Source organism: Cynocephalus volans, chromosome 3 (assembly GCF_027409185.1).
Source record: "Cynocephalus volans isolate mCynVol1 chromosome 3, mCynVol1.pri, whole genome shotgun sequence".
In the NCBI taxonomy this organism is placed as follows: Eukaryota; Metazoa; Chordata; class Mammalia; order Dermoptera; family Cynocephalidae; genus Cynocephalus; species Cynocephalus volans.
Window position 1 is genome coordinate 39,879,478 of NC_084462.1, and position 72,089 is coordinate 39,951,566.

A 72,089-nucleotide genomic window follows, 5' to 3' on the forward strand; every position below is an offset into this window, starting at 1 on the left:
AGATCAAATTTTAATCTACTTAAATGTTCTTTACTTCTGAAAAGGACTCAGGTCAATAGAACTTCGAGTTATCTTCAGCTTCCTGAGCATGATTGGAATCAGTTCAGCTCACACTGGCAGGCAGAAGGGATGTGCGTGTGGACACAACCCTGTCACACAGTTCAACAGCCCGTGCAGCGTCCACCCAGGCAGAGCGGGAGAGAAACGCGGCCTCGTGCCGAGTGCCCTATCAGAATCCACAGCCCCAAGACTCACAGAGGCAATTTGGTGCAGTTGGATTCAGGAAGCTGGGTCTGAGTCCTGACTCCCTTGAGCTCGTTACATCTGTCCCTCAGCTAGACTTTTAGTCCCTCTGGCCTCCTGAGCAAAGTCAGGGTGTGACCTATAGAGGTATAATCCTCTGATCCTAACATCATCCTTCGCTCTCTGTGATGGTTAATTTTATGTGTCAGTTTGATCGGGCTAAGGGATGTGCAGACAACTGGTAAGCCATTATTTCTGGGTGTGCTTGTGAGGGTGCTTCCAGAAGGGACTGGCATTTGAACTGATGGACTGAGTAAAGCAGAGGGTGGGCATCTCCACAATGCGGGTGGGCCTCACCCAATCCATCGAGGGCCTGAATAGAACAGAAATGTGAGGGGAGAGTTTCTCTCTTTGCTTAAGCTCAGACATCCATCTTCTCCTGCCCTTGGACATCGGTGCTTCTGATTCTGGGGCCTTCAGACTCAGACTGAATTATAACTCGGGCTTTCTTGGTTCTTGGCTTACAGACAGCAGATCGCAGGATTTTTTTGGCCTCTATAACCACGTGAGCTAATTCCTGTAATACATCTCCTCTTATGTATATATATCCTTCTGGTTCTGTTTCTCTGTAGAATCCTGACTGATACTCTACTAGTAAATAGTCAGGAACACAAAGAACACTTGTCTCAAGCTTCTGTTCTTCCTCTCAGCCCTACAGAAACATGCACACAAGACTCACACCCACATGTGTGCACACACTCATGCACACACAAATGTTTTCCAAACAGCTGTGCAGAGTTCCTGAGTTATTAGGTTTAGCACAAAGTCTCTTCAATTGCTCTTTTTTTAAAGACACCTTTCCCAGGGAGGAGACGTTTTCTGGGGTGGGTCACAGGGCCAGGGCCTCTTGACCTCATGACGTCCTGAGATCTGCTCTGGCCATTCGTGAACCTTCGTGGAGTTGGCAGAGTGTTCAATGAGGAGAACAATACAGGAGTGGAAGTACTTGGCATAGCACCACGTCAGGATGGCTGGAGAGGCTGTAGCAAAGCTCATCACAGTGGGAAGAGCACAGGCACCCCCGGCCTCCCACAGACAGCATCATGGCTGTAGCTGTGATGTATCTTAGAAGAAGCGTTTTGGTAAAAGGGCAGAAGCCATAAGCATGGAGGAAAGAGCACAGAGTGAACAGAGTAACACACCGGAGTCAGGACCATTCAGCCCACTGGAGGGGGAGTCTCTGCTACTGAACAGAGACATTCGTGACTCCCCCAGAGAAGTCCTGGGAAACACAGCGTCAAAGGCATCTGCCTCGGCTTTCTACAGTCCCGTGCTCCCTTGGGCCTTTTCATTTCAGTGGCTCTACTGTCAAGAGAACTTCCTCTGATGGCAGACATGGCTCCAGCTCCCCAGACAGCAAAGGCTGTGCATGTGCCCTCTGGAAACGTCACATGCTGCCAGGTGCAGCACTGTGCTCCATCTTGGAGTCGAGCTTCACTCAGGGTGAACCTGATAGCCTCTCTTCCTGTCCTGGGCACTGGGGTAGGGCACGTGCACCATGAGCACCTCTGTGGCAGTGTTTGTAGTTGATTTACACACGTGGGTCTGCAATTGCCTAAGTGAAGTCTTGAAAACCTTTTCTGCCCACTGTAAATTGGCTAGATTCATGGCCCTGGATTCTGAGCCAGCCACAGACATGCAGGAGGGAGGAAAGCTCTCCTGGGAGGGGGCATATTCAGAAAGCTCCCTCATTTCCAGGGGGTGTTTGGCTGTGATACTTACAGGGGCTGTCTGGCCACCCTTCAAAGGCAGGCAGCTAGAAAAATGCCTCATGAGACCCTTAGACTGACTGTATTCAATTCCCTGCCTTTTCTCAGCTAATCTTCAGTCTGTGATTTTATAATGACTTTTCCAATGTTGTTCTGCTGATCACTAAAAGGCAGATCCAGCCAAGATCCCCTGCATGGGTTTGTAGTTGGGATCTTGTCAGCACTTCTTCCCTGATTACGAGCCAGTGTCTGGGCTTCTCTGGGTGTCCAGCACGTCTGTGAGGTCAGCATTTTCTAACCAAGCACAGCATGTAGCAGGAACTCCAGAGAACAGCCTAGAGAATACCTCAGACAGCCAATACTGTAGAGGCCCAGGTCCTGCCTGTCCCTCTGCAGGGAGCAGGGATGCAAGGCTCCACTCTGGACCATCTCTGTTCCCTTCTGGATCTAACCCACATGACACAACTTGGAAGGGACCTAGCAAACCAACGCACATCTAGGCTTTCAGATATATCGCCCCCATTGGCTTGCACCTTTTATACCCACTGGCACCTCTCTCCCCTTGACCCTTTCAGCATGATATGACCTGGCCTTGGTGCCAAGTAATGTTTCCCAAACACACGCATTAATGCCATACTATGAAACTGCATAAGTGGCTTCATGTAGCACCCGCCCATACTGCAATATGTCCAAGTTGATGAGGTTATAAGGCTTGCACACAACATCCTACTGATAGACGTTAGGATAAGCTGTAAAAAAGTTATTACTAGTGTTATCATTATTTAATAGGGAAAAGGTTCTCTTGCCTCTCATCTGGGGGGGGAAGATGTTTTAGATAAGAAGACGTGTGTCCTGGTACAGGATGCCAAGGCCAGTGAAGGAGGGGAGAGCCAGCTGGACGTCTGAGCCCTGCACCGCTCCCTGCCCCTGCACGCCGGGAGTCCCAGCTGCCTGTTCCTCTTGCTCCCTCTCGCTGATCAATGAGGAACCACCTGGCATTCCCACCTGCCCTCTATCCCTGCTTCACACCTCCTCATCTGCCACCAGGACCAGTGCAAAGGCCATTCCACTACACCCACTAGACCCACCAGTACAGTGGCTTGCAAATTCTTCTGCGGTTACCCCTAAATCTTTCCTTACTTGGACACACAGTGGTGTGCATAAGAACAAAACTATCAATCATGTGGCCCAAGTGCTTAAACCCTTTTATGATGCACTCTACCAACTCCTTCAGGATCTGGTTCCAGTTCACATTTTCCAATCCCTAACTGAACTGATTCCTAAAATCACCAGGATTATTACAACTAAATGAAAAGTCAGGCCAGTCCCTGAACACAGTAGGCTGTTCCCATCTCCGTACATGGTCACATGTTTCTACAGTTGCCTAGAAGGTGAAATCTTCCCTGTCCATCTGCAAGTCCTGAAACCACCCCAGGATGCAGAAAAAAACCCCTTCCTCTATGCACATCCTAGGAGAAGCCAGACGCCTTCCTCATATTCACAGTTCATTGGCGGTTCTGCCCCCACCCTGTTGTAGATCATCTGGCATCTCTGGAGGCCTGCACCTCCTTCACAGAATAGCAGCATAAAGGAACTAAATACAGATGACTTGTAAAAGAACCGCTGTGTACCAAGGACAGAGCGTTAAGACAGAAGGTTATAATTGAGCTCTTCCTCATTACAAAGAGTTTACTGAGTTTTGAACTACCTGACATACACATAGCAAGTAAAGTCTGGTGACATATTAGGCTAATGCATATCAGAAAACGGAAAAGCAAATTAATCATCTCCTGTGTACAACAGATGGACAATGACCTATCCAAAACCCATGCACAATCTCAGTAAGATCACACATTGATGGCCCCTGTCTTCACATGTGCAGAGTCACATGTGCAGACTCAGTGAAGATCACGCACTGAAGGCCAATCCCCATCCGTGCGGACTGTGCTGATCACAAAAACCACAGGGCATCTGGCTGCAGTGCTTGTGTCATGGTACTGGTTGTCACACTCTCATTCCACCCCCTCTCCATTCATTTATATTATTTTCTCCTAGAAACCCCCACATTCAAACACAGCATTATGCATTCTTATATTGCTTCAACCACTTTTAAATGTTAACATCCAGAAAAGTTTTGCTATCCCATTCTCTAGCACCGATCCTTAGGGCACAGGGGCTTTGTCCATGAGAGACTAGGGAGTACAGCTCTTGGCCCCACGCAATGATGCTGTGGACTGTCTTGCTTTCAGAAAATTCATAAAATGCAGGAATGGAGGAGCTGAGTCCCCAAAAGTAATATTACATTGATTTTGCAAGCTTGCCCAAGCGAACACAGCACAGGGGAATGATCCTCTCCGCCCTTGGTCTTTACAGAGGGAGTTTTACAGCCACCTCAAAGTCAAGGGGAACTGAGGTGGCAACAGATTCTTCTCTCCTGGGCTCTCATATCTGCATAGAAGCCAGGGACATCTCCCTGGGGAGAGAAAGGTGTTTCACGGGAGACAGTACATGTAACTTGGCCTTAAGGTGAGCACCAGCCAGCTGTCCCGTCCCCCCTTCAGGCTCTAAATCATCCGAAGTGAGAAGAAAATTCATCTATAACAGTGCTGGAAAGAAGAGCAGCATGGGTATTACAGAAATTCGAAGGAGACGTTGAAACCCAGGAAGGAGGCAGGACAGGACAACAGCACAGCCTCCAGGCACTGCAGAAAAGAGCTGCTGAGAACACGGCTGTGGAGCGGTGCCTGGGTCTAAACGAATCGGAACAGCCCTGGGGTCGGGGCTGCATTCAGACCAGAGCTGTCCTGGAAGACGAGGAGGCTAAACTCTGACTGACTTTCTCTCACCCAGAGAGCCCCTCCCCAGCCCTGTTCCCCAGAATACAGGAATGAAAGAGGTAGGAAGACAAGAGGCCTCAGACTGTCAGGAGGGAAACAAAGCCATATTTTAAAACATTAGAAATTAAAGCATCATAGCCCAAGTTAAACGTTTGCTCTCCGATGATCTCAAAGCACAAGGTAACAACAAAAGATTTTTGAAGGGGCTTTTATACCATTGCGTTTGCACTTTTCCACTCGTATTATTTACATTTCTTAAGCTTTTCGGCTTTTTATGAAACCCACCCCTTTCTGCTTGTATAGGTTATTTACACCCCCACGTCTTTACAGAAGGGATCCATCCGAGGGCATTCTCAGGCAAATGCCCCTTGTCCCGCGATTGAAAAGGTGACACGGACCGGCGCCCCTGGACAGAGCGCAGCTCTGCTCCCTAGTGGCTGCTTCAGGAACCGCCACGCCCGGGCCCTGAGACTGAGTCGCCTCCAGGTGGCAGTTGGCAGGGGCGCCTCCGCCCCGCAGGGTCAGGCGTCGGGGTCGAGGCTTGGCATCCCTTCCTACGTCTTGGCGCTGGCTTGCATGCCTGGTGTGTGTGTGTGCCTGGCATATGGGCTCGGTGTTTTGCTCCTGGCATACGTGCTGACACTGTGTGTCGAGTGTTGTGTGCCCGGCTCTGTGTGCCCGGCGGTGTACGTCCCACACTGTGCCTGGTGTTGGCATGTCTGGCTTCGTGTTCCTGGAGCACGTACCATTGTGTGCTAAGAGTGCCCAGCATGTGTGTCTGCTGGCATTGTGTGCCTGGCATTGTATGCCTGACAGGATGTGCCTGGAGTTGTTTATCTGGCATTGTGTGCCAAACAAGTTGTGCCCAGCATTGTGTGGCTCTGGCATTGTATGTCTGGAGTTGTGTGCCTAACAGTGTGTGCCTGACTCTGTGCGCCCAGTCCTGTGTGTGCCTGACGTTGGGTGCCGGTGTTTTGCGCACACCAGTGTACACTTAGCATTGTGTTTTGGTGTGTGCGTCCAGCATGTGTTGCAAGCACGGCAAGCATGGTTTCCTGAATTACTGGGTCAAAAGGCAAAGGCACATGTGATTTTGCTAAGTGCTGTGTATTTCCATAGGGCTATACCATGTTGCATTTCCAACAGCAACTTTTCAGAGTGCTTAATAAAATGGCTAGACGCAGGGCGGATCACGGGAAGAATCGGAGTCTACGATTGTATTGACATTAGGCGCATATGCTCTTCTCAGGTCTTAAAGCGCAGAAAGCAGGAAATAAAATTCCCTTGGAAGACCTCTCTCCCCACCCTTCAGTCCCTCCGCCCCTTCTCACGTCTTTCTTGGCAGGACGTGTACATTTGCATTTTTAGCCTACAGCCATTAGGTGGCGCCAAAAAGTAAGGTATCTAAGTGATTTAAGTGGCCTAAGTGCCTCCTCCTCAGATGAGATTCTTTCTCCTGTTGAAGGTCCAGAGATTTAGCCCAAAAGAAAAACTCAGCTCCAGAATCTGGCAAGCGTGGCGACATCTTCAGCAGCTCTAATGATTTTTATACAATTCTTTTCTTTCCCTGATAGAGAAATCAATAACTGACAGACTTGTATTCAGGTCACCGTGGTTTGCCCTTCTTGCCAAGGTGACTTTGCCCCCAACTGGGCACCCTTGGAAGGGAGTGCCAATGGTTGGTAAATGTTTACTAAGTACATAAACAGATGAGTGAAGCTGTTAAATAAACCCCTTGACAGGACTCCCGCAGCAGATGCCTCTGCAAGTAACTGTTAGCGTCCCTCTCCCCCAGAGCTGCAGGGGCGGGAGCACCCCAGGCTTGCTGTGCCCTGGGACAGGCCTTGGATCCCCCTCCCTGGCCAACACAGCCTTATCTCTGTGCCTCCCCTGAGCTCTCTGGTAATCCCACCAGCAGCCTCCATGAGACCCTGAGGGGGACGCTTTCTTGCTCCCCATACACGCCCTGAAGCACTGAAGAGTCACCTGTTCAGTGGTGCTTAAAGGGACCAAGGAAGCCAGACTCTTAGCCAGCAAAAGCCTGAGGGTGGGACCTCCAGAAACCCTGGCCGTTAATATGCCTTCCAGGGACTTTCCTGTCTGCAGGCCCGGGACACACACTGCTTTGCAGGAGAGGTCTCAGTCTGCACAGCCATCTCGAGTCTCCCCGAGTCTCCCCGAGTCTCTCCAAGATGAGGACAATGCCCCCAATCCCACCCCTCTCAGACAAGAGGGATTGGTGGGTCCATGCTCTCTGTACCAGCCAGCAGCCCTCCGCCCAGGTGAGGGGCTCAGCATTTCTAGAATTCCTTAAGTATGATGGACATTAGCCTACAAAAGCCTTGCTGGGGGTGTTGCAGACATCAGAGTCGAAGGAGCCATCGGGTGGGTGAAAACCCATCTGCCACACTGTGTGCCCAGTGCTAGCCAAGGGTAGCCACTGCAGGTGGCAGGAGCCCCAAGCCAGCAAACAGAGCATCCAGACTTAACCCTGTGAGCCTCAGCTTCCTCACATGTGAAAGGGAGAAAAAGTAATTCCCCAAAAAGAGAATGATCCTGGCCGCCGCATGTATTGAGCAAAGGTGCCCACCTTTCACTCTGCCACGCCAAGGGGCGGGTCCTAGGCAGAGGCACCGGCCCTGAGCCTGCTCCCTCACTCTTCCTGGGAGAGCCCAGTGATCTGCTCTGGCTTTCCAGTGGACTCAGAAAGCAGCGGGTAGAGGCTGGCGTCATACTGTGCAGGGACAGCAGGAAGGGGGGACCACCTCTGACTCTGGCCAAGTGGCAATACTGCACTTTCCCTCCAACAGGAAAAGAGGACAAAATATAAACCACCGTTTTCAGGCAGGGCAGGAGTGTGGTCCCTAAGGTGGCCTCTGGTCCACAGCGCAGGGCACGGATAGCCAACCTGAGGGGACAGAGACCAGGCAGAGGGCTGGGAGGATGGAATTGCACTTCCAGCCACGGTGGCTGTGCAGGGCTGTTTCCATCACAAAGGCGGCAACTGCAGGCCACCCAGGCCAGGGTGTCCTGCACACGGAGGCCTGACCTAACCTGCTGCGTCCTGATCCCCTCCCTCTACACCTCCCAGTGCTGCCAGATCTTCTGAAGGGGATTCGCAGAAGAGCACACCTGAGCGCCCCTCCACCGCCTCACTTGATCTGCTTCTATAAAACACTTTTAAAATGTATTATTTAAATTAACAGATAAAATTGTACATATTTATCGTGTACATGATATTTTGATGTATATATACATTGTGGAATGGTTACATCTAGCAAATTAACAACTGTATTACCTCCCATAATTATCATGTTTGCAGTAAGAACACTTAACATCTACTATATGTGCATTTTTTCACCATACAATCTATCATCATTAACTATAATCACTATGCTGTACAATAGCTATCCTGAACATACTCCTCCTATCTAACTGTAGTTACCTATCCTCTGACCAACATCACTCCATCTTCCCCTCCCCAGCCTCTGGTAACCACTGTTCTACTCTCTACTTGCATGAGATCAACTTTTCTAGATTCCACAAATGAATGAGATCATGTGGTACTCGTCTTTCTGTGCCTGACTTATTTCACTTAACATATGTCCTCCAGGTTCATCCATGGCATTGTAAATTACAGGATTTCATTCTTTTTATGGCTGAATAGCATCCATTGTCTATACACACCACCTTTTCTTCATCTATTATCTACTGATGGACACTTAGGTTGACTCCATATCTTGACTGTTGTGAATAGAGTTGCAATGAACACAGGAGTGCGGACAACTCTTCAACATACTGATTTCATTTCCTTTGGATATATGCCCAGTAGTAGGATTGCTGGATAATTTATGGTATGAATATTTGTGTCCCCCACGAAATTTATATGTTGAAACCTAACTCCAAGGTGATGCTTTCAGGAATTGGGGCATTTGGGAGGTGACTAAGTGATAAGAATAGAGCCCTCATGATGGGGTTTAGTTCCCTTATAAAAGAGGCTCCTGAGAGCTTTCTTGCCCCTTTTACCATATGAGGACACAGGAAGAAGTAGTCATCTACAAACCAGGAAGAGGGCCCTCACCAGACACCTAATCTGCCAGCGCCTTGATCTTCGACTTCTCAGCCTCCAGAACTGTGAGAAACAAGTTTCTGTCATTTAAGTCACCTAATCTATGGCACTCTTCTTATAGCAACCTGAGTGGTTGCTATAATAAGCAACCACTTCACAAAACAATGTTTATTTTGAGCATCTACTATGTCCCAGTCATAGCAACTACTACATAATTTAATCTAACCCTTCATAAAAGCTCTGCTCTATAGATAGTACCATTCCTTTTTACTATTTTTAAAAAATTGCTCAACACATGAATACATTTCTTGAAAAGAAAGAAAACAGAAAGGCATCAAATATAAAGCTAATGTCACCTTACCCAGTCTCCATTCCCAATCCTGCTTCTGTCCCTGAGACGCAGTTAAGGGGGTGTATGATTCTGGACAATTTTATATACTCAGTCATTTATCTGTCTTGAGGAAGTTCTGTGCTGCTTTCAAATGCAGGAGAAGTTATTTCTCATTAGCGGCAAGGTGGCCTAGGATTTCCAGTACAGCTGGGGAGTCCCATTGCCTGCACCCAATGCCAGCTCTTCCCAGAGCTGGGGTAACTTGACCTTGAGGCTCAGCATCACAGAGACTCAGCATTTTCATCTGCCAACCGAGGGTCAGAGGAATGTCCACCTCCAGGGCTGTGGAGTGGCCAGCAGGAGGTGGTGAGGAGAGAGGGTGCAGATCTTAAGTGCTCCAGCTGTGCATATGACGATGAGCAATATGCAGTCTCTAGCATTTTCTGTCTGCTACCAAAAACGTGACTCCCGTGCTCAGGTTACCCCACGCCCACCCCACCCCATCACGGAATGAGGACGGGAAGCTCATGTTGTCTCTCTGCTCCTGCACATTTATCTCCTCCAAGAAACCACAATAATGTTGGGTCTAGGGCCTGCTGGAGGGGTGGGGAGCTCTGGCAGGAAAGCCACCCCACAGCAGAGAGGTCACATCCAAGGCTCGGGAGCCAGCCTATCTGGGTTCAAGTCCCCACCTGTCACTTATGAGCCAAGGGAATTCGGGATGCTACCTCCCTCTCCTCACCGCGGTAAAATCCTTCACATGTAAAATCAGACAATAGCAGCTTCCATATCAGAAGGTGATGGAAAGGATCAAGTGAGTCACAGTCCCCGAAGTACTTAACACACTGCCTGGAATGCAGTCTGTACATGCCGCCCCTGTTGACTGTTTATAAGTATTCTGTCGGTACTAATCTATTCCAGACTTTTTAAAAAATCAATTTTGGTCACATATTTTCCTTTAAAATCAATTTTGTATAGATTCCTCCAATGTTACATTGTGTATACACTTCAATACGCCCTCTCTATATTAAGAGCTACGTTTGCTTTCTTCTAAGGCTGTCGTTGTTGCTCTTTTCCTATCATTATTATTTTGGATCAGGCTTGCCAGGGTCTAGATTTTTGTGTTTGTTTGTTTGTTTGTTTGTTTGTTTGTTTTGTTTTTAGGGGAGAGGTTCCTCCTAAAAAACAGCTTTTGGTCTTACTAATTTTTTTCTCTACTTTTTGTTTTTATTCTATTCCATTTGTTTTCTACTTTAATTTTTAAAGATTTTTATTCTATTATATTTGATACAAAATAAAGAATAAACTTAGCATTTGTCGAATTATGAAGGATGATAAACCAATGCTGCCTGGGAATATACCCCCGACTTGAAAACCAAGACCATCCAAGCACACGGCTGTTCCCCATGCTCGCTTCCACCACAGGGAAATGCTGCTATTCATTTTTTATTCTCTGTTGCTTAAAAAAAGCTTTTACAATATAGCATGTGTGCCTAGACAATGTATGATGTAGTGTTACTAGCCATTTTACTTACATATTCTGATACTGTCTTCTGCTTTTCACTTTTTCACTTCCATCATGTTTCTAAGATTTGCATATGCTGCTGCTGTAGCTATAGTACGTCAGTGTTCACTACTGTACAGATTCTATTGTGTGAATGTGTCACAATGTATTTTTTCATTGCTCTATTTGTAAACATTTAGACTGTGTGTGCATAATCCAAAGCAATGTTGCAATGCAAGTTCTTGTATATGCTTCCTGCAACAAACTTTTTAAAAGCTGTTCCTAGGTGTGAGATCGGTAGCCCCAGCCTGAGAGGCAGCATAACAGAGTGGACAAGGGAGTGGATGCTGGAGCAAGACGGCCTTAGTTTAGATCTTGGCTCTCTCACTTATCTGATCGACTTCCTCAACTATAAAATGGGGCTGAGGGTGCTAAGCACTTCATAGGGTCAGGGGGATTCAGTGAGGCAACACATGGAAAGCACTTAGAACAGTGCCTGGCATTCAAGCGTGCTGCACCCATGCCATCAAATCAATTGTCTAGAGGACATGCAAACACCAAGAGAGTCAGAACTTGGATTTCCATGTTTAAAATGTCAAAATAATAGGAATGAAATGACTTCAGAGGGAATGGTTGCCATTGGTTCATGTGGTGCTCTAATGCCACATTGAGCACCCAGTCAGTCCTTATGTGCCATGTTCAGAAGCAGCAAATAGATTTGGTTGAAATTAGACAAATTGCACAGCCCTGGTGCTTTTAAATCACATTAACAATAAAAAGGAGAAAACCCTTGTCTCAGTGGACAGTAGAAAGGAACTAGTGCAACAGTTTCCTTATTCAAATAAATTCTGGATAAATGACAAAGTATCCATACTTTGTGGTCTCAGGAAGCATTTTCAAGGGAGCATTGCCTTGCAGTAGTTTTTCTAAAACATGCAAGAGACTGATGTAGCAAGATGGCAATTGGAAGGGATCTCAAAAGAGAGATTACATTTTAAAGAATGTCATGACTCATCCCGTTGATTTTGTTAAAAACCAAATAAGTGTTTTTCCTTAATGTGTGAGAAAGAAGTCAGCATCTGTCACCAGTTAAAAAAATATATAAATAAATTAAACCGAAAGGATTGACAGTGCAGCATGGCAAACCTGAAAGAAACACCCCAAATACTATGTTTGCTCTATAAATCACGTACCACAAAATACAAGTCATGAGACATTTGAACAAAAGACAATAGCGTGAAATAAAAGCATCAAATGCAGTAAACAAATCCTGCAGTACCACAAATGCCAGAAATTAAGGATAAGTGCACAAAGATGTTTGTTGCAGGATTATCAGAAGTTTGGGCAGGTGGGGGGGGAATCCCTAAAAACAACTGAAATTTGTACACATACTGTAATGGTTAAGTAATGAGTAAATTAAGACATTCTGATTCCATGATTCTGGTTATTTATTGATGTGTACCAAATCTCCCAAAACCTGGTAGCTTAAAACAATAATCATAATTTATTTGGCTCATGAGTCTGCAGTCTGTGTGGGCTTTGACAGGAACAGCCTTTCCCTGCTCAGTGCAGCACCAGCTGGGGTGGCTGTCCCATTGCTGGAGAACTCACTCTGAAGACAGCCCACTCATAAGGCCGGCAAGTTGGTGCTGGCTCGTGACCAGGTGCTTGTCCAGGGCTGTGCCTGAGGACTTTATTCTTCTTCACATGGGTGTCCCCATGTGGGCTCTCCACAGAGCTGTTTGGCCCTCCTCACAGCATGGCACCTGGGTTCCCAGGGATCATGGCAGACACTTCAAGCAGCCAACTTCTGCCTCATGCTACTGATCAAGCAGGTCATCAAGCCCAGTACAGATTAGACTTCTCAATGGAAGGATCAGCAAATCATGTGTGACAAACTTTAATCTGCCACATTATGTAATATTATGCAGCTATTAAAAATTAATTCTATACGTACTGACCATACTCAGGATTAAGTGAAAAAGCAAGTTGAAATGTAATGTGGTTGATTTAATACCATTTGTGTAAAATAATAAGGGGAGAAGGTTGTACGTGTCTACTTACTTTTATATGTTTGAGAATAGAGAAAAGGGTAGGTCATTACACGCAGGAGTGGGAAGGGAAGGAGAGGGGAATTACCAGCTTCTTTATATACTTCTGTACTTTGCTTTGTTACTATGAGCTTATATTCTGCACATTTAAAAAAACATATAGTTATTTTTTTAAAAAGACTGAAATAATTGGAAAAATTACCAAATCAAGCAGAACTAGAAAAATAATTTTTAAATATTCCATTAAAATAGCAGTCAGAAAGGTAAATATTGTTCTTAACAACGACGACAGCAAGAAGACTGCTGAGTGTAACATTCACCTGTGAAGTTCTGAGATCCCAGAACCACGGTGAACCCAGACCCACCGTGGCCTTCCTCACAATCCTGCGAAGAGTTGGCACTTCCTAGGAAATGAGGTGTGGTGGGGGTGCAGGTGAGAAAGAGAGCTTTTAATATATAATATACACATATATTATATTTCTACTTTAAAAATAACCATATACACATTTTAATAAAACTTTTGTTGTGGTATGACATGCGTACAGAAAAACATACAAATCCTATCATACCTCAAAGAATTTTCACAAACTGAACATATTCATGCAGTCAACACCCACTTGTAGAAACCAAACATTACCAACCCTCCAGAAGTTCAGAAGAAGTTTTGAACTTCACATAAATGAAATAATATAGTATATACTCTTTTGTGTCTGGCTTCCTGCAGTAACATTAAGTTTGGCAGACTCATGCATATAGTTGTATACAGAAGTAGTTTATTATTTTTCATGGATTTAAAGTGCTTAAAGTATGACTTAACCAGAATGTATTTACTTATTCTATCATTGATGAATATTTATATTTTTCCAGTTTGGGGTTATTATGAATAATGATGCTACGAACATTTGTATAAACATCTTTTGGTGCATTTGTGTGGGGGTATTTATACCTACAAATGTAATAACTTTGTCAGGTCTAGTGGAAAGTAACACTCCCAAACGCAGGTATGAGAGTTTCTGTCACTCCACAACTTCATTGACACTTGACCATTTGGGGGTGGAGAAAGTACTGGTATCTAGAGGTTTTAATTTGCATTTCCCTGATGACTAATAACACTGATTACCTTTTCACATGTTTTGGGGGCTTTGGGATGGAATTTTTAATGAAATACCTATTCAACCCAATTGTTCATTTTTACAATTGAGGTTTTTTTTTTTTTTTGTCTTTTTCTAATTAATCTCTAGACGTGCTTTAGATATTTTAGGTTCTTCTCAGATGTATATTCTAAACATCTCACATTCCATCTTTTCAGCCTCATATAGTTTTATTTCTATGAAATAGCAGTTCTTGATTGTAATGCAGAACAAATTCTTAATAATTTTCTTTCTAATATCTTTTCAAAGAAAATTTTGCTCACCATAAGGTCATAAATATATTCTTCTATGCAATTTTTAGAAGACTTATTGTTTTGCCTTTCACATTTAGGTCTAAAAGACATTTGGAATTGGTTTTGGTATATGATGATGGGGGGGTCAAGATTAATTTTTTCCAAATGAATATTAATTGAGCCATCGTTGTTTAATGAAAAGACCATTCTTTCTTCACTGTCCTGTGCCACCTTTTTCTATAAATTGATTGTAGATATCTTTCTCCATTGATTTCTTTTTACAATTTCATCAAAAAATTAATTGATCATATTTCTGTGTGTCTGATTGACTTCTTTCATCAGTATTTTGTAGTCTTTGATATAAAAATCCCATACATGTTTTCCCAGATTTATAACCTAAGTGTTTTCTTTTATTAGACCTATTTAAAATGGTATTTTTTGGTCTTCTTGTTTCATTTTGTTTAGTTTCAGTTACCAGTTGTTCATTTTAGGAATGTAGAAAGCTGATAGATTTGTGTGTGTGGACTTTGTATACTGAAAACCTTCTAAATTCACTTACTGGTTCGGGGAGTATTTTGGTAGATTCTTTGGAATTTTCTACATAGGCTACATGTGTCATCTTCAAATTAAGATAATTTTACTTCTTCCTTTGCAATATATTTGCCATCCATCTATTTGTTCATTCTCCTTATGGTGCCAAGACTTCCAAAAGGAGCTGTGACAGTGAACACCATTAAGAATGATCTTTGCAGTGTATATTTTATTTTTGTATTGAAACTTTCTATCTTTGCATTCATTTCAAGAATGTTTACCCTTACTTCTTGAAGCATATTTCTAATTGCTGCTTTAAAATCTATGTCAGTTCATTCCAGCGTTTACGTCACCTTGGTATTGGTATCTGCTGATTGAATTTTCCTATCAATTTGATATTTTCCTTTTCTTCATATGGCAAGTTTATTACGTTCTAAGTCTCTAGGATGGGCTTAAATCCTACAGAAAAGATGGGCCTTTCCACTTTAACAGCAATCAGCCTATTTATGACCAGCCTTCTTTGGGTTTTGCTTTCAATGTCAATTTTATTTTCAAAGCTTTTGCAATGTTCTTCAGATCTATCCAGTGTGTGTATCACCTAGCGGTCAGCCGTAGGTGGTGGTTAATCCCTTAGTTTAGCTTGCCAGGTCTTATAGTATGCTGTTTAGGATCACATATATGCATGTGCAGTGAAGGATTGAGTCCAAAAAAATGATGGGTTTGTCCCCACTCTGTCTAACCATTAGAAGACCCCTTCCCTGCTACTCAAGTCAGAATTAGATAGAAGGCTTTCCCTGAATCTCTCCCCATCTCTCTCTTTCTCTCTCTGCTCTGGCACCCACTTCCAGGTTTCAGGCTGCCTTGAGGTCAGGTCAGGATATAACAGAGAAAAAATGGGAACTCATTGATGATGATACTTGGGATTCTGATTTCCTTTTCCAGTTTACCCATTACCACTTACTTTTCAGTCAAATAGCTGCTCCATGCATCTCCTCAAGGTTCCATGATGCACTTCAATGGGAGAGGTGGGATGGAGTGTGTCTCCTTCATCTCACTCAGAACTGGAACTTCTCATAACTGCATTTGACTCCAAATCTGTGTTTTCAGTCACTGTGTTATCTTTCTTTACAAAAGGATCCCTGCCCATAAGCAACAGGATGCCAGATCCTTCAAGTGGATCCATTGAGAAAAACAATTTCTATTAGCTCCAAGCCTTGCAAACACCGTATGCCTCTTCCCAGTACTCAGATGAAATGACATTGATGAACTGGTGTAGATACTGTCCAGCCAACCCCCCTCTTTCTTCACTCCATCCACCTGGACACTCACCAGGCCCCTCCCCCAGCTTCCCTCCGTGTTCCTTGTGCTCGACCTCCATCTGCTCACTTCCTGAGGAGCCAGTGCCCTCTCCTGCGACTGAGCTTTACCTAGCATGTGGCTCTTCCTCTGCATGCCACATGTTCATCTTGCACTCCTTCTAAGTCTTCGGTGCTGAGAACTCATTGAAAGCTCGTTTTGGTTTCCTCTCATCCTGGTCAGCCCCGCCCCGCCCCTGGAGTTGGACACATCCTCATTCGTGGTCCCATTACATCTCATGAGTCCTTCCATGGAGTTCTCATCAACTTATATCGTGATCTTTCACATATTTCTGCCTCAGACGAGAGGAAGCTCTTGAGGCACAACAACTGTGTGGTTTCCACGTCTTTCCTGGCTTCTTCAATATCCAAAAACACATCTGATGTTGAATACATGCTTTAAGTAAGAAAATAAGGGAAACAGGAAAGGAAGAATGGAGAAGGAAATTAGAAAAAGAGTGAATGGTTCCACCATCTAAAAAAGTTTCCAGGTTAAGTAACTGGTCTTATTCTTCATATCATGCATCCAGTCATCAAATACTGGCCATTGTAGGCTCTATTTTATCTTCAGACCCCTGCACATATGCCCATTCTCTCTTCTGTTCTGGCTACCATCCTCTGCAGCTGGTTTCACCCCAAAAGCTTCCTCAATGGGCGCCCAACCGGCAGTCTCCCATGGAGGGATGTTTATAAAACATGAATTGCATTATTTTACTCTCTGAAATTAACTTATCTCCTTCCCTGGGCCTCAGAATGGAGACCACACGTCCTCCTGTGGTTCACGAGGCCATTTGTGGTCTTGCCTACTAACCAGCCATCCTCACCTCACTTATTCCCTGGGCACTGTAGTGCAACCATCCGGAAATGCCTCGTGCTCCCAGGGCTGCTGCAACAAACTCTGTGGCTTAAAACAATAGAAACTTATTCTCTCTGTTCAGGAGGCCAGAAGTTTGAAATCAAGGTTTCAGCAGGGTTGGATCCTTAGAGAATCTGAGGGGAAATCTGTTCCATGTCTCTCCCAGGCATGGCGGCTGCCGGCAGTCCTTGGGTCCTGGGCTGGTAGCTGCACATTCCAATCTCCACCTCCATTGTCACTTGCCTTCCTCCCTCTCTGTGCCTGTGCTCTCCATAGCACCCTCTCAGTTTAAGGACACTGTCATTGGACGTATCCCACTCTAATCCAGTATGACTGCATCTCAACTTAAGTAATTACAGCTGCAAAGGCCCTAGATCCAAAAACAAGTGCAGTCTGAGTTTCTGGGTGAACATGAATTTTGGGAGATACTGTCCAAACCACCACGTCTTCCTTCACCTAATACATGGCACTCGCTCTGCCTGCAGGTTACTTATGGTAGATGCTCCCTCTGTGCTCTACTGGCCTTCACCTGCTCCCCACTTCTCCTCCTACACTAGACCCTCCTTGTTTGGAAGTGAGTTTACCTGCTGTGGTGATTAATTTATCTGTCAATGCCCCTGGGCTATGGGGTGCCACATGTTTAATCAAACATTATTCTAGGTATGTCTGTAAGGATGTTTCTGGATGAGATTAATGTTTGAATCAAGAGACTAAGTAAAGCAGATCACCATCCCCAGTGTGGGGGAGCCTCCTCCCATCAGCTGAAGGCCTGAGTACAACAAAAAGGTTTATTTTCCCCCGAGTAAGGGGGCTCCTCTTGCCCAACTACTTAAGCTGGGACACCTGCCTTTCTTCTGTCTTCAGACTGAAGCTGAAACACCAGCTTTCCTTGGATCTTGAGCCTGCTGGCTTTTGGACTGAAACATATACCATCAGCTTTCCTGGTTCTCAGACCTTCGGACTCAGATTAGAGCCATATCATCAGCTCTCCTGAGTCTCCAGCTCATCAGCTGCAGATCTGGAGACTTCTCAGCCTCAGTAATCATGTGGGCCAATTCATCATAATAGATAAAGATAGAGATACATGTACAGATATAGATATTTCCTTTTTGCTCTGTTTCCTTGACTAATAAACCTGAAGACATTTCCCTTATCCCCAGGAATTGGTCAGCTATACTTTCTGAGTGCAAATCCTCTCAAAGAGAAGTTAACATTCTATATTGTCACCCTAACTGTGGTCGGTAATCACTCCCTAGACTATAAGTCCCTGGCTGTCGTGATTTTTTCTGTAGTCACTGTCAGACCTTCAATAACTAGCACATTCTGTGTATGCTCAAGAAAGGCTAACTGTAAAAGGAAACTGGCTGAATACATGCTATAGACCTTCCATCCCACATTTCTAAAATGACAGAAAAAATAAAAATATTTTATAAAATTGTGAAAACAGTAATGGTTGCAAGTTCTGGTGGTAATGGTGGAGTAAGTAATTCTGACCAAAATTTCTGCTAAGGAAAAGCTTTTTGTTTTCTTGTTTTTTCTGCAGCTGGCCCATATGGGGATCCAAGAGGAAAACTATTAAACCTGAATGAAACATTTCTTAAACATTTGCTTGAGACCTCCACCTTTGGGAAGATGAATTCAACATGCTTTTTCCAACTCTTCCCACTTAAGTACAACTAAACACCCTGGCTTTGAGCGGTGCAGGAAAGGCAGGCCCAGGGGGGATCTCAGGACATGAGGAACAATGTGGCAGTGTGTTGGGACTTATTTCAGCCTCAATGTCCAAGGCTTGATGCTAGAGAAGCTGGTAACTCAGATGCATCCATGGGCAAGAAGAGAAAAAATAAAACAAACAACAAAAGGCTTCCCTCTCTCATCAAAGGCTCAGGAAAGGGACAGCCTGGCAAGACAGAAAATCTTAGGACAATAATCACTCAACTTCTACTGTGCACTACAGAAAAACACTGTGGCCTAATGCACATCTACACCAGTAAAGGGTTAGCAGGAAGCCTAGTGGTCCACTCTCACTAACTCCCTAACTCCAAGGTGGTATCAGAAAAGGCCGAGTCAGGAGCTGGGACTTTCATCTCTAGAGAGTGATAGTACCCCTCCCCTTGGGGTGTCAGGGAGGCCACATGGAGGCCACAAGGGGAGTCTGGACTTTTACTTCATCCAGCAGCAACCAGGTGCTCTCCCCATCTCTGAGGTGGTGCAAGAGGTAGGTTTGTTCAGAAGCCAAAACTTTCACCACCACCCAGGCACACTAAGCCCACTCCCCAGTGATATGGAAAACAGTAAGGAAACACTCTTATACCTACCAGCCAGGGTGATTTCTGTGGAGGCCTGCCAGGGTGTCAGAAACCTCTGCTCCATCTAGCAGTAATGAGGAGCCCCTGAGGTGTTAATTGAGGCTGAGCAAGGGACCAGGACATCCACATCTGCCAGAGACAATGGGGCAGAGTCCTGCCCTGCCCTGCCCCTGCCAGTGATACCAGAAGAAGCCATGTGACAGAGAAGGCTTAAATGATACCTAGACTCTTATCATACCCCAAATACCCAGTTTTCAACAAAAATAATCACTAGCTATACCAAGAACCAGGACAATATAAACTTGAGTAAAAAGACAATCAATATATGCCAACACTTTTTGACAGAGGTGGTAGGGCTGACCGACAAAGATTTCAAACCAGGCATTAAAAAATTCTTCAGTGAACAATTACAAATACTTGAAATGAAGGAAAGAATAGGAATTAAAAATTCTCAGCAAAAAAAAACCCAGAATATACAAATGGAAATTTTAGAACAAAACAATACAACAACAACCAAAAAAACCCCCCAAAAACCTCAACCTCAACAGACAGACTCAACAGCAGGCAGGAGTAGACAGAGGGAAAAATCCATGAGCTTGACGATTGAACAGTGGAAATTACCCAATCCAAATAACAGACAGACAACCAGCTATTAGAAAAATGAACACAGCCTCATGGACTTGTGGGACTATAACCAAAATCTAATAGTTTGTGTCATTGCTGTCCTAGAAGAAGATGAGAAAGATGGCAGAGCTGAAAAAGAACTTGGAGAATTATGGCTTAAAACTTCCAAAATTAGACAAAAGATATAAACCTACAGATTCAAGAAGCTGAGCAATCACTAAACAAGAAACCCAAAGAACTCCATATCAAGGTACATCATGGTCAGACATATGAAAACTAAGCACAAAGAAAACAATTATTGAAAGCAGCCAACAAGAAATTACACATTACTTATGAGAAGAAAATAACTTGAATTACTGGAGACTTTTCATCAGAACCATTGGAGGCCAGAAGGATATGGTAGAACATTTCTTAAGTGTTTGCAACAAACCAAAAGAATTGTCAATCCAGAGTCCTCTATCTGGTGAAAATAGCTTTCAAAAGAAGGGGGAAATCAAGATGTTCTAAAATGAAAAAAAAATTAAGACAATTTTTCAAAAGCAAACTTACCCTACACGGATGACTAAACCAAGTTCTCTAAACACAAAGGAAATGATGAAAGCAAAAACCTGGGAACATGAGAAAGGGAGACAAAACCATGAAAAAAATTTTAATGGGTAAATATACTTCCTTTCTCCTGTTGAGTTTTCTAAAATGTTTGACAGTTGAAAAAAAAGTTATAATACTGGCAGCAATACTGTCTTATGTGGTTCTGAGTGTGGGTACAGATAATATTTAAGATAACCATATTCTAAATGGTAGATGGTAAAGGGATGTAAAAGAAGGTAAAGTGTCTATTCCTAGAATCTGCTTCACAGGACCATTTCTGTACCCACTATTTCAGGTTGGGTTCCCCAGGAGCAATTCTGAGGTGAGGATTTCTATGAGAGTAATTCAAGAAGGAAATGTCACCAGGAGAAACCAGGCAGAGACACAGGGTAGTAAATGTGTGCACAGGGTGAAATTTCAGGCAAAGTCTGATGGAAAGTAGTCTCAGGGTGATCCCACAGGGTGACCTAACCCTAGCCAACCTCCTCGAATCCTCTTCCCCACTAGAACTTGACTTTTGTACTTCTGGGTCCATCTTTGCGTCACTGGGTAAGAGCACCACTAAGTCCACTTAGCCACAGCCCCCTACCCTGCATATCTGATCAGGTTCCTCATCCTCCACCACCCCTCAGGTGACATATGGCAACCCTCACCTGTCTCAGCAAGAATACTGTTAGGTTGGTTTGGCCAGATTCCCCCTCACCCCTGATGTTACGTTTTTGCAATTTTCCATCCACTGACCCCACCCTTTAGCCATAAAGTCCCAGTTTTCCTGTTGCATTCAGAGTTGAGCCCAATCTCTCTCCTGCTGCAAAACCCCATTGCAGCATGATGAACCCCCTACTTAAAGTCTGGATGTGAATTATCCTCAGAGCCATCCCATGAGACACTGGCTGGCTGTGCCGAGGGCTGCCATGGGGCACGTCCTCTGAATGCAGGAGCAGAGTGGACCCAATAACAGGGGGAGTCTTTGGAGGAAGCCCCCCAGGTATCTGCTGTCAGAGGTAAAAGCGAGCCAGGGGTGAGGCCCAGTGATGAACAAAGGGATCCAAAAGATCTCCCCCATCCACGCCGTGTGGCCCACACACATAAGAGTGCAGCCTCCGCGGTTCCTCTGTTCAGTACACTCATTTCTGATCCAATCCAAATCCCTTGAAGGCAGAACATACCTTCTCCCTGTATCCTCCCTAGTGCATAGCGGTGAAGTGACCCCCAGCAGGCTGAAGGGAAAGCAGACGGTCCTACTGAGAAGACAGCTGTCTGCAGAGCTTGGACCTCTCTGTAGGACCTCTGCCTGTGATAACAAAGGCATGCCCAGTGTCGGTCCCGAGGGAGGGCTCCAAGTGCCTTGCACTGGGCCAGCTGGGGCAGAATAGGACCCAATATGGCTGAGATTGAGCTGACAAATTACATTTTATAGAGAATTTTTAGAGAAATGTCCCAAAGAGGTCTAGTCATGCAGTCATCCCCCACACTCACAGATACTCTTCAGCCTTATCCCCAAGCATTATCATGTAGGGTTCTATGTGCACTTCGAGCTTCCATGGTCTTTACTTTTCTGTTGTTTTCTGGTCATCAGTGAAGTGCCTGCAGGGTGCCAGGAACTGGGATGACTTCTTGACCTAAGTAATCCCCACAGAAGCTTGAAGAGGAGCTACTATCACCATCTACAGAGGGAAAAGCCAAAGCGTGCAGGTCAGGGCCTTCCGAGATGACTCAGAGGCAGTGGAGGCAGAATGGGGCCAACCCATGGCTCAGTCCCCACCCTCCTGCACGCTCACCTCCTGCTGTGGCTCATCCTCCACCTGGGGTCCCTCTTCATTCCCATCTCTGCTCACACTGGAGACCCAGCTGAAGTCACTCCCCCCATGAAGACTTCCTGAAGTCCAGCCACAGGCATTGCTGTCGACTTTTAAATGTGCGGAGCAGTCTCTGCCATGGTTAATCGCCCATCTCCTCTGCTAGTCTCTACTAATTCAAGGGCAGAGCTCGTTGTGAATTTATTTCCCTGTTCTCCTGAGTGCTGGGTGCATAGCAAGTGTGCCATATGGATTCACTGCTGGAATAAATTGCTAACGCTCAGCACTTAGATGTTAAGAGGCAGGTGTGCTGATCCTGAGATCCAAATGTTTATGTGTGATTTGGAGCAGTGTGTTATTGAAAGGCTTTATTTGGGGGCGAGGGGGGCTTAATATATCTAAAAGCTAGAAGACACCTTTGATATCCAAAACTGTCATTATTAGAAGTAAAAAAGAAAAAAAAATTAGCATCCCCATGGCTAGAGTGGTTTTATATTCATATTTTTGTCTCTTCATCAAGCCATCTGCTTGCATAATTTCACTTCTATTCTACAGACACCCACGGACAGCCTTCCCCTGGAATAAAACTCCTGGCACTCCTGCCCGAATTCTCAGGAAAGATCAAATAAGAGGCCTGCAGGTCCCCCTTGTTGAGTCCTCATGACCACGTTTGAGGTGCATTTTATTATTTAAAGCAAGATGCTCAGGGAGGCCCTAGGACCTGCCTGCTCTTAAGAAGCGGGGGTGGGGCGGGGGGACTGGGCCAGCGCTCCTGTCCCTCAGTTCCGTCGCTGTCCCGGACCCACCCGCTCTGCTCTGCGGGCCTCGCTGCGGGCTCCCGTCCCCGGCCGCTTCCTGCACAGACCCCTCGCCCCTCCTCACACGCCGCGCTCTTCCCTCGCTGGGTTTCTGTGACAGGATCCACGAGCCCCGGAGATTCCTCCGAAAGTCGCTACAGAACCTCCGGGGGCGTCTGGAGGCCGCGGCGTGAATCCGTCCGCGGTGCCCGGAGCCGCGCAGGCCGCTCCAAAGCGAGCCCGGCCTTCCCCAGGGCGCCCCCGCTCCTTTCTTGCTGAGCTGCAGCCTCGGGGAGAGGAGACAACCTTCCCGGATCAGATCTTGGGGAAGTGGAGGGCTGCTGGAGCCCGAGCTCCCCAGTTCAGTTCAGAGATGCGAAACCGAGGCCGGAGTGGCCCTCCGTGGTGCAGGTGGCGGAGAGTCCAACAGCCAAGGACGGACGGACGCCCGCTCCCCACAGGGCGCCAGCACCACGCTCTCCCTTGGCAGGACGAAAGTCGGGGGACCCTGACGGTGGACCCCACCGGCAGCCTCCAGGTCCTCCCGGGAGAGCCGCCTCCTCAGAGGGGCCCGCGGTGGGCAGCGAGCGCCTCGGCAGCCAAATGGGAGCTCGGGGCGCTTAATCCCACATGTTGACAAGTGCTGGATTATCACAGGTTGCCTGTGAATTTCTCTCTTTTCACACAGTCCTCAAAATAACTCTTGTTGAAGAGAGGGTTTCACAGAGTAGAAGTGACGGATATATCCCGTTCTACATAAGATGACTAATATCTCACAAATGCTCACCAGGAGCATAAGTTGGAGAATGTCAGAGACACAGAGAGGCCTGGAGACATGGGGCCTCGTGGCCCACACCAGGAACGGGAGGCTGAGAGGGAGTGAGGCTTTTCCAGCAAGCTAGAGTCGCAGTTAACTAAACACTACTGAGTACCTACTATGTGCAAGACTTTGGGCTGGGGAAAGGGCAAGCTTAGAAATATAAAGAAGAGATGGTCCTCTGTTCCATGGGCTTTGTAGTGCGATTAGGAGGTTAAGACACAGGTAAATATGATACTGGGAAGAATGGTGAAAAATACCAAAAGAGAGTTATATAAATTATGGGCTTATGGAGACTAAAGAATTTAACTCTCTACTTCATGGGCATGGGGGAGAGGAGGAGAAGCCTGAAAAAGCTGCGAAGCTGTGGATTTCTGAAATTGACTGTAACAAATTGGTGGTATATTTGTAAGAATGCAGGCTTTTTTAAAAAAAAAAATGCAAATATGAATAAAGGTATAAGGAAAAGAATGTCTGAACATTATTTAAAATATTGAATAGTAGGTTTAAAAGAGATAATTTTAAAATTATATATTGTGAAAGACTATGTAGCTATGTTTTCAAGAAATATTTGCTTGTATCAAGAAATGTCTCAGACAAGACTGATGGGGGTCCAGGCTCTCCTCCCATCTCTAACAGAATGTGATGTTCATGGGAGAAATAAGAATGGCCAGACAGAAAAGAAAACCCAGAGAACACTCGTGTACTGCTTGAACATTCAATGTATGTCCCACCTGAGACACAGAGCTATCAGCCTTAATGGATCAAGATGTTTTAGCACAAACTGACCAATCACTGGCTGATTATTAAGCAATGCTGATCTAGTGGTACCCCTAGGAAGCCAGGCTTAAAAATAAAAACAAAACATTTTATATTTTATTTATTATTTTGTAAATGAGCAGGAATACCTTCAGCTGTACACGTTGGAGGAGACCAACCTAGAGAATTAGTACAGACAAGTCAGTAAACAAGCTAACAAAAATTTACACTACTCTGGAGGAAGAATCTAGAGTTGTTGAAATGTATGCTCTACAATGGCCAGTTTTCAACAAAAAAATTAAGAGAAGAAGCAGTCAATAGAAATTGTTTCTGATGGGGTCCAGATGTTGTACTCAACAGACAAAGACATCAAAACAGCTACTGTAAATATGTGCATAGAATTAAAGGAAACTATGTTTAAAGATTAAAAGGAAAGTATGACGACTATGGCTTATTAAATAGAGAATAATAATAAAAATATAGCAAATATTTAATAAAATGGAAATTCTGGAGCTGAAAAGTATAGTCATTGAAATGAAAAATTCACTAGATAGATTCGACAGCAGATTCGAGTTAGCAGAAGAAATAATAAGCAAACTTGAGGATACATCAATATAGATTATCCAATCTGAAGAACAAAGAGAAATTTTGTAAAAATTGAACAGTGCTCCCAAAGAAGAAAAAGGCAGAAAAATATTTGAAACCATCCCAAATTTGACTTCTACAAAATTAATTTACACATCCAAAAAGTTCAACAAAGTCCAACTAAAATAAATTGAAAGAGATTCACACCTTGAAAAATCATAATCAAACTGTTGAAAGAGAAAATCCTGAAAGCAGCAAGAGAAAAATGTCTTATCAAATACAGGGAACTACTGATAAAATTAACATTTTATTCTGGTGAGAATTTTTATCAGATACAATGGAAACTAGAAAGGAAACTGCTGAAAGAAAAAAGAAAGTCAACCAAGTATACTATATTCAACAAAACTATCCTTCAAAAATGATGATAAATAAAGATATTTCCAGATAAAAAAAGACTGAAAAGAAATGACACCAGGCAGTGACTTGAATCCATATGAGGAAGTAAAGTACACTGATAAAGATAATTACATAGGTAAATAAAAAAGCAGTTTAAATATATTATTTCTTATATTCTCCTTTTCACTTAGTTAAAACACATTTGCATAGAATAATTATAATTCTATATTTTTTACTGTATTTGGTCATATTTATAGATGATAGATAGATGTTACGCAAGTAGACAAAGTAGCACAAAGGAGGGGGTAAATCAAGTTGTATTGGAGCCAAATATCTATATTTTATGGAATTAAGCTAGTATTAACATGAAGTAGATTGTGATAAATTACCATACCTATTGTCATCCCCAGATAAACCACTAAGAAAATAACTTTTAAAATATAGTAAAAACAACAAGGAAAACAAAGGAATTAAATGGTGCAATAAAAGGTATTTAACACAATAAAAGACATTAAAGAAGCAACACAAGAATTAAAAAGATATGAGACAGGGCCGCCCCGTGGCGCACTCGGGAGAGTGCAGCGCTTGGGAGCCCAGCAGCGCTTCTGCCGCGGGTTCGGATCCTATATAGGGATGGCCGGTGCACTCACTGGCTGAGCGTGGTGTGGGCGACACCAAGCCAAGGGTTGATCCCCTTACCGGTCAAAACAAAGACAAAAAAAAAAAAAGAGAGAGAGAGATGAGACATAATTAAATAGTAAAATGGAAAACAGAAATTCAATAATATCAATAATTACATCAAATTTAATTGGATTGCACATTTTAATTAAAAATTATAAGTTTTTATTGGATAAAAACAATGAGACCTAAGAGACACATTTTCTCCCCCCCACCCCCTGAGGCATTTTATTTGTAAGTATGTATTACGTTCCTAGGAAAAATCCCAGGATTTTCCCTCCTGTGTGTTTTCGTCTTGCTTCTTCATGGTCCATGATGCCAGCTGAGTTTGTCAGTACAATGAAACCAAACTGACCAGACGGGAGATGATTCTGCCACTTTTCTAGATCTTCTGAGTTGCACAACACATCTGGGGTTGATCACTCCACACTTGTTTAACCTGCCTGCGAGGTTCACAACGATTCTTCCAGCTCTGTGATTGTCAATTATTTCACATTCGCCAGTGTAACCATGCTCCATCATCAGTTGGAAACCAGTCAATGACTTTGGAGCACGGCCTAATAAGAATCTGGCGTTTGCTTCTCTTTTTAGCATTGTTGATCTCTTGAGAGCATCAGCCAGGACATTCATGCACACCATAATGGCAGCACAGAAAGATGGCAGAAAAAACTGAGATGCACTTGTGATCTATAGACACAGACAGGTTGAAATTAATAGAATGGAAAAAGATAGGCAAAGAGAAACCCTAACAGAGCTGGAGTGACTATTCTAATATCAGACAAAATGAAACGACAGCATGTCAAAATTTATGGGATGCCATTGAAAGCAGTGCTTAGAGGAAAATTTACAGCTTTAAATGCCTTTATTAGAAAAGAAGAAAGCTCTAACTAATATCTTAACATTCCACTTTAAGGAAATAGAAGAGAAAGAGAAAACTAAATCTTAAACATGCAGAAGGAAGGAAATAAAGATTAGAGAAGAAATCAATTGAATAGACAAATGAAAAACAATAAAGAATTTTAATGAAATGAAATTTTGAAAGAATCAACAACATTGCTAAAACTTTATGTAGACTGATAAAGAAACAAGACAAAAGTTAGTGAAATCATGAGTGAAAGAGAAGACACTGGCAATTTACGGAAATGAGAAGGATTATACGGATATACTATGAATACCTTTGTGCCGATAGACTAGACAATCAGATGAAATTAACAAATTCCTAGAAAGACACAAATTTTAAAAACTGATTCAAAATAGGTAGAAAATGTGAATAGTTCTAGAACAAGTAAAGAAATTAAACCACTATTTAAGAATCTTCTCCAAGAGCAAAAGGTAGGCTTGTGGGTCTTGAACGATAGTTTCAGGAGGTACACACATCTAAGTTCTTTCTCACAGCACTTACTCCAACATTCACTGGCTTCTTATTGCTTCCAGACTCCATTTTTTTTTTTTTTTTTTTTTACAGATAATCTGCCTCTTTTTTCTAGCTAGTTTTAAAATAAATATACAGATGGTTCAATTCACGATTTTTTGACGTTATGATGATTTGGGGTTTATCGGCATGTAAGCCCATGTAAGTTGAGGAACATCTGTGTGTGGGGGGGGGTGTATGTGGGTGTATTATGTGGGCCTTCAAAAAGTTCATGGAAAAATGGAATTAAAGGATAATATTAATCTTTCCAAGAACTTTTTGAAGACCATCATATACATAATATATCATATATACACATATATCATAAATATATATTTAAGATATTGGTATTGATATTTAATATATATATATATATATTGGTGTTTTACATGGTGTTCACTATCATGTGTCTCTTATTTATCTTGGTTAAGTTTTGTTTATCTTTCCATTTTTTCTTTGTTCATCATTTCTAGGAGTTTTATGATACAAGATTTTCCAGACTATTGAGTCTGCCATATTGCTCAAAATAGAAGTCTCAATTAAGTCTGTGATCTTTCTGGAATTGTTTTTTATTTGTGGTGTGGCATGATATCATTTTTTTCTTTTTCTTATTTCGTACATAATGCCAATTGTCCTGTAACCATTTTTTGAATGGCCTATCTTTTCCCAAGAATCTGCCTTCCTACTTTTCTTGTACAATGTGACAATGTTGAATTTTCCTGAGCCCTGTGATCCTTGAAAACACTGAAGGTTTAGAAATACCCACATCCTTTGTGTTCTGGAAAAGGTCCTACTGCAAAGAACCAACCTTTCCCATATGAGTTAGAAGAGACTCACAGATGTCCTCTTTTTACCCATGACAAGATCAGACATGGACCTCTAAATTCCTACTCTTTGCCTCACAAATAATTAGCTGAACTGCTTGTCCCTACTGATAAGTCAGAACAAAATGCTTGTAATCAAACTTCTGTTAAGTGTCTTTCCTTCCTCCAGGCCCCTGAATGAACTTTGGGCCCAACCTCAGCCTGAGCCAGTATACAGCTCTCCTCCTGACTAGGCTGACCTCTGGTAAAACATTCTCTGATCAAATTCCCAGAAAGAGACAAATTAGCAAAACAGACTCAAAAACAGTAGAAAATGAGAATGAGAATAGTTTTAGAAAAGCAAAGAACTTGACTGATGCAATTCCATTTGTTTATCTTTGCTTTTGTTGCTTTTGGGGTATATTCAAATAATCATTGGCCAGACCAATCTCAAACAGCTTTTTTTCCCCTAGGTTTTCTTCTAGTAATTCTATAGTTTCAGGCATTACATTTAATTCTTTAACCCATTTTGAGTTGAGTTTTGTGTATTATGTGACATAAAGATCCAGTTTCATTCTTCTGCATATGGATATCCAAATTTCCCATCACCATTTATTGAAGAGACTACCCTACCCCATCTTGTGTCCCTGGAATCTTTGTAAAAGATCAATTGACCATAAATGTGTGTATTAATATCTGGGCTTTCTATTCTGTTCCATCATACTATATATCTGTTTTTATGCCAGTACCATACTGCTTTAATTACTATATCTTTGTAGTATATTTTGAAGCAGGTAGTGTGATGCCTCCAGTTTATTCTTCTTGCTTTGGTTATTCCAGGCTTTTTGTGGTTCCATATGAATTTTAGGATTGCCACTCTATTTCTGTGAAAAATGCCATTGGAATTGTGATAGAGATTGCATTGAATATCACATCATTTGGGGTAGTATGGATACTTTAACAATATTAATTCTTCCAATCCATGAATATGGTATATCATTCATTCGTTTGTATCTTCAATTTTTTTCATCAATGTTTTATAGTTTTTGGTGTAGATATTTTACCTTCTTGGTTAAATTTATCACTGTATTTTATTTATTTTGATGCTGTTTTAAATGGGCTTGTTTTCTTTATTCCTTTTTTGGATAATTTGTTGTTACAGTATAGAAATGCTACTAATTTTTATGTTGATTTTGTATCCTGCACATTTACTGAATTTGTTTATTAGCTCCAATAGTTTTTTAGTGGCATCTTTAACATTTTCTATATACAAGATCATATCATCTGAAACAGAGACATTTATTATCTTCTTATCTGATTTGGATGCTTTATTTTTTTTCTTGGTCTTTCCTAATTTTTCTAGCTAGAACTTCCAGTACTATATTGAATATAGGCAGCAAGAGTGGGCATCCTTGTATTGTTCCTGATCACCACTGAGTATGATGTCAGCTATGAGCTTGTCATATTAAGGCCTTTATTATGTTGAGGTACATTCCTTCTATACATAACTTGTTGAGCATTTTTATCACAAAGTTACATTAAATTTTGTCAAATGCTTTTTCTGCATCTATTGAGATGATCATGTGCTTTTTATCCTTCATTCAGTTAATGTTACATATCACATTTGTTGATTGGCATGTGTTGAAATATCTCAGGGAAAAAGCCCACTTGGTCATGGTATATGATCCTTTTAACGTGCTTTTGAATTCAGTTTGCTAGTATTTTGCTGAGGATTTTTGAATCAATGTTTACCACGGATATTGGTCTGTAATTTTCTTTTACATAGCATTCTTCTCTTTGTTATCAGGGAATGTTGGTCTTATAAAATGAATTTGGAAGTATTCCCTCCTCTTCGATTTTTTGGGAGAATTTGAGAAGGATTGGCATTAATTCTCCTATAAATGTTTGGAAAATTTATCAGTGAATTCTTCAGGTCCTGGGCTATTCTTGCTGGGAAGTTTTTACTATAGATTGAATCTCCTTACTCATTGTTGGTCTATTTAAATTTTCTATTTCTTCATGATTCAGACTTAGTAGGTTGTATGTTTCTATGTATCTATCCATTTCTTCTAAGTTATTCAATTTGTTGGCATATAATTTTTCATGGTAGTCTCATAATTCTTTGTATTTCTGTGGTATCAGTTCTTTTTTACTTTTTTTTAAAAAAAAAAAAAAGATGACTGGTAAGGAGATCTTAACCCTTGACTTGGTCAGCACCACACTCTCCCAAGTGAGCTGACCAGCCATCCCTATATAGGGATCTGAACCTGTGGCCTTGGTGTTATCAGCACCACACTCTCCCAAGTGAGCCACAGGCTGACCCTGTGATATCAGTTCTAATGTTTTATCTTTTATTTGTAATTTTATCTATTTGAGTCTTCTCCCTTTTGTTCTTGGTTAGTCTAGTTAAAGGTCTATTAGTTTTGTTTAAATATATTATTAAACTCTTAATTTTACTGATCTTTTCTATTGTTTTTTGACTCTTTCATTTATTTCTACTATGATCTTATTACCTTTCTTCTGCTAACCTTGGACTTAGTTTGTTCTATTTCTATTTCCTTGAAGTGTAAAGTTTGATTGTTTATTAGAGATCTTTGGGTTTTTTTTTTCTTAATGTAGGCTTTTATTATTACAAAATCCCCTCTTAGATTGCTTTTGCCACATCCCTTAAGTTTGGTATGTTGCATTTCCATTTTTCTTTGTCTCAAGATATATTTTTATTTCTCTTTTGATTCCTTCTTTGACCAGAAGTTGTTAATTTTGTTCAAAAGTATATAATTTAATTTTGGCATAAATGTGAATTTTCCTCCTGTTATTAATTTATAGTTTCATGCCATTTTGGTCAGAAAAGATACTTGCTCTGATTTTAATCTTCTTATATTTTTTTAAGACTTGTTTTATGGCCTAGCATATTATCCATCCTTGAGAATATACTTTGTGTGTTTGAAAAGAATGTGCCATCTTCTACTGTTAGATGTAATATTCTGTATCTCTGTTAGGTCAATTTGGTCCATAATGTTGTTCAAGTCTACTGTTACCTTATTCATTTTCTGTCTGGAAAATTATTCCGTTGTTGAAAGTAGGTATGAGGTCCCCTACTACTATTGTATTGCTATCTATTTGTACCTTTAGTTCTGTCAATATTTGCTTTATATATTTATATATTTGTGCTTCAATGTTGGATGACTATATATTTTATAATTATTATATCCTCTTCATAGATTGACCCCTTTACCATTATATAATAACCTTTTTTTGTCTTATGTGAGTTTTTTAATCAAAGTCTATTTTGTCTGCTATAAATATAGCCACCCCTGTTCCCTTTTGGTTACAATTTGTTTGGAATATCTTTTTACATCATCTAACTTTCAGTCTATGTGTGTCCTTAAAGCTAAAATGAGTCTCTTATAGGCAGCATATAGTTGGATCTTGTTCCTTATCCATTCAAGTATTCTATAAGTTTTGGTTGAAGAATATAAACCAAAGCCCTTATTGATAGTAAGGGCTTATTATTGCCATTTTTATTAATTATTTTATGAGCATTTTTAGTTCCTTTTTTCTCTTCTTTCTCTCTTGTTTCACTTTGTGATTTGATGATTGTTGGTAGTGGTATGCTTTGATTCCTTTTTCATTATATTTTGTGTATCTATTACAGGTTTTTTTCTGTGTGATTACTATGCAGCTTATATAAAACATATATAGCTATAACAGTCTAGTTTAAGCTGATAGCAACTTAACTTCTACCACATAAAATAATTCTACATTTTAACTTCTCCTCCTCTTGTATTTTGTTATTGATGTTGCAACTTACATGTTTTAATATTGTATATCCATGAATAGATTATTGTAGCTATCATTATTATTAATACTTTTTGTCATTTATCTTTTACATTAGTTAAAATTTATTTGCACATCACCATTGCAGTATTAGTGTACTCTGAATTTGACTATATTCTTGTCTTTACAGCGATTAGTATATTTTCATATTTTTTAAAATATAATTGTTACTAGCATCCTTTTATTTCAACTTGAAGAACTCCCTATAGCATTTCTTGTTAAGGTAGGTCTAGTGGTAATAAATTGCCTTAGCTTTTGTTTGGCTGGAAAAGTTTTTATCTCCGATTCATTTCTAAAGGGAAGATACACTGGGTATAGTATTTTTGGTTGGTCATGTTTACTTTTCAACAATGAATATATCATCACACTCTCCCTTGTCCTGCAAGTTTTCTGCTGAGAAATTCGCTAACACTTTCATGGTGGTTCCTTTATATATGATGAATTATTTTTTCTTTGCTGCTTTCAAAATTCTCTGTCTTTGACTTTTCAGAATTTAATTATAATGTCTGTTATAATAATGTAGACCTCTTTAGTTCAACCTATTTTGGGTTCTTTGGGCTTCATGGATCTATATGTTTATTACTATCTCCAGATTTGAGAAGTTTTCTGTCATTGTTTCTTTAAATAAGCTTTCTGCCCTTTTTTCTTTCACTGCTCCTTCTAAGGCATGCATAATGCATAAATTGGTTTGATGGTGTCTCATAAGTCCTCTATACTTTCTTCACACTTGTTTATTCTTTTTTTCTCTTTGTTCATCTGACAGTGCAATTTCAAATTACCTGTCTTTGAGCTTGTTGATTATTTCTTTTGCTTGATAAAGTCTACTGTTGTAGCCCTCTATGGAATTTTTTAGTTTGTTATATTCTTCAGCTTCAGAATTTCTGTTGTTTTTGTTTTGTTTTGTTTAGGGTTCTATTTCTTTGTTAAAGTTCTCATTTTATTTATATATTTTTCCTGATTTTGTTTAGTTGATTATCTGAGTCTCCTGAAGCTTATTGAGTTTCTTTAGCATAATTCTTTTGAATTCTTTGACAGGCAGTTTATAGATCTCCATATCTTTAAGATTGCTTACTGGTGCTTTATTTTGTTCCTTTGGCAATGTCATGTCTCCCTGATTATTTCTATGCCTTGTGTTGATGTCTCCATATCTGAAAAAGTAGACACTTCTTTAAATCTTTACAGACTGTCTTCAACAGGTAAAGCCCTTCACTGGTCATCTCATCCAGAGATTCTGGGTGGACTGACAGGCAGGATTCTCAGGCAGGCTTTCTGCTGTAGTTATTGAGTGGATTAGTCTGGTGCATAGGTTAGCAGATAGGCAATCCAGGAGCCTCTGTCCACAGGAGATGGCCTGTTGCCTGAGTCTACAGGGACTAATCTGGCTCCTGGGCCCACTGGGGTACACTTGGATCCTTGGTCCACAGGGGCCAGCCTGGTACCAGGATCCACTGGGGTGGGTCCTGGCAACTGAGGCCACAGGGGCACATGTGAATCCTGGATTCACAAAGTTCATCTGGCACTGGAGGAGGGCTGAAGCCTTAGTCTGCAAGGGCTTGCCTGGATCCTGAAACAGAGGGTGCTGAGCTGGCCCTGGGGTGAGCAAGCAAGTTGAGTCCATAGGGGCTATCATGGGCCTGCAACCATGGGTGCTGACCTGGTGCCTGGGGCAACTTTTGCCTGCCTGGAAGATGAAGGCATTGGGATTAGCTTAGAGCCTGGATCCATAGGTGATGGCCTGGCACTGGGGTTCACTCAGGTGGGCTTGATGTTGGAATCCCCAACAAAATCAGGTGTTTACTTTATTCTACTTCCCCCATATCCAGGACAGTTTTCTCCAAGCTGTCCTGCCTGGGTTTGGGGGAAGGGTGAAACAGGTAATGCAAAAATGTTCTTTCTACTCTCTTCAATGTGTCTTCTCTTACTCCTGCTCTCCACACCTGTGCTGTAAACTCTTACCTAGATTCCTTATCTCTTGTGAAGCTATTTTCACACATGGACAGTTGCTTAAATTGATGTGTCTGTGAGGGAATGAGCACTGGAAACTCATATTCTGCCATCTTGATGACATAACCTCACTTGCAGCCTAATTCTTGGAACACTCGCAAATTTTGTGGTCAGAGAATTCTCCCTATTGGAATACTCCCCCTACCCTGTTGTAGTAGTCCCTTCTCCCCTTGCAATAATCCTTCCCAATAAAGTATCTCCTTACTAAGTTCAGATTTGCTTTTATTTGACACATTACCATATTTTCATGGTTTTTGTATGGGGATCTCCATTTTATTTCATTAATCTGGCTATCTATGCTCTAGGTGATATTTTAACTTTTATAGTTTTATAATAATCCTTGCTATATGTTAGAATTAGTTCCCCTTTCTTGTTCTTTTTGAAAACTGTCTTTTATAATTATATTTGTTTAAATTTCTTTATAAATCCCCCAAAAAAATATCTGCTGGAATTTTGTTCTTTGAGATAGTTTTCTGTTTTTAAATTTGAAGATATGGTGAAAATGGTCTTTATGATATTCTAGTATCATATTATATGATCTTCATGTCCTCTATCAAAATGGTGTATCTTCCTTTGTATTTATTTGTCTATTTCTTATAATAAAACTTTATCATTTTTATAAAGGTATTACATATTTTTGTCTTATTTACCTTATAATTTTGTTTGATAATATGAATAGCACATTTTTAAAAATTATATCATTTAACTAAATTCTAGACTTTAGTTTTTGGCCCAGCATTTAAGGAGCTTGGAAGTCGTTGCTCTTATTCTAACAAGAAAAAAGTTGAAGAAACTGAAACTCAAAACCTCTTCTTAGATCTACCAGAGAACTGAGATCACAGGGCACACTACTGCCCCCAAAATTTGAGAGATGGACAGGAAAATACAGAGGCTCACATCTTATCGGAGCAAAAGTGCTAAAGCAGAAATCATCACTGCAGCCAGTACTAGGATAAGAAAACCTAGATGGTTATTTAATTGCTAGAAGTTCAGTATGGGCAAACTTGAGAGTTAAAAACTCTAAGGGAGTCCTGTCTTGGGTGGAGGGAGCTTATACTCTCACATGTTTTACCTCCAGCAGCTCTATTAGGTTCTCAGGAAAAGTAGCCATTCTGAAATACACCCAGAGCATTTAGCTCTTAACAAGGCCTGCCCTAAAGGGTAACTATTTTACCATAGCCTAATGGACTGTGGATTTACCAGAGCCTGAATGACCTGGGGGAAGGGAAATACCTAATTCTAACCCCTCTAGCCTTCTGTCTCACCTAAGAAGGGAGGGGACTAAGAATCACCTGTGAAGGTCACAGCCCAGGGGCATGGGCTTACTGAAAGACTGAGACTTAATCATGGGACTAGAGAACATTTCCCCTCCACCACATTGAAAGCACTCCTGTATAATAACAGGGGATTACAATGGAAAGAATTGCATGTTTCAGACATTTTTTAAAAAGAGATCTCTAGAGAAATCACCCCCCAAAATGGCAGACATAAACAAGGACAGAAGAATAAATTTTAGCCTCTGACACCTCTAGCTACAGCACAAAGTGGACATAGCCTGACTCCTAGCCAGGTTAACATGAAACCTCACACAAAGGCCTATTTACCTTAGTTCGTTTTACTCAGTACATCATGTTTGGCTTTCAAAAACAACAAAAAATGACATGGCACACACAAAAAAACAAAGAAAATGCAATTTAAAGATACAAACATCAGGACCAGACTCGGATACACAGGGCGGGGACCAAAGAAAATACAATTTGAAGAGCAACCATCAGAACCAGACTCAGATATGGCAGGGATATTGGAATTATCAAACCAGTAATATAAACAACTATGATTAATATGAGATAGCTCTAATGGAAAAAATAGACAGCATGCAAGAACAGATGCTACTGTAAGCAGAGAGATGGAAACTCTAAGAATCAAAAAGAAATGCTAGAGCTCAAAGACACTGTGACAGAGATTAAGAGTGTCTTTGATGGGCTCATCCATAGACTAAACATAGCCAAAGAGAGAATTAGTGAACTTGGGGAAATGCTTAAAGAAACTTCCAAAACTGAAATGTGAAGAGAAAAAAGACTGAAAAGATGGAAAAATATTCAAGAACTATTGAACAACTACAAATGGTGTAACATGCACATAACAGGAATACCAGAGAAGAAAGAGAGAAAGGAACAGAAAAAGTGTTTGCAGTAATAACGACTGAAAACTTTCCAAAATGAAAAACAGACACCAAACCCCAGATTCAAGAAGCTTGGAAAACACCGAGCAGAATAAATACCAAAAATGTCTACACCTAGGCATATTATATTCAAATGACAAAAAAATTAAGACAGACAAGAAATCTTGAAAAGAAGTGAGAGTACAATAGCAAGACAAAACACCAATGGGACAACAAGGATAAGAATAACATCATACATCTCTTCAGAAGACATGCAAGGAAGAAGAGAGTGAAGTGAAATACTTAGAGTATAGGAAGAAAAAAAAAAAGCCAACCTAGAATTCTGTATTCAGCAAAATCTTTACAAGTGAAGAAGAAATAGACTTTCTCAGACAAACAAAAATGAGGAAATTTGTCACAGTAGAACCTGCCTTATAAGACATGCTAAAATAAGTTCTTCAGAGAGAAAACAAATGACATAAGTCAGAAACTTTTATCCACATAAAGGAAGAAAGCCCATTAATGAAGGAATAAATGAAGGTGAAATTATTAATTGCTACTGATGTGTTAAAAACTTATTAATTTTTTTTATATTGAGCTTGAAACTAGCAACTAATAACCTGAACTCAGTTAATAGTTCTGCTGTCTCCAGATTCTTTGGGGCTTTTATTCAAAAAATAAAATGAAATAAATTTGTCTATAAATAGCAACTACTTAGTTTTTTTCTAATCGATATGATTCTTTTTCTCTTATTGCATTTGTAAGATCTTTAAGATATTGTTGAAATGAAATTGTCATAGCAGACATTCTGGTTTTGTCCTTAATTTAAGAAAATACTTCTGAAAATTTAACCATTAAGTATAATATTTGCTGTAATTTTTATTATATATTAGTTTTGTTATGGGTTAAATGTTTCCCCCAAAATTTCATGTATTGGAAACTTGACCCCCATTGTAACCGTGTTAAGAGGTTGGTAAATCCAATCATGGTATTTGAAAAGTGGGGCCTATAAGAGGTGACTAGATTGAGAGAACTGTGTGTAATAGGCGTGGTCCTAAAGGCTTTAAAAGGATAGCAAGTGAGGAGGTTAGCTCTCTCTTTCCCAGCTCATTTCTCTTGCCATATGACACTTTGATCACCACTGGACCCGGTAGAGAGTTCCCACCCAGAAGAAGGCCCTCACTATATGTGTCCCCTCAACCTTGGACTTCTCCAGCCTCTAAAACTGTAAGCAATAAATTCTATTTCTTTACAAATGATTCAGTTTCAGGCATTTTGTTATAAGCAACAGAAACAGACTAATACAAGTTTCAATACATAATGTCAGCCAGGATAAAAACCTCTACTATTATAATAAACTTTTTATCATGAATGACTTTTTATTGCACATTTTCACAGAACTATTGATAGAATTAGATCTTTTGTTATCATTATCAATTAATGCTATAAGTTACACTGACCAATTTTCTCAGGTTCAATCATTCCTGGGATGAACACTATGTTGGCATATTGTGATTCCCCGCCCCCCCCAAACACACATCATTATTTAACTAAAATTAGAATTCCAAATTTCTCAGATTTTGATGTGAAGATTATATTAGCCTCACGATTTGAGTTTATCACCTTTGCTTCTCTATGTATTCTATGAAACAATTTTATCAAAATGGTAATTATTTGTAATTTGCAAGTTTTGTAAAACCCTCTTGGAACACCATAGGGTTGGTGCCACTTGGGGGAGAATGTGAGAGAGGTTCTGAATTTAATTTCTACAGTGGAACTGTACTATTCATATTTTCTCTTTTTTCATTTTTGGTGGCAAGTTTGATATTTTACATATTGACTAGAAAATTGTATATTTCGTTCAGTTTTTCAAGCATAATGGCAAAATGTTTTGTCTAGGTTTTCTTTTATAATTTTTAAATTACCACTGTTATCTGATGATATGATACTTATAATATTATTTATTGGTACCTTCTTTCTTTACTTGATTAGTCTTACTAGATGTCTAGCTTATAACTAGTCCTTTTTTAGGAACTAACCCTTGGTTTGATTAAACTTCTTCATGGCTTCTTTACTTTGTCTCTCACTGATATTTGTTTACGCTTTATCCACTTTGCTCTGATTTTATTGAGGTTACTTTCTTCTTTTTATAGTCTGTAGACTTGAAAACTTAGTTCAATAATGGTCAATCTTTCTTCTTTTCTAATGGATGCAGTTGGAGTTTTAGGTTTTCCTTTAATTACCATTTCAGCAGAATCATTCAGGTATTGATATGTAGTAACTCTTTATCATTCCCCTATAAATATTTTATGATTTCCATTGTGATTTTCACACCCCTTAAATTATTAAGCAGTGTGCTTTCTATTTCCAAAGGAATACGGCTTTTTGGCTATATTTTAGCATTGAAATTTTTTTATCTTTTAATAGTTATTAGAGGCTATCAGGTATATGAAATTAATTATTTGGTATTCACTGAGCTTAGCTTTATGGCCTAATACCTTCTAACTTTGGTAAAAGTTTTATGCAGTCTCTAATTGGATGCAAAGTCCTAGATACACCCATTAATTCCAGCTTGCTGATAATCCTATTCAAATCTTGCCTATCCTTACTAATTTTTGGTATAATTGGGTTACTCATCACTAAAATTTCCTTCATGCTTGTGGGCATATCAATTTTTGTTATAATTTTTTGTGTTTTTATTAATTTTCAGTTTTTAAGTGGGGTTGAAAATCACTACTATGTTTAGGACACATTTATTTCTCCTATTCTGTGACCTGACTATTTCTTTTGCATGTTTTAAAATTGGTTTGTTGGTCCTTTTTCTTACTGATTTAAAACAATTATGAAAACTAATTATTTGTCTGTTATGTAAGATGCAAATATTTTTCTCAGTTTGTCATTCTCTTTTGATTTGCTCATATACATTGCATAAAGTACAGAACAGACTTGTCAAATTTCACAAAATAATGAAATCTGTCAGAATTTTTATTGAGATTGCATTGCAATATTAAGTCTCCAATTTATAAGCATGGCATATCTTTCCATTTTTCATATAAAATGAAAAAAGAGAGATTATAAATATAAAAACAAATTAAATAGAAAGTAAATCAGCTTATTGTTTGAGAATACTAATAAAATTGATAAGTCCTTGATAAAACTAATTGCAAAAAAAAAAGAAAAAACAGCAAAAAAAAAAAAATCAGAAGAAAATGAAAATAAACAGTTATCTGCCCCTGCAAATAGTCAAATTAAATCAAATGGACAACTCCCTAGAAAAATGCAACCTAGTGTATTTGAAATGAGATAAAAATATAAAAAATGCTAAAAACAAACAAAAAAAATGTATATAGATTTAGACTTCCAAAGAAAACAGTGCAGGCCTGAACAACTTAACCTCCAAGCATCACCAAACAGTTATGGAAACAATAACACCAATCTTAAAGAAGATTTTTCAGAGTATAAAAGAAAGTATACTTCCTAAATAATTTTATGAAGCCAGCAAAATCCAGATATCAAAACCTTTCAAGGTTAAGCTGAGAAAGGTGGTTAAAGGCTAATTTCACTTATGTACATAACAAAATATTCTTTAAAATATTAGAAATTTAGGTCCATCAATATATAAAAAAAGTACTATAAATTATGACCAAGTTGGTTTTACCCCAGGATTGCAAGGTTGGCCTTGCATTACAAAACCAATCAATGCCTTTCACCACCATTGACCATTTCAAAAGATACAAAGAAAGCATCAGCAAACATACATAATGAAGAATCGTTGAAAGTTTTCACTCTGGTATCAGGAGTAAGATAAGGATTTTTGGTAATACTGGCAGTCCAAACAGCACATTATTTCCAGAAAAAGAAATAAAGATTACAAAGTAACAACTGAAACCATCTTTACCAGCAGATAATATAATTGTGCATAAGAAAAATCCCCCCCAAAGCTGAAGACAAATTGTTAGAATAAATTTTTAGATACAAAAATGAAAATATTAATTGTATGTCAATATTCCAGCCATATAGAATTTATACTAACTCACATATACACAAATAATAACCAGTTAGAAAATATAATGGAAGATAATACACATTATGCAATATAAAAAATAAAATACTAGGAAATTTCTTAACAAGAATAACTGCAAAACCTATATGAGGAAAACTACTTTTAAAAAAACAAAAACCTCACAGACACAAATATAAATACATATTAGGTTGTTAAATAGAAAACACAACATCATAAAGACGTCAACATTAAACATTAAATAGATTTTTAAATTCAGTGTTTTAGAGAGAGAGAGAGAGATGTTGGACAAGTTGATTATAAAGTTCACATGTAAGAATACACAGGCTGAAATAGCCGAGTTTTTTTTAAAGAGTAGCAATAGAGGGATTAGACTAGTCCTACTTGATATAGAAATATACTATAAATTCTCTATTATTAAAATACCATGGTATTGGTACATAAATAATGGGCCACCATTTAAAATAATCCTGAAATACACCTAAATTTAAATGCAAATTTTATATATAATAAAGGTGATATATTTTGTACATATAGACAGAACCAACTGAATGAATAGATAGATAGATAGATAGATAGATAGATAGATAGATAGATAGACAGACAGACAGACAGACAGATAGATGAGAATGCATTTGTTAGGGAAGTTGGCTCACATAATTATGTGAGAATCCCACAACAGGACATCCACAAGCTGGAGCACCAGGGAGGCTGGTAGTGAGGCTCAGTCCAAATCCAAATTCCTCAGAACCAGCGAAGTTGGAGGTGTAACTCTCAGTTCATGGCCAAAGATCTGGGAAGCTGGGGGTGGAGGCAGGCGCTGGTGCAAAGCCCTGTAGTCCCAAAGGCCAGACAACCTGGAGTTCTGATGTCTAAGGGCAGAATGAGGATGTTCCATCTCCAGAAGAGAGAGAAAGGGCAAATTTGCCTTTCCTATGCCTTTCTTTTCTATCCAGGCCCTCAGCCTACTGGCTGGTGCCCACCCACATTGGGTGAGGGCAGACCTTCCTTACCCAGTCCACTGTTTCAAATGTCAATCTGTTCTGGAAACACCCTCACAGACATACTCAGAAATAATGCTTTACTAGCTATCCAGGCATCCCCTAATCTCATCAAGTTGACACTTAAAATTAACCATCCAAGTCCACCCGTGGTCAACTTGACACCCATACACATCTCCTTAAGCCATTCTTAATTTCCAGATGAAGACAATATCAAGGTCATGGTTTCCCTTAACATGATACAACTATTCTGTGCACAACCAAAAATGCACTAATCCATTCCCCAGAAGAGTAGGCAAAGTCCTTGAAAGATGTTTGCTCTTCTCCTGATATCTCCTAAATTAAATATGATGATACAAAATTAACAATACTTAAATACTGATATAACATAAAATATAATGATATATCTTATGTTACATGATAAAGTAATAAGAGAGGAAAGGAAACAAAGATATTTGCTTAATATGTGTATCTATACCCAAAAACATATTCTTAAAATAGAGAAGATGTACTGGGCAATTACAATCCTCGTTTCTGTCACTGGTTGTAGCTGGCATTTATAACTGCCCTCTTCCACTGCTCATTCTGCGTCCTCTTTCCCTTCAGTAAGCATCTCAGCTGGTCATGTTTCTTCATCTGGTGGGCAAACCAAATCTTTATTCCCCAAAGACCTAAGCCATTAGTAGTCCTGCCTAGGTAGGGTAGTTCTTGGTTCCCATTGACCTTAATCACAGGGCACGGTAATACCAAGAGATGCCCTAATGGGCCTCCTGACCTCCAGATATACTCTTTCTTACCTCAGCTGTGGAGCTGTAGTCCAGCTGTAGTAGTAGTTGTAGTCTGGATAAATCACTCCAGCCGACACCGTAACTCCTCCCTTCATGGCATGTTGACTCAGAGGCATGAAGTCTTAACTCCCAGTTCAATGAGAGCATTGTTGTATCCCCTGGTGGAAGCATTCTTTCCTCTGGAACTGAAACATTTAGGCCAGCTGAGCATAATGTTTAGGGAAAAGGAAGCAAAAATTTGGTAATGGGTCATAAGGAGTGGTACTGAGTGGTGCCATTCCCATTTCCACCCCCTAATTCCTGGACCCATGAATCCTGACTATGGGGAAAACAGTACCTTCTATTGGACACTGATTCAGAGCAAAGACAGCCTTTTGGAGAACCTTTCCCTAGCCTTGCAATGTATTGTCGCCTAGTTGGTGCTGTCAAGACAGCAGCTTCAAAATGATGAGAAACATGGTAAGATGAATGAATTCCATGAGCACAGGCCCATGGCCACACTTCTTTGGCTGAGAAGTGAGTTCCTTGGTCAGAAGCAAGGCTGTGTGTAATTCCATGATGGTGAGCAAGGCATTCATGGGTCCACAGATGGTAGTTTTGGCAGAGGGATTTCATGCCAGGAAGGCAAATCCATATCCAGAATACATGTATAATCCAATAAGAACAATATGCTGCCCCTTCCATGATGAAAATGGTCCAGTGTAATCAACCTGCCACCAGGTAGCTGTCTGACCACCCTGGAGAACAATGCCATATTTGGGGCTCAGTGCTGGTCTATGCTGCTGGCAGATTGGGCACTCAAGGTAGCCATAGAAAAGTTGGCCTTAGTGAGTGAAAGTCCATGTTGCTGAGCTCATGCATAATTTCCATCCCTGCCACCATGGCCACTTTGCTTATGAGCCCACTGAGTGATGACAAGGGGGTCTGGGGAAAGAGGCTGGCTGATCCACAGAACAGGTCACTCTGTTCACCTGATCATTAAAGTCTCCCTCTGCTGAGGTTACCCTTTGGTTGGCACTCACATGGGACACAAATATCTTCACATCCTTTGCCCACTCAGAGAGTTCTATTCACATACCTCTCCTCAAATTAAGCTATGAATTCATGCAGTCCCAAGCAAATTTCTATAGTTTTCTTTCCCCTGAAACTTGAAATCTGATTCTCCAATTTTTATGGAAATGTAAAATACCAGGAACAGCTAAGATACATTTCAAGAAAACCAAGATGTGAGGAATTGCTTTACAAGATATCAAGACTTATTTGAAGGCTTCAGTAATTAAGACAGTGTAGTGTACCAGCATAAAAAAATTTTAAACTTCCAGGGAACATAATATTGAGCCTAGAAACCAACCAACCCCCCCCCCACATACACATATATACATATACACACATACACACATATATGCATATACATATATGAACAATTATAACAAAGGTGGCATTACAGAATGGTGGGAAAAGTGTGGCCTTTATAATAAATTATGCCAGGAAAGTGAGATATTTATACACCAAAACAAAATTGCACACCTAGTTCACAGTATGCCTAAAAATCACCTCTAAGTAGGTTATAAACCCAAGGCAAAAGGCAAAGCAATAAAGTCTAAAGAGAGAGTATGGGAGATTAACTTTATAACCATAAGGTAGTAAAGATTTCTTAAAATGACATAATGTAGCCAGAAATAAGAAAAGCAAATCCACAGGAGCTAGAGTTTGTCCTGGGGATATATTCTGACCCCTTTTGGTCTGTGCAATGTTTTTTTTAACTTTTTTATGTCTTTACTCAGTGTTCATACATCCAAATAAACACACATATAAAATTGAATTTCACAAAACAACCCTGTCTGTGAGGCAGTCAAATATTTTCTCGTTTTATTATATTATTCTGATCTATTTTATAAATTTCTGTTTTCAATTCATTAAAATGAACATGAGCTACTAAGGGGTTGCAACACTCAGTTCGAAAATCATTGATCTAAAATAAGGGTTTTAACAGGCAGTGAGGGTGAAGAGCAGAGAGTCCACACTGCAAGCTGAGTGGCAGGCTGGATGGAAACCACCCCCTCGGTGGGTGCACCAGATAACACCTCCTCTGCACAGGGGGGTGACAGGACTATGTGGCTCTCTTAGGTGTGGCTCAGGATAGAACACAGAAAAAATCTCCCTGCAAATCCTCTCCTGAAGAACATCCTTTAAATACAGGCCTAAAAATTTCCATAATGTTCCAAAGAACATAGCTCACTCAAATTGCTGAATCTGTGAGGAAACAAGGCATTACGGATGCAAGTCAGCAGAAACCACAAGCTTCAGAATCAGATTCATAATGCCTGAAGATACTGGAATTATGCCATAGAACATAAAATATGTATATTTATGCTTGAAAACATAAAAGAGGAATGGAAGGTAGAAGGAAGACTAGACTGTAAAAATGGGGTACATCTGAAAGTAATCAACTAGAATTCCTAGAAATAGAAATCTAGTAGTAGAAATTAGAAACTTTGGGGTGACTTAAACACAGATTAGCTGATTAGATTAGCCTATATGAAGTAAGAGCTAGTAATATGGAAGGTAGATGTAAAGAAATGGTCCAGATCACAGCTCTGAGAGACAAAGAGTTAGAAAGCAGAAAAAAAGGAAGAGGAAGACGTGAACAGTCCAACAGATGTTGAATTTGAGTTCCAGAAATAGAAGACGAGAGAATGAGGCAGAAGCGGTGTCAAAGACCCTAACGCACAAAGGAAAGAACCCTAAGGAATCTCAAGCAAAGAAAAATGTACATCAGGTTCAATATACCCAAACAGCAGATTTTAAGAGCAACCAGAAAGAAGAGTCAGGTTACATGGAAGGTAAAGACAATAGGAATGCCAGTGACAGTCAGCAGCCCCAATGGGATCCAGACGATAGAGAAATAATATATTCAGAGTCCTGAAAGTAATGATCAATCTAGGTTTCTGTATCCAGAAAAAATATCTTTCAAGAATGAGAGCTAAGACATCCTTTTCAGAAAAATAAATAAGTAAAAAGACCAAGTATGGTATCAGCAGATCATCATAAAAGGTAATTCTGAAAGTTAGATACATCCCAGGAAGCTGTTTTGGCAAAAAAAAGAATGAATAATGAGCAGAGATCATACCTAAGTCAAGGTAATAAAATATTAAGATAATTCTAAAATCAAATAACATCAATAAACCACTAGGGTCCTCCCCTAGTAACTGGAGCTAAGGCACTCTAAGTTATTTTTGTTGTTCCAGAGAAAAATAAAAATGCAATTACAGATAGGACTCCCATATGATCCAGCAATCCCACTGATGTTTTGTGGATCCTAATTCCAACAAACGTGCTGTAAAAACTTTTAGTGCAGTTGGGGAAGTTTGAATACTTATTGGATATTTGGTGATATTAAGGAATAATTGTCGACTTTTAGATGTGTAATCTTATTATGGTTAAGTTTTTAAAAGAATCTGTATATTGTATAGATAAAGATTGTATGACTTGTGTATAAAATCTATGAATTCACTGAAAATAACTCAGGGGGGAGAGTGTGGAGTGGGTGAAGAAAGGAATCAAACAAGATGGACAAGGTATTGGCACATTTGAAGGTGGATTATTAGTACACACAAGTATGTTATGCTAGTTTCTCTACTTCGTATATATATATATTTTTTTCCATAAGAAAATACATAGGAAAAATGCATACAGAGAATGTGAATTGTCTATCACATAGTCTCATGACCCATCACCAGCATTCAGGGACAGGGTGAAGGCACAGAACCCTGGGAGTTGGAGATGTCCCTGTGGGCACAGGGCAGAGGCCCCATGTGTTCCACACACTGTGCTGGTCTCAGGGTCCCAGTCTTTGTGGAGTTCTTCACATCTCAGAGGCTCTTAGAGAGAACAGAGAATCCTCAATGAGAGAGTGAGACTGACTGGGCTTCTCTGTAAAATCGAGAGGCCATGGTGAGGGACATAAATATGAAAATGTCCATTCAGTCATGGAACTTGGCAATGGGACAGAGAGCAGAAGGGGGGAGTACATAACTTCAATTGCAAAGCAAATATACTATTCACAGACAAATGAAAGGTATTTGGAAAGGCGATAAAATATATATGCTTTATAATGTCACATGCTCAGAAAAGTTTAAAGACCAAATATTTTCCTCTTTAAAAACTATTTTATAAATATTATAAAGAGTTAAGAGGAATAAACTCAATCCACATGTACCAACTTGCATATACCTTGGGAAAATAATGTTGAGTTTAAAGAGCAAGTCACTACAGCCATTACAGAAAATGGTATGGAAATTCCTCAGACAACTACAGGTAGAACTGCAATATGATCCAGCAATCCAACTGCTGGGTATATACCCAAAGGAATGGAAATCTTCATGTTGAAGGGATGCCTGCACTTCCATGTTCATTGCAGCTCTATTTACAATAGCCAACAGTTGGAATCAACCTAAATGCCCATGGTCAGAGGACTGGATAAGGAATAGAATACTACTCTGCCATAAAAAAGAATGAAATTCTGCCATTCACAGCAATATGGATGAACTTAGAGAAAATTACATTAAGTGAAATAAGCCGGGCACAGAAAGAGAAATACCACATGTCCTCACTCATAAGTGAGAGCTAAAAAAATAAACAAATAAACTTATAAAAAGAAAGAAAGATTAAACAATCACAATGATATATTGAACTTTCAAAAGGAGAGAACAGAACTGATGTTACCAGAGGGGGGAAGGTGAGAGTGGTAGGGGGACATGGGAGGTATTGTTAAAGAGCCACAAAAACCAATTACATTGTATAATGTTAAATGTATTAATTATCCTGATTTGAGCATCACTTATTGCACACAGGTATTGATATTCAGCTCTGTTGCCCACAGATATGCACAATCAACTATGTTTCAACAACAACAACAACAACAAAAATAAAAAGCATGTCACCAAATGCTACTTACATAAAAATTTTAAGTATACTGATCAATACACTATATTAATATTTTACAAACATTTTGGTCTTACTTTCTTAAAATTATTAAAGACCTAAAGAGCTTTATTTCATGTGGGTTGTACTTATTCATATTTTTCATATAAGAAATTAAAACTGAAAATGTTGTAAGACACAAAAATATAAGTATTCATCCCATCAGGCACCATAGCAGTTACATCATCACCCACCTTGAAGCCTCCAGAAAACTCCACTGTACTTTCATGAAAGAATGAGAGTAAAATAATTCAAATAATGTCTTAGAATTATTATGAAAATAGATTTTATCTTTCTGTATCTCCAAAAGGATCTACGGGACCTTTCGTGGGTCCCTGGATCACACTTTGAGAACCAGTGCATTATATGGTTTAGAGATATATTTATATATAATAATGAATTAAGTAAAACTATAAAAACCATGTCCTGGTAGGGCATTCTTTATAAGTCTAGGCTAAGTTATGTTGCAATAACAAATATCCCCCAATTTCTGTAGGCTAACAACCGGGTTTTACTTCCTAGTTGAAACTATCCCTAATTGGAGAAGGGGCCTGATTGCTACCATCAAAATATATGAAACCTGTGGTGAACAAATTAACTAAAACTACAATGCAGACCAGACTCAGCTCCACTCCAGGTTGAGGGGAAAATAGAACTACATTGTTGTAAGTTTCTTATAGTTCTAATGAAGTTTCATAACACTATTTACAGATACAATGTGATAAGTTAAAAATTCATGATGTCAAAAGACAATAGAAAAATCTCCAAATACTTTGAAATTAAATAACACTTCTTTAAATAATCTACGGTTCAAAGAGGAAGTCCAAAAAAATTTTTTTAAATAAACATAAAACTGAATAAAAATGAAAATACAGCATATCAAACCATGGGATGGTGAGGCAGAGCTGAGAGGGAAATTTATGGCACTAAATGCTAATATTAGAAAAGAGGAAAGGATTCAAAGCGATAACTTCAAGTTTCATCCTCAAGAAATTAGAAAAAAAAATGAGTGAAATAAAACTAAAGCAAGCAGAAGGAAGGAAATCATAAAGGTAAGAGGAGAAATCAGCAAAACTGAAAAGTGGAAAATAGTAGGAAAAAAGTAAAATGAAAATCTGCTTTTTCAAAAATGTCCATGTAATAGATAGCCCTCTAGCAAGACTAGTGAATATTAAACAGAGAAGACACAAATCAGCAGTATCAGAAATAAAACTGAGGATATACTTACAGATTCTGCAGTCATTAAAATAACGAGGAAATATTATAAGCAACTTTATGCTTACAAATTTGACAACTTAGAAGAAATTGACCAATTACTCAAAAACCACAAAATGCAACTAAGATGAAATCAACAATCTGAATAGCCTTATAATCATTTTTAAAATTGAATTTACAATTTAAAAGCTCCTAAAAAAGAAATCTGCATGACCAAGTAGTTTCACTGGAGAATTCTACCAAATATTTAAAGAATTGGGAACAATTTTAAATAATTTCTTCCAGAATATAGAAGAGGAAGGAACATTTTATAATTCAATTTATGAGGCTATCAGAACAAGACAAACATAGTACCATAAAAGATAAATACAAACAAGTATCTCTCATAAACTTTGTCTCAAAAATCCTCAACAAAATATTAGAAAATTGCATGTAAAAATGTATTAAAAGAATTTTAAACACTGACCAAGTGGGATTTATTCCAGGAATGTAAGGCTAGTTTAATATTTGTAATCAATCGGTATAATCCCCCATTTTAATAAGCCAAAGAAGGAAAGACACAAAAAAAGAATTTGACAAAATTCAACACCCACACATGGTAAAAACTCGCAGTAAACTAGGAATATAGGAGGAATTCCTGAACTTGGTAAACAGCATCTTTCTAAACCTACAAGTAACATTGCACTTAATGCTGGCAAACTGAATATCTTCCCCTTAAGGAGCAAGGCAACGATGTCTGCCCTCAATACTTTTACTCAACATAGTACTGGAAGTTTTATCCACTGCAATAAGGCAAAATAAACAAACAAACAAATAAATAAAATGGAAAGAAAAGACATGCAAAATAGAAAGGAAGAAATAAAGCTACCCCCAGTGGCAGATGACACGATTGTCTTCATAGAATATCCCAAGGAATATACAAAAATAAAGGCCTAGAACTAATAAGTGAATTCAGCAAGATTGCAGAATACAATACCAACACAAAAATTTCAACCATACATCTATATACTAAAGATCAGTATGCAGAAACCAAAATTAAAAACACAACACCAATTACAATTACTCCCCAGAAAAAATACTTAGGTATAAACACAACAAAAAGTGTACAGTATCCAAATGCAGAAAATGACAAAATACTTATGAAAGAAACCAGAGAAGACCTAAATAAGTAGAGAGAGGCACCATGTTCATAGACTGGAAGACTCAACATAGTAAAGATCAATTCTCTCCAAATTGATCTATGGTTTTAACTGAATTCCCACTAAAATCCCAGCAAGAATTTTGTATACGTTGACAATCTTATTCTAAAATTTGCATAGACAAGCAGGGAACCTCGAGTAGCCAAAAACAATCTTTAAAAATAAGAATAAGGTGGGAGAAAAAACCATACCCAACATTAAGACTTACTATATAGCTATAGTAATGAAGGCTGTGGTATTAGTTAAGAGGAAGATACGTAAATTGTGGAACAAAATAAAGAACTTACAAGTAGACCCACATAAATATCCATAACTGATTTTTGACATAGAGTCAAAAGTAACTCAATGAAAGAAATACAGCCTTTCAACAAATGATGCTGGAGCAAGTGGACATCCATAAACACAAACAAACCAAACAAAAGGAGCCTCAACCTAAACCTCAAACCTCACACAAAAAATAAGCCCAAATGGATCACAGACTTAAGTTTAAAACTATGTAACTGTTAGAAAAACATGGAAGAAAATCATTGGAATCTAGGGCTCGGAAAGACCTTAAACCCAGTAAAACAAAATCCTTGAAAGAAAAACAAGAAAAAATTGAGTCTCATCAAAATTAAAGTCATTTGCTCTGCAAAAGATACTGTGAAGAGGATGAAAAATTGAGATACAGACTGGGAGAAACTATTTGCAAAACACACATCAACAAAAGATTAGCATCTAGAATATGTAAAGAACTCTCAGAACAGTAAAAAGCCAAAAACCCAATTAGAAAAAAGGCAAAGAAATGAACAGACATTTTACTAAATAGGATATACAGACAGGAAATAAGCACATGAAAAAAATGTTTAACATCATAATCTATCAGGGAAATGCAAAATAAAACCACAATAAGACATCCTTTTACAATTATTGGAATGGCTAAAAGAAGAAATGATAACACCAAATGCTGACAAGGACACATGGAAATCATTTATCCATTCTTGGAAAGAACGTTAACTGGTGTAGCCTCTCTGGAAAATGGTTTGGCAGTTTCTTATATAATAAATATACAATTACTATAGGACTCAGCAATTGCACTCCTGGGCATCTATTCCAGTAAAATGATAGCTTATGTTCACATAGAAACCTGTGCGCAAATGTTTATAGCAACTTTATTCATAATACCCTAAAAAACTGGAAACAACACGAATGTCTTTCAGCAGGTTAGTGGTTAAAAATGTGTGGTACATGCATCCTGTGGAATACTACTCAGCAATAAAAAAGGCAGGAACTGTTGATACACATGACAATTTGGATGAATCTCCAAAGACTTATAGTGAGTGAAAAAAAGCCAATCCCCAAAAGTTACATGCTGTATGACTCTGTTTAGGTAATATTATTGAAAGGAAAAAAAAAATAGAGATGGAGACTAGATTAGTTTTTTCCAGGATTAGGAACTGAAGGACAGTGTGAGAGGGAAGTTGCTATTGTCATAAAAGGGCAAGATGAGGGATTCTTGTGAGGATGGAACTGTTCTGTATGTTGATTGAAGTGGTGGAAACATGAACCTGCACATGTGATAGAATTGTACAGAACCAGATACACATACTTCAACTCACATGAATGAGTACATACAAACCTGAAAAATCAAAGTAAGATCAGTGGATTGTATCAGTGTCAATTTGGGGGCTGTGATATTATTATACTATAGTTTTGCAAGATGTTATATTTGAGGGAAACTGGGTGAAAGGTACACAGTATCTCTATTATCTACTACAAATATGTGAATCTATCTCAGTATTAGACTATATGTGAATTTTCTCAAGATAAAATCTTTAATAAAAATGCATGTTGTAATAAACAGGACACAAGGCATTTTTAGGGCAGTGAAACTATTCTGTATGTTACTATAACATACATGGTAGATACATGTCATTATTCATTTGCCGAAATGCAGAGAATGTACAGCACCAAGAGTGAACCCTAACGTAATCTACAGACTTTGGGTGATAATGATGTGTCCATGTAGGGTCATCAATTGTAACAGTATGGTCCAGACAGTTGATAATGGGGGAGGTTGTGCATATGTGGGGACAGGTCTAGATGGATACTTTCTGTATTTTTTGCTCAATTTTACTTTGAACCTAAAACTTCCCTAGAAAATTTCTTTTTTAAAAAAAATGCATGTTGTAATTTCAAAAGGAACATTAAACAATACAGAGGTATAGGTAAAAAGTTAATAAAAGAGAGTAATAAAAAATATATACCCAATCCAGAAAAGTCAGGAGATTAAATAACAAAGGACAAAACATTAGATAACACAAACAGTAAACAAATGGTAAGATGGTATATATAAACTCATCTGTATCAATAATTCTATTAAAAGTAAATGGGTTAAACACTTATTTTAAAAGACAGGTATTATAAAACAGGATAAAGTTGACCCATCAATATACTATTTTCAAGAGACCTATTTTAAATAGAACACAGATATGTTCAAAGAAAAGATGAAAATATACCATGCAAACACTAACCCCACGAAATCCAGTGTTGCTATGTCATTATCAGACATGAAAGTCATGCAAGACTGCTAAAGAGAAAACTACAAAATACTGTTGGGAGAGTTGATGTTCTCTGTTTGACGAGAGAGAATGGTCATGATACTCTGCTTTTCCTTCCATTTTTAAAAGGTTTCCTTTAGTTCTTTGAACGTATTTATAACAATTTCCTTTATGTCTTTGTCTGCTAAGTGCAACATCTGGGCCTCATCGAAAATAGTATTTTTTGACTACTTTTTTCTCCTGTATATGGGTAACTTTCCTGCTTCTTTGCAAGTCTCATAGTTCTTGTTGAAAACTGGGTGTTGTAGATAATATACTGTAGCAATTCTGGATTCTGATTCCATCTCCCCTGGGGTGGTTGCTGTTTCTGTCTTGTAAATTTTTGTCTATTTGTGTAGCAACTTGTCTGAACCAATTCTCTAGGTGTCTCCCCAACAGGGTGTAGCTTATAATGTCTCTGCTCATTCTTTAAACTTTTGTTTTAATTTTTAAGCCTGACTTCCCAGGAGTGCGCAAACACACACATCTCTGCACACTGCTGCATTTACAGGAGTTTTTTACACCTCAGGTGGATCTATTAATTTCCAATAAACATACTTGGCATCTATTTTTGGATATCATCACCCTAATGAAAGGATCACAGAAGGCTTCACAGCCAATTACCATGTGCAAAATAAATGCATGTATTCATTCATTCTCTGTAGTGATGATTGAGAGTTTATTTCACTGTAGTGTTGGAGATGTTTAAAATGGAAGTGAACTGACTGCAATAAGGAATACCCACAGCCCCATCTGAGGGAAACCCTCTCTTACCCAGTCCCACCAGCATGAAATCTCTTTTCTTCCTTCAGATCTCACCGAGAGAATGAGAGAAAGCTGCTTCCAGACAGATATGACCCAAAGACAGGGACTGGCTCTTCCTTTTGCACCTGAGAAGCCCAAAGCCCAAACCCAAAACCTGTTCACCATCCTGGGTTTTCCTTTTCCATAATGCTTTGTTTTCCTAATACAGTTCCACTAGGCTGCATTTGAGATTTATTTCTCCATAAATATATTCATACAGAAAAGATTTCTCTAAATAAATCTACTTGTGAAGTTCTCTACTGGGAGAACATTTTTAAGCAGTGATGTGTAGTTATGGAAACAAACATCTGTAACCTTATCTTCGTTGAGGCCTGTTAGCAATTCTCAGTGTACCTACCACTCAAAAGTCCTCCTTTTGTGACATCATTACTGTTTAGTTGACCTAGACGGACGTACTAGGAATGAGCTGACTGCCTACTTACCACGTTCTGTGTCATCCAGATGACTGGCCTACCTGGCCGCGTCATCCAGTGTGGGGAAGCAGTGAGCTTGGCAAGACCATGAACCTTCCACATGGCAGAGTTTTAACATATCCAGGGGGCAAAAATGTACATTTTGAATGGAAATGGAAACTATGCTCACACTCGGCCTTGGGTTTTACCATTGGGAGCATACAGGATTTAAGTCTTTCTCACTAGCAGAATGGCAAGTGTGGCGCTCAGAAGTCCTGGAGACTCCAGCAGGGCTGCCCCTCACAGGGCCCCCCACTTGGAAACCTTCCCACAGCCCACCCACAGCAACCCTGGCTCCAGCCTCTGTGCCCAGGATCTGCAGTAGGTGAGAGAGGCAGGTGATAGCAAAGCAATACAATTAGCACTTAGTGTGCAATTCAATGTAACAGAAATGTTTCCCAAATGTTGTTGACCCTGTTCTGGCCACAAAAAGTGGCGTTGAAGGGTCCTGCTTACTTCTCTCCAAAACACAGTGGTAACGGACTTCGCAGTCAACTCCACCAGTAAGGAGAGAACACAGAAGGTGAATAGGGTTAGGGTGTAGAAGTCACTGGCGAATGATATTTTTTTCCTCTTTGTTTTATGACTATATCAGAAAATATTTTATAAACGAACTATAACATATCTATTTTTGAATGCTTACAAATGTGTGTATATATACGTTTATATATGAGGGTACTTCAAAAAGTTCATAGAACAATAAAATTTAAAGATAATACCATGGTCTCCATGAACTGTTTTTCTACAAACTTTCTGAAGTATCCTCATAAATGTTTACAAATAAAATATATATTTATGTGTAATATATTAAATAGTGCTTATTTAAATGAGTCATTACTTTATTCAAACACAAAATAGTTAACAAACTAATTATATTTAGTTGAATAATTATAATACCCATGAAAGGTAAACACTGAGGGCAGAGCTTGCAGCAAATTTTGTTTCATTTAAAGTCTGCATAACTCACTCTAACATTCTCTGTCATTGGCAGGAAGAAGCCTGTGTGACCCAACCTGGCATTTGCTGCCCTCCGCATTGGATTGCAGGTTCACTCCCCCAACACCATGTTAATTCTCAACAACTTTGTTATTCCCAAGCTCATCCAGCAGGTTTCATGCTTATTGATTCTCTCTTGATATGGCTTTTTCCTCCTTGTCTAATGTCAAATGGCCACTCTCCTTTCATAGCTCTGCTTGGGGATCTGGTTCCATGTGACCTGCCACCCCAACAGGTACCCCCAGGGCAGCTCATCATCCCACTGCATGCCCTGCAGGAATTCCCTTCCACTGAGCATAGCAAATATTGGATATGCAGTCACCCTCTGTCTCCACCACCAGAAATTGAGCCCAGTGCCTGCTACCCAAAAGGTGCCCTGTGGATATCTTTGTCACTCAACCTATGGGCCTGGGGGACCCTTCTATGGGGCAAGGCAATTGGTCAGCATTCATCAAATCTGCTACACAGAGCCATTAGGGCAGATCATCTGGTTTCTTCCCATTTAGACCCAAGGCATTCACTGGCCCTTTCTTCAAACTCAGACTCGAGGCAGCTGCTGGAGAGAAGAGGCATCCTGTACACCGTGCAACCTCTATGAGCTCAAATGTCTCCTCCCAACATGGGTATTACAACGTCAGGACCAGAAGCAGCACATGAAACGGTGTCATCGGTGACTGCCCAGTGCAGACCTAGACTATAGAGTAGCTGTTGATAACAATGTAATAAATTCATATAGTGATGGGCACCTCTCACACTCTTAGCTTTACAGTGATCTCCATTTTAACATCCCTTTGAGCTTAAATTCTATCTTCATTTCTATTCTGTTAGAAATTCTTATCATTGATATCACCAGTGGCAATTGGACGTGGAGTATGTTTTGTTGAAACATCCTCCGGGAAGAGGGAGACCTACAGGCCTGTGAGCACTTGCCTTGGGGTCTGCCAAGGAAATCACCAATTCTCACTGAGATTTTCTGCTAACGCATTCTTTCAATCTCCATTTATTCTCTGCCAATCTCAAGGTTCTAATTTCCCAAACAAAACTACCTGGGGTTGCTTTCTTCACTGTGGTGTACATGTTGCCAGCAATCCTCCATGTGAACAGCTAATCAAATGTAAGGGAATTTATACTGGTTCTGTGAGTCATGGAGCTGAATGAGATCGTTCGCCCAATTTAAACTGAACTGTAATTTTTCTTTATAGAGTCTCTATGTATGCTACCTGCAAGTCACGCCTATAGTGATCCCTTTGTAACAAACAGAGCCATGATTTTTTACCTGCAGCGAGGTAGCCCTGCTGTTACCACAGTGCTTACACCAGCACTCACTGGGTAGGAAACTGTTTTACATGATTTGCATTTTATAGGTAACAACTCCATGCCACATTCACTATTGCCACTGTTCGTCTTCCTAACAGACAGGTAGATATTGTCCTCATTTTGAAAATATGGAAGTTGAGGCTCAGAAAGGCTAGAAAAACTAAGTGCTTTGCCCAGCATCAAACGTATGCTGTAACTAGTTAACAGAGTGACATTTGAGGACATAGATACAGTATTTAAAGACCCAAGTATATGATTAATGTATACTAATTGTATGTATAAAATCCTGTCATTTGTGACAACACAGGTGAACTTGGAGGACATTATGTTAAGTGAAATAAGTCAGGCACATAAAGAGAATACCACATGTTCTCACTCACATGTGGAAGCTAAGAAAGTTAATCTCATAGACGTAGAGAGTAGAGTGATGGTCACTAGAGTCTGGTGAGGGGAGGGGGAGGGGGGATAGGGAGAGGTTGGTTAATGGATACAAAATTAAAACTAGATGGGAGAAATAAGATCTAGTGCTCTGTAGCACTGTAGGGTGACTACGGTCAGCAGCAACTTATTGTATACTTTCAATTAGCTAGAAGAGAGGATTTTGAAAATTCCCAACACAAAGAAATGAAAAATGTTCGAGGTGATGGGTATGCTAATTATCCTGATTTGATCATTACACCTTGTGTACATGTATCAAAATATCACAAAGTATCCCATAAATCTGCACCATTATGTGTCAATTAAAAATAAAATATAAAAGTCCCAAATATATGATTAATGTATACTAATTGTATATGTTAATATATTATGCTAATACTTATATAAAAATTAATTTATATTGATAAGTACATTACTATTCCCTTGAAAGTAACAAAACCATGTGAGAGTAGATAAAGGGACTCCTGTATTCCATAGCCTGTTGAGGTGTGAGCTACGTGAATGTGCCGCAAGGGCATGTGATGGTTTCAGCCACGTCTTATGTCCTCCTGTGATCCTGGGCATCTGTGAGTGATGCCAAGTTCTTGCCTGCTGGAGGCCGATGGGAAGGAGCAGCAGGGCACTGCTTCAAGGGTTTAGGTCAGGTGCAGGATGGTAATTTCTGTGCACAGAGGTGAAGTCCTTAGTGTGAGAAGTGCCGCAGTATACGGGCCCAAGATGATGTCTCCTTTACTTTTTCCCTTCAATTTGGAATCTTTTCTTCTGTTGATACCTATATTCTCTTGTTTCTTTTTTTGTTATTTTGAAAATTTTAAGTGACTGTTTTCGGCTGAATTGTGTCCCCCCAACATGCACATGTTGAAGTTCTAACCTGCAGGACCTCAGAACACGACTGTATTTGGAGGTAGGGCCTTTAAAGAAGTAAGTTAAAATAAGGTCGTTAGTGTAGGCTCTAATCCGATATGACTGGTGTCCTCATAAGAAGAAAAGACAGGAGAAGATGAACATCTGTAAGCCAAGGAGAGAGGCCTCAGAATAAAACAAACCTGCTGACACCTCGATCTTGGACTTCTAGCCTCCAGAATTGTGAGAAAAATAGTTTCTGCTCTTTAAGTCACCCTGACTATGATACTTCATTAGGGCAGCTCTGGCAAACAAATACAATGACCATCATCAATTTAGTGTCCCTGAATGATCATAATGTAGGAATTAGGCTCAATTTGCATAATATTGTACTTAGTAATTATTTGATAATAACGATGATGATGGTGTTAATCTGAAATATAAAAGTTCATCAATTTTTATCATTTATATAGCTATATACCTACACCAGCATACTTGAATTATATCTGTACAGCTAAAATACCAACTTAAAGCAGAGTGGAGTGGTACAACACTGTACTGGAAATAGGACAGCAGGTGAGTTGCAGATCTGCCAACAATTAACACTGGACCTTCCCTGGATAATTTTCTAACCTGGACCTCAGTTTCCTCTGCAGAAAAATGAGGGCATTTGAGTCCTAACTGGATATTTTCTGGCTCCAGTAACTGAAAAATGACCTTCGATTCTATTCCCTGGAACTAGCTGGTATTATTACCCTAAGCCCCCAGAAGAGAAGACCATTTCTTGAAAGTTCATATTCTGGGACTGATCACCTTGTTTAAACTGACCTGTTATTTGAATCTTGTGTAACCCAAAAGAGTTCTTGCCTCACCAACAAGAAGATAACTTCTTTGAGAAAAAGGGATGAAACCTGTATTATTTTTCATTTCATCCTCCATCTAGCCCTGCTCTGTAATCATACTAGAAATCTGACTACTGTTTGTTTAATGAATTAGCAGTATAATGGATAATGTGTGTGTGTGGTAATAATCTGCATTCTTGCATGACAGAAACTTAGATGAAACTAACTTGAGTAAAGAAGGGAAGGACTGGCTAATAAAGCAGAAAGGTCCAGAGCGGATCCAGTGATGTTGTAGGACTACACCCTGTTCTTGCCCTCTTGTCTCCTCTCTGTCAGCTTCCATCTTTAGAAGGTCTACAAGTCCACTGCACAAGGCAAAAGAAATGGGCTTGGGAAGCTAGAACTGTGCATGGTTCTTCCTGATAACTGTCATTCCCTGTGGGACAAGGAGTAGCTTTCCTGATGGCTTCTGGAGAGATCGGGAAATGACTGTCACTGTTTGTCTTAGGTGCCAATTGCTGGGCCAGTCACCAAGGCAAGGGGAACAGATAACACCACAGTTGTCGATATGGCTTTAGGCATCTTGGTTAGAATGGTTTCAAATAGTCAATACAATCTAAGAAGGCTTCACTCGCAAGCAAGGAAAGACATTTTCATCTAAAATGTTGCACATGGGCCACATATATTGCCCCCAAATCACTGGATAATTAGTTTACATACTTGCTTCCATAAACTTAGAGCTGTATCTCTTACTTATACTTTGAGTGCAACTACTAATGAAAGAAAATACTGTTTTTTTTAATTGAAACATAATTGATTGTATATATTTTGAGGGCACAGTGTGGAAGACACGTATTTGTGTATAATATGTGATGATAGAATCAATATTTTTAGCATATTCATTATAACAAATCACAATTATTCTCTGTGTCCCTTACCCAATTTCTCCCTAACTCCATCCCCTGCCCCTTTCTCACCTCTAGTAACCATAGATCTGTTCTCTCCTTCTAAAAGTTCAACTTATTATTGTGACCTTCCTTCCTTCCCTTCCTTCCTTCCTTTCTTTATTTCCTTCCTTCTTTCTCAGCTCCCACTCAAGAATGAGGACATGCAGTATTTCCCTCTCTGTGCCTGGCTTATTCACTTAACATAACTTTCTCAAAGCTCATCCATGTTGCTGTGAATGGCAGAATTTCATTCCTTTTTATGTCTGAGTAGTATTCCATTGTGTATATATACCACATTTTCCTATCCAGTCATCTGTCAGTGGACATTTATGTTGGTTCCATGCCTTAACTGTTGTAAACAGAGCTTTGCTGAACATGGTAGTGTAGGTATCCATTGAAATAATGATTGCCATTCCTTTTGATATATACCTAGAAGTGGGATTGCTGGATCCTATGGTAGATCTATAAGAAGTTGTTCTGAGAGTTCCATGCCAATAGTTACCAGTTTTGTTTCTTCTGAAAAAAAATATATAGTTTTAAACTCAGAAAACGAAAACAAAAGAAAACCAATTTTGAATGCTAAGAATGTCAAATTAGTAAGACAGACATTAATAGTATATCTTTCAAACAAAGATTGTATTCTTCCAAAGCAAGTCTTCAAAAGTTGCTCTTGGGTACAAGCTAATCACAGTGTCTGCCTGGAAGCAGTGTCCCCCACTGTCTTCTCAGTCTGTGGTTTCTGAGAGAATTCCTTCTCCCTGCAGACATCCAGAGGGCCAGAGGGCTCCTCACCGGCCTCCTCCCTGGGCTGCCTGAGCCTTCTGAGCAGTCTCGTCCAGGAGTCACAGGCTGCCTCTTACCTGCAAAAGTGCTCAGAGTCTCCCTGGTGGAGATGCTGAGGAAAGCTATACCACGTTACACAAGAGATAGCACAACCTGCTTACACAAACTTAAGACCTTAAGGAGAGAGGTCAAGCCAAGCCAGGAGAAAGGTGCCTCTCTGAGAAAGAACAAATGAAGAGCAGAGGGATGGAGCTCCTGAGACCCACAGCTAGAGAACAAAAGTAAACCTTGATGGGCCAACAGCTAAAAATGTTGCTATTGTCAATTTTAACACATGATGTAAAAACCAGAAAGGTCACTACTAAGAACCAAATGAGTGTCTTAGAAGATGAGACAGAAGAAATCACCCCTGAAAAACAAGGTGCCTAAAGCACAAATGTGATGATAAGAGACTTTATACAGCAGAGATACGCGAGAACCTGACTGAAAACAGGTGTTTTCCATGAAGAGAAAAAGATAAAAATGAAGAAGTAATATTTACAGAGACAATTAAAACTATACTTTTTGGAAGCGAAAGAAAGACTTGAGTCTTCAAATTGGAAGGCCTCCTGACAGCCAGGCAGAATGAAAAAAAACAAAACAAATAATGAAATACACAGAAATATTCTGACAGATTTCCTAAATCCCAAGGATAAAATAAAGAAAAAGAAAAAGCTATCTTTGTTGCTAGGAAGAAAGAACAGGTTGCTCAAATGGAATAGAGAAATGGACACCCTGGTGTCTTTCTGCACCATCAATCACTAAAAGACAGAGAAATGTGATCCAAGGATTACTAATGGAAAATTAATAACAGCCAAGATTCGCAGCTTCACGTGAGGAGAAAGAGTGTGGGGTTTGCAAGGCCTCACGGAGCATGTAAACCGAACGCCCCATCTGGGTAAAATACCCGACAGAGAATTCTAACAGAAGCAAACTGAAACACAATGGACGTCTTAAGACGGGAAACAAGGATAATGAAAAGACTAGGGTGGATGACTAGAGAGCCTCTCACCCCACCAGTCATGCCCTCTCTGGGGAGTTTCAAGTACTGGGGAGCTCCCAAGGCTTCCTGCCCGAGCTGTGCTGGCCCCCAGCCTACACAGGCAGGTGGGCGGCTACACAGCAGTCTGGGTTTGAATTCACCTGGAGAAGATCTTCTGGAGCTTGCTGAGTTGGGAACCCGGGGCTGGGGTGGCTTTGCCTCCTTGTCTCTGGCTGCCCAGGGAGGGTCTACCGGGTGGAGGGACTGAAGTGGTGGTGTCAGAGCACGAGGGAGTTAAACCAGAATCTAGTGCTTGATCCGCTTCTGCTCTGTCCTCCCAACAGTACAAGCCCAGAGGAAACGGCCCCAGGGTAGTGGGCGAGCATCCGTTTAGGGGCTGCAGGGACTGCAGGAGCGGTGCCTGTACCTCCCCATCTCCCCGGACAGAGGGCCACGCCCGGGAGGCCAAGCCAAAGGAAAGGCAGAGCTCCCCTGTGCTATCGGGGCAGAACCGACCAAGCGGGGACTTCAGCTGATGGAAAGAGGGGGCACAGTGATCCCTCCTCAGGGTGGAATTCTCCCCTCCACATCCCCACCACATTTCTGTCCTAGCCCTCAGTGTCCTCCTGGCACGGTGATGTTGGAGCAATGACACCCACACCCCTCAGATCCCACCAAAGCCACCAACCCCTAAAACCTCAATGGCCTTGTGGTCTCAAGCCTCTCCACACCTGCCCCAATCTGTCTCTCTGGACACACACAGCATCCCCCCACCCCAGCCAGGACTCCTATTGGTCTTCCATACCTGCCACCCAGCACACCAGGAAGCCAAGGCAAGAGGTCTGTTCCCAGGAGTCAGGAGTGACCACAATGGCCCTCTGCTCCTGCTCTGGGGCTGCCTGCCCCCCGTCTGCCTTCCTGTAGCCTACCCTGCCCAGCTTTTAACTGTCCACACTTCCTCAGCTCAGCCACTGCCCGGCTCAGATTGGACTTGCTGTTCGTCCAGCCCAGTCCCTGCTCAAGGGGGACAGGACACATGAATCCAAGAGCTCTTTCCAGTTTGGCATCTCCGTAGCCTCAAGGAACACACCCCAAAGCACCAGAACCCTGCTGAGCATCAGGGAGCCTCCTGAGGCAGATCCTCCAGCTTCTTTCCCTGAGAAGGGGTCTGCAGACAGCCCCAGCCAATTCCATTCCCTCCACACCTCTGTCTGTGCCGTTCCTGTGCCTGAAACACCCTTCAACAGCACTGAGACACTGATAAGTGCCTCATCCAGGACGCACCTGATCCCCAGGAGCATTCTCTCTCACTTGACCATCCTGCTGTACGCAGGAGCCTGCCCCACTGCTGTGTGTGTGGACGTGCACATCCCATGTCCTCTACCAGAAAGCACAGTCCTTGTGGCACATACTGTCCCCCACCTTTGTGTCCCCTTCATCATCAACCGAAATACCTTGGCAAGTCCCTCGGACATGAGTAAATATTTACCAAGATGAGCCATGACCCATTTGATTTACTCCTAAGAAGCAACAGGGGACAGCTCTGCAGGGCACCAGGAGGTGCCTCCTACTTCCTGAGACACCCTCGTCCTCTGGAAAGGGCAGCCCCTCCCTTATTTGAAGACAAGGAAAAAGTGGTTTTCCAGCCCAACCTACAGACCAGCCTCCACGCCCTCCACAATGAGGCACCTGTGATCCAACCTCACCAACCTGCTCTCAGCGCTGCCCACACGTCCCTTTGAGCCTTTGTCTTTCCTTTATGCAAATGAATTTTGCCTCCCTAGTTAAAAGTTTCTCACCAACACAGCACATACCTTACATTATTATGTTTATCGTATTTCATCAACATTTGATGATTTAATTCTTGATGGCTTTTTCCGAGGAACATCTGTCAGAAGGACCTGTTGCAGCTAAGGTAGAATTCTGCCTAAAAACACAAGGTACCAGAGAGAAACAGCCCACATCACCCGCATCGAGTGTTCTCTGTGTGTCAGCACTCATTGCTCCATGGGTGTTAACCCGTCTCATTTCCAGTCAACCTCATGAGCTCATCCCCCGTTTGCACATGAGGAAACCGAAGCACAGAGAGACCAAGTAACCTCCCCAAAGTCACATAGGTGGCCAGGGGCCAGGCCAGCACCCCACTGCCCAGTGATCAGCCATTCTCTGTGCTCAGAGTGGGCACAGCAGGAACCAGGCCCCAGGGGGTCTCCTTCCTGGCTCTCCAGGACATCCCAACTTCCCCAGGAAGTGAGGGCCTGGGCGGGGTCCATACTGCTAATCTTCTCTTTTTTTGTGAGTGGGCAGTTCTAGACTCCCAGTTAGTGATCAGCCAGGGGAAGATGTGAAATGCACTTACTGTGCTCACTGAGCTCAAGGTACCAAGAGGATGACTGAGAAAGCTGAGCACCAAGAGGACACGTTTCTTTCCCAGTGACTTAGAATACTTGTTAGGAAATGCGTGCAGACTATAGAGAGGCCCCTTGTATATGTGTTAGTGTATTTTCCATTGCTTATAACAGAACCTGAAACTGGGCAATTTATAAAGAAATGAAATTTATTTCTTATAGTTTTGGAGGCTGGGAAGTCCAAGGTCCAGGAGGCATATCTGGGGAGAGCCAACTTTTCAGCGGGTATATTCAGCATTTCCCATGGCAATGCAGGGTATCAAATGGTGAGGCCTGAGCAAGAACATGCTGATGTAATTTTTCCTCTCCTTATAAAGCCACAAGTGCCAGTCCTATGATAACTCACTTATCCATTAACCCATTAATCCATGAATAGATTAATCCATTCATGAAGGCATAACCCTCACAATCCAATCACCTCTCAAAGGCCCCACCTTTCAACACTGCCACAATGAGGATCAAGCTTCCATGTGATCTTTGGAGAGGGCAGACATCCAAACCACAGCACCCATTGAGGAACTAAGTTTCTGCTATAGTTTTAATGTTTTTGTCCCATCCAAAATTCATGTGTTGGGAACTTAATCCTCAATGCAATGGCACTGAGAGTTGGTACCTAACGGAAAGTGTTTAGGTCATGAAGGCAGAACCTTCATGAGTGGATTAGTGCTGATATAGAAAGGGCTGTGGGAGTGGTTTCTCTATTTTCTGCTCTTCTGTTATGTGGAGACTCAGCAAGAAAGCCCACACCAGATGCTGTTGCCTTGATCTTGGACTTCCCAACCTCCAGAACTGTTAGAGAATAAATTTCTCTTCTCTATAAATGACCTAGACTCAGGTATTTTGTTATAGCAAAACAGAAAGAACTGAGACTCCTTCCAACAGCCAGCACCAGCTGTGTGAGTGGCTGCCTTGGACATGGGCCTCCAGGTGATATAGAACCAGCTGACAGCCTGACCGTCCCACGCCATGGGAGTCACTGAGATAGAGGTACCCAAATCCTGACCCAGAGAAACTAGTGAGATAATAAACGTTTGTTGTTTTAACTGCTAAATTTTGGGAGTAATTTGTTACACCAAGACAGATAGCTATAGTAAGATGATGTATTTGCATTTTAATCTACTATATTAGGTTTTAGATTTCTTAAAATTATAATGCAATTATGGCATGTTGCATCTAGCACAATGTCTAAACTCTGATAGGACTTCCAAAAATATTCATTGCATACATGAGGAAAGCAACAAGTTTCTGATCAACTTCAGAGCTGGTTTTACTTATGAAACATTTATCAAGAACCTAACTTAAGTCAGGTATTGAGCTAGGCTCTGAGGACTTTTCTGAGTTGGGGTTCCCCTGAAGCCAACTGTGGGATGAGGGGGGTCATCCCACCTGACGGTGGGAGGTTGGGTGCTCAATCACTGACCCCCCCACCAACTTCTCTGGTTGAGGGCTATTTCAGGGAACTCACATTCTGCCATTACTGGTTTGCCCTGTGTATAGGTCCAAGTATACTCCCAACATCAGGACACAAGTGCTCAGGCACACAACCCCAGCTGTGTGCAGTAAGCAGCCTTTGGCATGGGCAGGGCATCAGCAGGACCTGCCATGGGATGAGACATAAAACCAGTGCCAGCTCTTAAGGATCTCAGAGTACAGTCAAAAAGCAGTGTAATACAATATGAAAGAGGAACAGCAAAAGTGAGTTTCTAGACATGCTCTTGCATAGGGGATTGTGGAAGTCTTCACAAAGAGATGACATTTGAACTGGTGCTGCAGAGTGAGTGGAGTTGGCTGGGAACAGGCACAGAAGTGGAAGCCCACAACATGTGTCAGGGAAAGGAGATGCCCCCTTGGACCTGGGGTCTCAGTTATACAGGAGCTAGAAATAGAAGAAAAGCCTGCAAGTGATGCCTCTTCAGCAGTGGAGGCATTTCCTGGTGGCAGAAGGGCCACCACCAGTGGGTAACCTGAGTAACCTGAACCCTCTGTGAGGATGAAAGTCTACATTCCCGACACTTCTAACACTCCCAACACTCCTGACATTCCCAACACTCCCAGCATTCCCAACACACCCAACGTGCCCAACACTCTCTATATTCCTCACTCCCAACACTCCTGGCATTCCCGAAACTCCTAACACTCCCACCATTCTCAGTATTCCCAACATTCCCAACACTTCCACCATTCTCACTATTCCCAGCACCCCCAACACTATCAGCAATCCCAACATTCCCAGCACACCCAACACTTGCAGCACTTCTAACACTCCCGGGAAGCAACATCATGTGCCGGATGAGATCCTGGCCTCTGGAGCCAAAGAAACCTGGGGCCAGCCCCGCTGTGCTGAGGGAGGACTGGGGCCTTTACTGCTTGTTCTGTGGCTGCCGTGCAACTGTACTACTTTCCTGTATTTGGAGCTATTATGGACTAAAGCTTTGTATCCCCTCCCAAACTGACATGTTGAAGCTTTACCCCCTGTGTGATATTTTTAGAAGGTGGGGCCTTTGGGAGATGGTTATGTTTAGATAAAGTCAGGAGAGTGGAGCCCTCATGATAGAATTAGAGCCCTCAAAAGAGGCGCCAGAGATTGCTTTCACTCTTTCTCCAGAAGGTGAGGACACTGCGAGAAGGCAGCAGTCTGCAACCCAGAGAGGGAGGGCCCTCTCAAGAGCCCAACTGTGTTGGCACTTTGACCTTGACTCCCAGCCTCCAGATCTGTGAGGAAGTAACTGTTGTTAAAGCCACCCTGCTTATGGTATTCTGTTATGATGAGCTGACTGACTGCTGGAATTCTAGTCTTGGACAGGCAGGGCCTTGCCTTCAATAGCAGGAGCCAAGAGGGCTCAGACATTCCTGCATGAACCAAACCCCAGCAGCCAGGGCATAGGTCCATGGGATGTGAGTCTGCAGAGAATGTTAAGGTGCAGGGGCAGTTTCAAGGTGATGTTGACATCTGGTGACCAGACACATCATCATGGCCCCTCTGCTGGAGTGGTGACACCTGGGGCTCAGTAATGGCTGGAGGCTTGGACCAGGCCCACTCATGGGGTGTTGCAGGAATCACATGAAGAAGACATGCGAAATTCTTCTGGCACATACATAGTCCTCATTCAGCTTGTGTCCACTATCGTGTGGTCATTATTTGTAGTGATTTGTGGCCTTCTCAGAAGGGGTCCTTTCTCACATTAGGGTGTGAGGCTTTTGTCTAACCCAGTTCTTAACTGAAGAACTGCTTCTCTTCATGCTGACAGTCACGTGTAAGTGTAACATCTCCTGCAGCCATTCTCCAGGGAGTGTGGGACTTTCTCTCTGAGCCTCCACATTCATTCCAGGCTGCACACTGAGTGGAGAGACCTGTTACCACCTTATTCCTATAGATGCGATCCTTTCTTATTTGGGGTTTTACAGCAGAAAAAATTGTTGTTGACATTATTATTGTGACTTAAAAGTCTAATGGATTTATTATTTTCATTTATGTTTGTGCCAAAGGAATAAAAATTATGGCAATTTTATGTGTCTTTTTTGTTTGTTTCCATAGCAGCAAAATACTCACTCCACAATGATTTTTTTTGCAATTTTTCAACTACAGGTGGCATTACATTTATTTGTACTTTAAGGCTCTGGCAATAAAGGTTACTCCCAACAATATCTCTGCTTTTTAAAATTCACTCTGAAGAATGAACAAAAGAAAGTAGTACGGCATGAATGTAAAAGTTTTCAGGAAATGTAGCTTTATGTTGATACAACATAATTTATCTTTAAGCTCCCTTCCACTGGTGGCAGAAATGAAACTCCAGGCAGCTTAGGCCTCCCCCACACACATGTTCCTCGTCCCCCCTTCCTTCAGGTTGTGGCAGTGTTCGGGATGCCCTGGCCTTGGATAGGCATCTGGCCTGTCATCTTCTGTCACTCATCCCTGAGAGTGCATCCTCACAGGTGGCTGTCATGCGTGCAGGGGGACTCTCAGTTGCCCTTGCTCCTGACCTCAGGGCCCCTCCCTGCTACTTGGGGTTATTCTTAGGGGTCTGGAAGGGGGGTCCGCTGAAGCCTGTGTCTCAGGGAGTCACAGAAAACTTGGGGTTGGCACTCAGGGGCCCACTCATGACAATGGGGAATTATTTTACTGCTTCCCAGGCTACTCCGCAGTGGGAGAGAGCTGTGTGACACTGTATGTGTCCATTAGCCCAAGTGACCGCCCAGCCAAGGCCATGTCTGTACGGGGTGGGCGGGCACTCAGAGACCTTGCAAGGGGTGAGGTCCCTACACTCCCAGACTCTGCTCTGCCCCTCCCACCACTTTCCCCTTCTCTTCCCGGCTGGGGCTGTAGGGGGTGGGGGAGCCCTGGGCCGCCTTCTCAGTCTCCAGACTCTACACGTCCCCTTCCTCCTCTGACTTCCTTTCTTTCTCCCCCAGCCCAGGAAAACTCCAGGGTGAACAGCTCACAATAAACGCATACTGTTTCTGAGGGCCCAGCTTCTGAAACTCAAAATTGGTTTCATCTCCGACTATTGTTTCAGACGTGAATTTCAAAAGTCTAAAGCTGAAATGCTGGTTTCTACACTCTGCTGTATGTAGTCCATTCCATGGGCTCTGGCTGATGCCTTCATGGTGGGTAAGGCCAAAGACACTCAGAAGCACTGTGGGAAAAGAACCTGCACTTTCAGTGTATCAAAATATTACCCGCTGCGTAGGTAAATATTGAAAGGCCACCTGGAAAGGGCTTGTAGCCTCTATCAGATTCGTTGGCAGTGCTAATGATGGATTGCATTTTGAACTGTTGAAAATCACAGGCTGGGCTACTTTAAGAGACCAGGATTCATCAGGAACTCTTGGAGCAGCATGTGATGGGTGTTCTGGAGTCGACAGTCTTGAGTGCTTGGTGGTGCTGGCAGCTGAGCAGTCTCACGGGGTCTCCTTCAGGAATGTGAAGCCTGGGTGGTCTGGGTGGAGGGAAATGGAAGGACTGGGAAAAGTGTGGCGTGAGTGTATTCCTCAGACAGTCTCCCTGCCCATCCACAGTGAAGTGCCAAAGACATTTCTCAGGTCCTTCTTTTTCTAGATACTCTCCACACAGGGAGGAAGACAACTGGTTTACCTGGACCCAGTTCTTCTTAACTTCTTCATTCTGCCCATGTACACATCCTCCAGTCCTCCAGCTCCTTCAAATTTAGACATCAAGATTTCTCTCTTTCTTCTTATTCCTTCAGAGCTGAGCTGATATGGTCATTCAGTCCAAAGCATTTGGAAACTACTGTTGCAGACCTGGGCTTGCATCTTAACTGTGGAGTGTGGCACCCACCTTGTCTCTCCTATGGGATGAATTTCTATTGCAGCTGAGGGTGGGGGCCATGGTGGGCTCTGCCCTTGAGCCACAATAGAGCTGCTCTGTGCTCTCAGCCTGGCTCTGAATGGTGAGAATCTCTCTGCTTCTCCCTAGGCGAGGAAGGTAGACGCAGAGAAGGTGGGCACTGAGGAGCTAGACTGAAAAGCATCTGGCTCAGCAACCCTGATATTTGCAGGAACTATGTCAAAAGAAGAAATATCTGGGTGAGGTTATGGAACTGGACATATATCTCAAGCACTTAGAATGTTAAAAATAAAACAATCAAATGCCTGAGTGCATCATGTGAATTTTGGGGCAGAACATCCTCCTCCTGAATGGTGCATTACATCTGCCTGTCTGCTTCTCATGAGGGGGCCTCACACCCCAACCTGGTTGTTTCAAAGCACCTCACCACCATTTCAGTGCTGCGGCAGTTCCTCTGGCTGCTTGGATCCCAGGGCTTTTGACATGGACTCAAGGAAACCCTTAGGGACAGTGTCCATGAAAACACCACTTTAGAAACCCTACTCTCCATCCACCTATCCCAGAGAACCTGGGCCATCACTGTGCAGTAAGGACCCTCTGGGGGAGGTTAGACAATCACAGTCTCCAAATACAGTTCCAAATTGTGTGCTGGACATTTTACCTGGAGTCTGGAGGAATCATTGAACTGCTGGATTTTAAATAAAATATCACTGTACCCATAAATGTGTATAATAAAAAAGGATAAAATTTTTTAAAAGCAGAGAATTTTTTTTTTAATGTTGGCATTAGGAGTTCTATGTAATGGAGAGATCTGTACAGATGAGACAGTCAAACATCCTCAGTGGACAGAATGCTAGATTTTGGAAGGGACTGCAGAAATCTTTGACTCTGACACTTTCTTGGCTGACATAATAAATTTCACAGACAAGGTGGCTTAAACAACATAAATTTATTTGCCCATAGTACTGGAGGCTGGAAGTGCAAGTCAAGGTGTCAGCAGGGACAGTTTCTCCTGAGGCCTCTCTCCCTGGCTTGCAGACAGACGCCTTCTTGCTGTGTCCTCACAAACTGGTGTGTCTTTCTCTTCTTATAAAGGTACTAGTCCTACTGGATTAGGGCCCCACTCCTATGAGCTCATACAACTTAACTACCTCTTTAATGACCCTATGTCCAAATACATCCACAGTGAGGATTAAGACTTCAGCATCTAAATGGGGGAGACACAATTCAGTCTATAACAACTGCTCACTCCACCACATTGTGACTTAGAACAAAGCAACATTACATTACCTGCTAACTCCAAAACAGTCCACAGTGTGAACAGACTGGGTTAGACAGCACAGGGGAAATATTCGGGATTGAAATCAGACACACCAGGACAGTGGCCTGACTCTGTTGCCACTGAGATTCTTTCTCCACTTGGAAAACAGGGAGAACAAACGTGTACTGCATGGATGAGAGTACTGGAAACAGTGTTGCAAGGTGAGGACTCACAAAAGGACAGCTATTCCTGCGAATTGCCTCATGCTGATACCCCATGGGATCCCAAGATCAGCGAGGTCCTCGGCCCTCTTGTAAGAAGCATTCATTCCAGTGAGTTGCTGCACATTGTGCAATGGGACTGTGCAACCCCAGATATACCAACCTTGACACCTGAGTCACAACCTGGACATGGGCCTGGCACCTGCTACCGGCACTGTGGGGACTTTCCATAGACAGGATTCTGAATGCACATCTTACTGCCCATGAGGACCAGACCCACTGCTGAGCACACACCTGTATGCTGCCATGCATACCAACATTCCTACATAAACCTCCTCCCTTGCGGTCACCTGAACAAGCCTCTTCCTGTACCTCACAGTCTGGAAAAAATAAATAAGTAAAAGCTTTCTATAATAATTATCAGGGCTACATGAGGGCATTGCTCAAGGTTGTAAACTAGAATGTGGTTTTTATGGAACTGCTTTGAAATTCTCATCCCTGAGGGAAGGCCCTACCAATGTCTGGGGTCAAGAAAAGGAGGCCGGGTAGCATTGGATGGCATGGCAAAGTGCTGACCAAGTAAAAATGTGATGCTTGGCTGTGGGCCCACCTGTTCTGTCACTGCATTGTCACAGCCCATGAGATACAGGATCACAGATGAAGAAGAGGCTAGATGTGGATGGGACCTGTATTAGTCTGTTTTTGTAGCTTATAACAAAATACGTGGAACTGGGTAATTTATGAAGAAAATGAAATTTATAGCTTATGATTTCTGAGGCTGGGAAGTCCAAAGTCCATCTGATGGTGGTGACAGTGACTCAGGGGTCTTACATTGCAAGATGGTGGAAGCAGAGAGAGCAAAGAGAGCAAGACAGACTCTCCTCTTCTTTTAAAGCCCTCAGAACCACGCCCCTGACCACCATTTTTAATCCATTCACTACAGCAGTGTCCTACCATCCAAACACCTCTTTAAGGCTCCATCTTTCAATTAACATAATAAGATTTCCCACCCACTTAATAGTCACAGTGGGGGCTAAGTTTCTAACACATAAAACTTGCAGGACACAACTCAAGTTCCAGTGAGTTTTGGGGGGGCATAAGCCAATCCACTACATTCTGTCCCTGGTCCCCCAAAACTTACGTCTTTCCACATGTAAATACATTCATTTCATCCCCAAAGTTTTAACTTGTTTCAATTCAAAAGTCCAAAGTTCAAAGTCCCATCTGCAAAATCAATGTAAGTTATCTACTTCCAAGATACACTGGTGGGACAGGCATAGGGCACATATTCCTGTTCCAAAATGAAGAAATAGGCCAAAAGAAAGGTGTTGCAGGTCCCAAACAAGTCTGAAACCCAGCAGGGCAGGCATTAAGTCTGAAAGCTGGTGAATCAGGTACCTTGACTCCATGTTTGACCTCCTCTGCATGCTGGTGTGGGGGTTGGGTCCCCAAGTCCTTGGGCAGCTCTGCTCCTATGTTTTTCCTGGTCTCAGGCCACACTTCAGCTCTCCCAGGCTGGTATTCCACTCTGGTAGCTCCACAAGTCTGGGGTCTCCATGGCATCCCACTCTCATGGCTCCACTAGACATGGCACTGTTGGGGTTTCTCTGCTCCAACTCCAACTCGGCATCACTCTAGTGAAGGCTGTCTGTGGTGACTCCACCCCTGCGACAGATCTCTTCCTGGGACCCCAGACTTTTCTGTACATCCTCTGAAATCGGGGTGGAGGCTCCCAAGCCTCCATAGCTCTGGCATTCTGCCAGCCTGCAGACCTAATACCATGTGGACTCTGCCAAGGCTTCTGGCTTGTATTTTCCAAAGTTGTACATCCAGCCACACCTGGGGCCAATTTAGCCACAGCTGGAGCAGCCAAAGCAGCCAGGGTGCTGGTGTGAGGAACAGCATCCCAAGGTGGCCCTGGGCAGGGAGCCTGTGGAGGGCGCCTCAGGCCTGTTCCCCAAGACCGTTCTGTCTCCCTAGGTCTTTGGGCCTGAAATAGAAGCGTTTGCCCCAGAGGCTTCTGCAATGTCTTCAGAGCCTTTTCCCCCTTCACTTGATATTCCCTTTCTTTTGTACTAATCTTCTTAGCTAAGGGTCACTGGGCTGCACCGTCGCATGCTCTCTGCTTCTCTAAGACAGGGCCAGG

The 72,089-nt window shown here is 41.2% G+C and overlaps 1 pseudogene; it reads right to left on the bottom strand.

Moving 5' to 3' along the window:
- Nucleotides 1–7,502: 7,502 nt before the first annotated feature.
- LOC134372528 (small ribosomal subunit protein uS8-like) lies at nucleotides 7,503–26,924 on the bottom strand (annotated as a pseudogene).
- Nucleotides 26,925–72,089: the final 45,165 nt, after the last annotated feature.